Consider the following 72,089-nt stretch of genomic DNA (forward strand, 5'->3'; position numbering starts at 1 on the left):
TGCATGGCATAGGATTTTCCCGCCATTTTTTGTTTTTTTGAATCGTGAAGAAAGGATGTCCCCCTAACCACTGTTGGGTGTCCCTTTAGCAACTGGGGTGGAAACATCCTTTTTTTTGGGGGGGGGGGAAGTAATTTTTCTGGGTTCCTCCGGGACATTTCTGGGGTGCTTCCAGCATACTTTCGGGGTATTTCCGGTTCACTGTTTACAGAGGTCTAAATGCCACATTTTCAGTCACTTTCGCCGCAAAACCTTATCTTTCCAAAAACACCTACAAATAAATAAAATACCATAATAAGTACAAAAATGGGTACTAACAATATATACAATTGGGTTATATTAGACACATAAATGCGTCTATCACTTCGAATGAGCGATCACCAATCCTTTTTTGATCTCAGTTATCCTCAACCCCGCCGCCAAGTTCATGTCACCAGGGAGTGGCTTGGGTACCGCAATAGCGTTAGTCGGAATGTGCTTAACCTACTCATCAAGGAGCCCTATGCTCCCCGCCCTTTGACCGAGAAGTATTTCAGGGAGATGCATGCTTCAGGTCGTGTAAAATTGAATACCGAGGTTGCTAAGAAGTATAAGTTGTCTTCCAGCAACAAGGGTCGCCTCTCTTTTTCTACCAGCTGGGACCCCCTTCCAGGTGACGAGCTTTCTCGATGGGAAAGGTAGTACTTTTCCTCCCTCCAATTCCAAGAAAAGGAGGCGTGTTTCATCTATGAAGCCTTTGCAAATTCCTTCGACTACGTCTCCTCCTCCTGCTAAGGTATTCCCGTACTCTCTTTGTATTATTTTTTTATCTAGTCTCTTGCTTAGTTATTTTGGTTCTCCCCACATTTCTAGAATTCTCCGCCTATCGGCTGCAAACCTAGAGGCCTCATGTTTGAAGAATATATTAACCTGCCTATTAAGGAGTGGAGGGACGATCGACTCGCTAAGAAGATGAGACGGTATGCTGGTATATTACCCAATCCGCGGTTGCCTTCTTTCCGGACCGCTAATGTTTCTCCTCCATTTTCTCCGCAGGCTCCAAAAATGGGGTCGTAATCCGCCATTACTTTTATTGAACGTGTGGAGCGTCAACTTGGTCGAGCCGTTAGCCAGAGCGGTCCTGAAGTCCTTTCTCCCCGTATGACTCTTCACTCTACTCGTCCTTTAATTATTCGGACAATTAAATATCCCAATCATCCTTTTCACACTCCTTCCGACATGTTAGGTGATGGGGATGAATCAAAATCGGATCGTTCTATCAATGATTATTCTCACGAGGATAGTGGTCTTAAAAGCGGTGCCCAGGGTCAGAGTTCGTCCCCTCTTAAATCCCGTGAGTGTATTGTGTTCATGATTACTTAACTTTATCATGCCGGCACGTGTCGGTCAAAATGTTTCTGTTGCAACTTATTTAATACATTTGGAAACCTATATATGTATCTCCACTTCCCTCATTTTGAATGACTATTTTATTTTTCTCTCTGCTTTCGATTTCTCTTACCCCTTAGGTCATTCAGAACCGGCTGTGTCGAGTTCATCTTCTTCTTCTTGTCAATCAGTTCATTCTCCTGTTAATTCCCCTCTTCCTTCCGATCCGGTATGCGTGTATTTTTAACTTTTCTTATTGTGCCAAGGTATCTTGCCTATAATTGTTTTCTTTAATATCCGTTAGGCGACGACGCCCAAGGGAAGGGAAGCGGTTCGAATCAGCCTGTTAAAGGAAACGAATCTGGCAGCGCTAATGACAAGCGTCAGAAATGAACTTCCAAAGTTTCTCAGGGCGTGAACGCGGATGTTGAACTGATGGCTCTTCCGGAGGATCCAAAATTTCAATACCCGCGTATTGTGTATTCGGCGGAGGTTGGTGTGGATAACCGTTACGTTCTTGTACACGACTTTTGGGTTCCTTCTGCTAAAGCATCCACCTATCGTCGCATAGTGGAGAAGTTTGTTGATATGTGCATTCATGAAGAAATGCCTGTCAATTCCTTGATCATGGCCACCGAGGACTTGCTCGACATAGCGGAATGGATTTCTTTGGCGGAGGAAACTCCAATTGATCCGGATGTTTTGAGGAAGTGGGACGTTAACATTCAGACCCTGATGGCTCTTCGCTTCCCCATCAAATGTCTCAAGGAATTGTTGGACTCAGCAAAGGCCATCCATAGTGCGCGGATCACTCTGCCTCGTGAGATTGAAGAGTTGGAACGGGAATACCATCAGCTGCTCGACGTCGCAAACGCAAAGAATGAGGCTTATGATCAGCTTATGATGGATGTGGGCCGTACTACCCAGGAGTTGAAAACCACTCGTGATGCTGCTGAGGAAGTCAGTGGGCGTTTGACCAGGAAGAAGGCTGAGTTGGTGGCTCTAGATATTTTTTAATGATGACTCCTCAAACCATTTTTCTCTCTCTTTTTTTTGTTGGTAAGGTTGAGGATTTTATGATTTGGTTTTCTTTCATGGGACATGTGTTGTTATTTGCTTGGTTTAATTACATTTATTATTATGGTTGGGTAATATTAAATATGGTATCCCTTATGTTTTCTTATAAGTGGAGGTGAATACGTCTGATGTCCTTCACATTTCTTTCTATAGTTTGTTCATTCTTTGGTTGCTAGCTATATTTCTGCAGCTGATGGCTCGTCTAGCTCCCGTCCGAACGCTAGTTGTTCCTTTTGAAAAGGATCACGAGCTAACTCGCTTGCTATTGGTAAAAGCTGAAGTGGAGATACTTAGGGAAATTAGGATGGTAAACAGAATGGCTACACATGCGCGTTTTGATGAGAAACATGAGACTTATTCAATGGCTCGAGATGCACAAGTGTCTGGGCGTGTCACTGCATCCATTCAGCGTTCCTTGGATAATACCATAGCCGCTCGAAACAAAGCTGAGCGCTTATACCAGGAATCACTGATTATGACGACGGATATTGAGCAAGCAATAGCCGATTGCCATGCTTTTGTTTCTTAGCAGGCGGGCCCGAACCTTCGCGGATATACTCTAACTTTGTGTGTTGTATCTTCTCTTATCCATCCTACTGATATGAGGGCAGAGTTAGCACGTTTACTAATTTTGAAGGATGAAGTTGGTATGCTGCAGACTCATCGCCTAATTGTTTGGATAAGACCCGGAAGGCTTATGATGAACATACGGATATATTAGGCATGGCTCAAAAATCCTGTGCTTCTAATGATGTTATGCATAAGGTTCATCAAGTGTTAGAGGAGGTGCGTAGCGCTTTTACTGACTCTACTACCCAGTATGGGGAAGTATAATTAATGATGCAAGATATGGATGAGGACATTTCCTATTGTAGTTCTATTGTAGCTGTCCTCCCTTCACTATCTTAAGGAATCCTTTTTTTCAATGCTACCTTGATTATCGTGTTATTTGGATTACATATGTGAGAATTTTGTTTTGGTTAATCACCCAGACATTGTTTAAGTTTCTTTCTCTTTTCATTCATTTGGTCTATGGTTGGTCGCGTTAGATTGGTTCTTGAGATGAAGTATCTGAGTCGTCTTCTCCGCGTGATGTGTCTTGCTCGAGATAATTTTGAGATCGACAATGCAGGTTGGCATGAGCAACATCTGTTGCGGATCATCTTGTGAAGAGGATTCGAAGTGAGGGTAGTCTCCTTGATTTAACTCTTCTTGAGCATCGTGGTTATTATCGTGAACATCGCATGAGTACTTCCTTTCGTTGTATTGAGACGGATCAAAGTATTAGGTCTATTGAGGCAGCTGTAGATGAAGTCCGACTGGCGTTGAATGTGCTACCATGATTTTTTTATTTTTTTTGTAATTATGACGGTTGTTATGAAGACGGTAGTTATGCAGTGGTAATAAATGCATTAGTGAATATATTTCCTATAAATAAGCTCTTAGTGTTGGTATGATGTTTCATTCTCTATTTTTCTCATTGTGTGTGTTTATCAAATTCTATACGGCTGAACGCTTACATGGTTATGTGCTAGCTTTGGTTTCCGTGCCAGCATTAGTATCTTCTTTTGAGCGGGGATCTGAACTAGATCGCTTACGTCTAGTGGGAGCTGAGGCAGAACTGATTAGGGAGAGGAGGCTGGCGGGTCGTGCAGAAGCACGCACTCGGTTTGATAAGCAGTATGAGATATTTCTAGGAGCTCGGGAGACTCGTTCTTCCGGACCAGTCTCTTTTGAAATTCAGAGTGCTTTAGATGATTTTGTCTCCGCTCGTCACGCGGCTGATGAATTATTGCGAGATAAATCTTACTATTTAGGATATTTATCAAGTCATTGCGGATTATGGCGTGTCCTCTTCTCATCTACCTAGTCGTCGTATGCATGGTTATGCCTTATCCTTATGTATGATACGTGCTCTAATACATCCCGCACTCAAGCCAGTTGTATTGGTACGGTTGTTGGTGTTAAAGGGTGAGTTGAGAGCTTTACGGACCCATAGGTTAGTTGTGCAAGGACATGCACACAAAGCATTGGGGAAGCAAGAGGAGATTTCTACCAAGGCTCATCAGGGTACCGCATCCGAAAAGATTTTGTATGAGGTAGATCAAGTGCTGAGAGATTTACGGGTAGCTTTGGCTGCAGTTACTACTCAGAGTGAAGAGGCGCTTGTGATGATACAAGATGTGGACCAAGAAATCTCTCATTGGCGCATGCTAATTTCCGCTGAATCGACTTAAATATTTTTTTTAGGCAAGAGTTCTCCCCCTATTTGTATATATATATGGTTTAAGTGTCCTGCTCCTGTGTTATTTGATGGAAGAGTCAATCAGTGTTTTATGCTTGTCTCTAAGAGAGCAAAAGATTGGATTGTTACAAGTTGTTGTCACTAAGAATGCCAGGCTTGTTCGTGAATGCGAGGAATTATTTGCAGTTAGTCAAGTGCAATATTTCCATGTTATGGATCTTTATGCGGATCGCATGAGTGCTAGCCGGATCAGTCTTTCAATAGAGAACGTGATGGCCGCAGATAAGGCTTCCGAAGCATTTGCTAAGGCTCGCTGCCGGATGGAATCTCAGGAGAGCGATTTGGTCACTGCCCACGGCCGATTGAGGCACGCTAGCTTGGTTTTGTCATCCTTTCTTTTGGTCTGGTGGAATCTACCACAAATTGTATTGGTTTGCTTGTTCTTCCTGTTGTGTCGAATGTTTAAAGATATGCCATTTGTGTCGCTTTCCATATGTTATATGCGTTTCCCTTTAGATTATCTTGTTCTCTGAATCATTCAGAATCCGCTTTAGAGTAGTCTTTACACAGACACAATCATTCTCTAGAGTTTATTAGCATGATTCGCCGGACCGAGCGTGAGGTTTATCCTTTTCTTGGTCCATTGGTGTGTTTGATCGTGTGCTAGTCCTCTCTTGGACCGTGGGTGAACTTCATTGAGCCATGCCCGGAGCTTAACCCTTTCTTGGATTGTTAGTGCGCTTCATCTAACCCATGCACGGAGCCTAGTCCTTTCTTGGACTATTAGTGCACTTCATCTAAGCCATGCACGGAGCCTAGTCCTTTCTTGGACTATTAGTGCACTTCATCTAAGCCATGCACTGAGCCTAGTCCTTTCTTGGACTATTAGTTCACTTCATCTAAGTCATGCACTGAGCCTAGTCAGATGAACCAATTATAAACCCATGATTGTGATTGAATGTTGGTTTGCTCAATCACATAGTTCTTGAAAGTCAGATGAACCAATTCTAAACTTGTTTGGAAGTGTGGCAAATCGGTTTCAAGGTTGTAAGTATGGAAGAAAACTTACAAAGTAAATATGTCGGCAAACTTTGAGCACGTGCTGAGAATGTTTATTTCTATAATTTTTCAAAGATATTCCTTAACGGCTAAGGGAAGAGAATCCCAGGATCGAAACACAAATAAGTTAAGAATATTTTAATTAAGGTTATTAATTTCATTTGTATGGAAATTACAGAATTGGTAATGTGCATTTACTAATTATATTATCCAAGAGATTTCGATTGTTATTTTTGGACAGAGCATTTCCAGGAATTATGAAAATCGAATCTGTGCAATTATGAATATCTTGAGAATATTTTCGGTTTTGGAAATTCCTTGGTGTCCAAACTTCCTTGTCTATAAATATACGAAGTTTGCCTTTCTAGCAAACTAATCCTTCGTAACAACAAACTTCCTCTTTTGTCTTTGTTACTGGTGTAGCCGTCTATCGGAGAGGAGAGTAATCTAATTAGGTGAAATCTCTTATGGTCGCTCGTTTTAAAGTCTTCTTTGGGATTGAGAAGCTCTAGCGCGACCCGTTGGTGGGAAACTAGATAATTGCGGTTTATCTTTGTTTTCGATTGATTTGATTGACTAACGGTGGTTGAAATCTGATTGGACCTAGTTTGTTTATTCTTGAGAATCTTCTCTTCTGATATAAGATTCACCCAAACTAGTTCAGAGTTTCGACAGGGATCTTTAGACTGTTGTTAGTTCTAAAGACGATCTTGTGATAATCCATTGTTAACAGACTCCGTTCTGTGCATGATTGATCACAAGAGATTCAAGTGATTGTGTGCAGGTTTTTATTGAAGATTTAAGAAGATTTGAAGACAAAGTAGATATTGAAGATCTGACTTGGGTTTTATAATCTTTGGTGTGCACAATACTTGTTTCGGTAAAAGAGGATCCAATTAATAATCGGTTTATCCTTGTGGTAGATTGGATTGATTCATTGAGTATATCGGCATCAACACGGTTCTTCGGATTAAAGGTTTTGTTGGCTTAATCTTAAACGGTTACCTTAGGGTGATTGAACACAAGATAGATCTAGACCTGACGAAGGAGTTTATGTTAAGATAAACGGAAGAGCCTTTGTCTGAATCATATCACTTGGTTGAATAGAGTTGATACCAAATATATTTCTTGTTCCTTTACTGTTTGCAATACGAACCAAAAGGATTGTTCCAAGTACGTGACTCGTAGGAGGCGTGGGAATACAGACGGAACTAAGTGAACTATATGGTTAGTTACTTGGTCTCAACTATACGAAGTTAGGTGTAATTTTGTGTAGCGTCTTAATCCTGAGAGTATTCAATTCTGGACTAGGTCCCGGGGTTTTTATGCATTTGCGGTTTCCTCGTTAACAAAATCTTGCTGTGTCATTTACTTTTATTTTCCGCATTATAATGGTTTTATTATAATTAAAGTAAATTACACAAACATTAATCCTATTTACTTGATAAGCAATCCTATTGTGTTTGGTTAAGTCCGAACCTTTGTATCAAGTAAACATACTTCGTTGTTGTATTGTCTCGATATCGTATCCATAGACGATCACACGAAGTGTGAACAGATTAGTTGTATTGTATCGACTCAGTCCATAGACAATCACTTTAGGAGAAAGGACTTATAGGTAGGAAAAGTTTTAGCTTGAGGTATATTTGGGTACCCTCGCCTTTTCAATTGGTATCAGAGCAGGCAAACACGAAAAGATATAACAATCTGTGTTTGGTGCGATCCAACCTATAAGAATTGAATCTAATGAATGATTCAGTTAACGTAAAGCAAGACATCAATAGTTCTGATTAACACTTGATGATGGCATCTACCAATCAATATCTGAAGATATCATCACTAGAGATTCTACTAGATAAGTTAATCTTGTTAATAATGTAGAAACCGGTGATGACTGGAAAATATGTCTACAAGAAAGATTAGATGAAATTTCCGATGATGATGACTCAGATTTTGAACAAGAAGTATAAGAGGATATCTCAGAATACTCTGAACTGCTGGAACCTTTGAAAAATGAAAAGCTGAGAACTTCGGATGTACTTGGTTTTATAACTCCTCTTTGTCGTGAGAACAAGAAGTTGAAAAAGGTTTTTCAAGGATATTATATTGGTTTCCAAAACTGTAATTATCTTCTTAAAGATCGTACAAACAATCTAAATTCTAAGAAATTAGAATGTGAAAATCTTCGAAGAGAACTGTTTTTGTCGAAAAAGAAACGTGCTGAATCGGAAGCAATGTTTAATTCTCGACAAGTACAGGGTCTTGAAGAAAATGCCAGTGCTAGTCTCTCTCAAACAAAATTGTTAGAGAAAGAGCGTGATGTTGCTCTAGAAAAAATTCACTTGTTGGAAGAGAAACTTGTTGAATCTGATGCAAGGATTAACTCTCAACAAAAGAGTTTTGAAGATAAATAAGGTGTATATCTCTCACGAGAAAAACACCTTGAGGCTGATCTAGCCGGTGCTCTTGATAAAATCAAAACGTTGGAAGAAGAAAATTTGGAACTGAAAAAATCCAATGAAAGCTCAAACAAGTTAACCTCAATGTTAGAAGCAAGTAGAAATCATCGTGATACACGAGGATTGGTCTATAAGGGAATATATGCTTCAAATATTAACAAAGAGGTAAAATTTGTTAAAGCTAAAAATTATTCTCAATCAGAGGCTTCCACTGATGACAAAGATGCTCATATTTCTTGTGAAGAAGAAAAGTCTGTCAAATCTAAAAATAGTGTTCAACCAGCAGTAATCAAAGAAGGCACTTCTGCAAATGGTCAAGAAAGAAACAACGTTGAACAAGGATAAGAAGAAGAAGAAGACTCGTCGAGCTCCAATGCAAGAGGATCCACAAAAAGGTAACATTAAAACTCATATTTCGTATATTTATACTAAGCATTGTTATTATTGTGGTAATAAAGGACACTTGCAATGGGGATGCAAGGTTCGTAAGATGCAAGATGCTCTTTATTTTGTATCAAATGAATTGTCTAAGTTTGCTCCTCATAAGAACTCAAATCGTTATTGTCCTAAGTTTAGGAAAAAGAATTATTATAATGATAGTTCAAATTTTGCATATCACTCGACAAGGTCATCCCATAAAAGATCCAGAAAGAGAGACGACTTTTTAAATGCAAAGACAAGATCTGATGTTCCAAATTGGAGAAAGGGTGTTTCGCAAAATATTCAAAAGGACAATGATCCTAATGAAATGAAGGAGAAAGCTGCTCCTGCGAAACCCAACACTAAATGGGTCCTGAAGTCCTCCATAGCCAAAAAGGGACCAAAAGTTAGTCACAAGAATGACTCTCAGCTGTCAATTGTTGGTGACAATAATTACAAGAGTATTCTTGAAAGACTAAAAAAAGACATTATGTCTGAAATCTCTTGTACTAGTAAAGGTTGTGATAATGACACTCTTCATCACAAGTCAAAGAAGAAAAACAAGAGATGGAACAAGAGAAAACAAACCAAGAAAGAGGTCAAGAATGATGATTTTGTCTTAGTGACTCGTGACGAACAAGACAAGGATCAACTCAACACAACCTAGTTGTGTTGATATGTGCATGCTCACCTTGGTGCTCAATCTTTTGAAAGGTGAGGAAGCACATGAGAAAACTGAGCACATGATCTCTCGATTATTATATGACTAATTAACATCTATATGGAGATTTATTTTCTTCTATACTCATACCTTTTCTATCTATATTTGAGCTTTTGGTAGAAATGGTAATTTTGAGTTAATGAGGTTGATATCCACTGATCATATATGTGTAGCTCTTGCTTTTGTGGTATGACCGATTCCTGGAAGTAAATTCATATGAATGAATATTTATATCTTTGCTTTGAATATTCAATTTATGGGATGTTTGATTTCGGTTTTACTACCTTAATATTCGATCTCATATATTGTGAACCCTCATGGTTTGGGTGACTTTTTGATTTAGCGGGATTAAGTTCTAGCCCTAGCAGGTAGGCTTTATCAAAGGATTATGAGGGGTTCTAATAGAAACAATATGTGAAAAAGTCACAATATGTTGAATCGGTTTTGGTCTAGCATAAAAGCATATGTGTTTCGACGGTTTTCAACTTTTGCTTGCAATTGTTAAAACCGGTTTTCAACCTTTCTCTGGTAAAGGTTGAGGTATGTTGTTATTCTTTTGTTCACGCATAAGGATGACAATGTGGTGATATTTCGATATCAATTCTCCCTGGACGAGGATGCAATCATATTGGAGAAGTGGATGCGAAATTTGAGGTAACAATCTTGTTAGTTAACTGTTTTCCTGTTTAAGAAAAGCCTGAGTTTATATTATATATATTGTTGCTTTTTATTAACGAAATTTAGGTTCAATTTATATTTATTCCATGATGTGTGTGTGGATGTGTGTTTCAATTGGTTCCCGTTAAGAAAAACTATTGTTATCTTGCTTTATTGTGTGATATCATTCGTTTAGGCTTACAAAATTTCGGTACAATTGATGTGTGTGTGATTCAATTGGTTCCGGTTAAGAAAAACTATTGTTATCTTGATTTTTTATGGTATCAATCTTTTAGGCTTACAAAATTACGGTGCAATTGTGGTGCTTATAATGTCTATTATTGTTTCAATTGCTTCCGGTTGAGGTGAATAATTATGCAAGTTGACATATTTTGGTTTGTATGAATTATTTATGGCTTAACGAAATAATATGTGTACGGGATGAGTTGTTTAGTCCAGTTCGATTCCGGATAAGAAACTAAGTTAATTCTGATCTTAGTTTGTCTTATCAAAGTGAGGTTTCAGTTATTCAAGTCTAATCGAATGCCTAAACAAAAAAATGCTAGTTAACTAACCTAGTATTTGGTTTGTTTAAAATTGAAAGGTCTAAGTTTATGGATAATTAGAATCTGATGAGAAAAATGGAGTTTATTCTTTGTTTTGGTCTTATCGAATTAAACGATTGTTTTTGAACAATCGGTTTAGCAAAGAAACTAATGTGATTAGTCGTTTTTGGTTTGCTAAACTAAATGGGAAAAATTGTTTCGGGCAATTGTTTCCTTGGTAACATATCAAAATAAGACTACTTGTAGTTTATGTTTTGATATTGGTTATCAGAACATGATGTATGGAATCCTCGTGCCCAACTGTACAGGTTTGCAAGTCTATTCTGATATTTGTAAGATTCTTTTCGTGCTGTCCTTTATTTTTTCATTTCTTTGTCATTTTTGTGACAAAAAGGGGGAGAAATATATGGAGTAAACAAGTGATACTGGCATTGATTTTATATTAATTGGTATCACTAAGGAAAAGAACATTCGTGCTTGAATGTTTTATCTAACGAAAGAGTGAAAGCACAGACTAAGGGGGAGTAACATGTCATATAGATTGGTATAACAAAGACGTGCGAATTTAATATCTACCTATCTTCCATAGGGGGAGTATTTTCTTTGTTATTATAATGTCAACAACGACATTTTCAAGGATTGAATGTAAGCAGTTTCACTGTGGATTGTAATGAATTATTGTAATTTGTTTATCCATATGATGTGAGAGTTTTTTCACTAAAATTGACAAAGGGGGAGATTGTTAGAGCATGGATCGGTTGAACCCACCAAGCGTTGGTATGTCAAGTTTGGTTGTCATATTTTGGTGAATCAAAACTCATGTTAAGAATCGCTTGATTATGTACTAGAGTTAAACTTCGTATAGGTTAGCTTGAAAGTATTAGGATATGAGACATTACAAGTATTGCGAAGACTTGAAGATGTTAAGAAGAAAGGAGCTACAACGACATCAATCATCCTTCCACTTGAGGTTAGTGATATTTGACTTGAACTGTTTCATTCCCTAATGTATCTTTCAAGTCGTGCATATTGAAAACATAACTGCGAAACATATTTGAACTCTAGATAGACATAGTATTAACGAATACAATACGAGGTTTATTGCTTAACCATTAAACTTTATTGAAAATACATCACCATAATCATTTGAATGCTATTGTGATTATGTATGTGTATGAGGTGAGGATTTCATCCTAGGGAACAATGTTTACATGTGTTCTAAGGAAGTAAGTTCATAAACTCGTTTTGTGAACCGAAAAGGAAATTTCCAAGTGTTATTGGTTTTGTTATTCATTGCATATCTTATGAACAACCAATATGTGTGATAAAGTAGAACCGCTCACAACTTGTTATGTTTTTGGTAGAACTATTCACAAAGGCCTGACTTTTGTATTGGTATAACTTTTATTAGTAAAACCAATCTTAAGTAATCACCTTGGTATGATCGGATTATGTCTGCCTTGGGGAAAGGGAACCGATACTTTAAGGGAAAGGGAACTGATCCTTGTAAGGGAAAGGGGAACGATCCTAGTATGGGAAAGGGGTAACCGATCCTTGTAAGGGGTGCAGTACATCAAGGGAACCGATCCTTGTATGGGGTGCAGCAAGGTTTACAGCAGAAAGGGGAACCGATCATGTGAACATGTGCAACACATATAAGTTAGATACCATATATATGTGGGGAACCGATCCTAATACCTAGTCAACCGAATCTTTTGGGAAGCTAGTGTGACTATGCGTAGTACTCACATGGAGGTAGAACCGAAACTTGTTTTGGTACAACCGTAAACCATGATTGTGATTGAATGTTCATTTGATCAATCACATAGTTCTTGAAAGTCAGATGAACCAATTCTAAACTTGTTTGGAAGTGTGGCAAATCGGTTTCAAGGTTGTAAGTGTGGAAGAGAACTTACAAAGTAAAGATGTCGACAAACTTTGAACACGTGCTGAGAATGTTTATTTCTATAATTGTTCAAAGATATTCCTTAACGGCTAAGGGAAGAGAATCCCAAGATCGAAACAAAAATAAGTTAAGAATCTTTTAATTAAGGTTATTAATTTCATTTGTATGGAAATTACAGAATTGGTAATGTGCATTTACTAATTATATTTTCCAAGAGATTTCGATTGTTATTTTTGGACATAGCATTTCCAGGAATTATGAAAACCGAATCTGTGCATTTATGAATATCTTGAGAATATTTTCGGTTTTGGAAATTCCTTGGTGTCCAAACTTCCTTTTCTATAAATACACGAAGTTTGCCTTTCTAGCAAACTAATCCTTCGTAACAACAGACTTCCTCTTTTGTCTTTGTTACTGGTGTAGCCGCATATCGGAGAGGAGAGTAATCTAATTGGGTGAAATCTCTTACGGACACTCGTTTTAATGTCTTCTTTGGGATTGAGAAGCTCTAGCGCGACCGGTTGGAGGGAAACTAGATAATTGCGGTTTATCTTTGTTTTCGATTGATTTGATTGACTAACGGTGGTTGAAATCTGATTGCACCTAGTTTGTTTATTCTTGAGAATCTTCTCTTCTGATATAAGATTCACTCAAACTAGTTCAGAGTTTCGACAGGGATCTTTAGACTGTTGTTAGTTCTAAAGACGATCTTGTGATAATCCATTGTTAACAGACTCCGTTCTGTGCGTGATTGGTCACAAGAGATTCAATTGATTGTGTGCAGGTTTTTATTGAAGATTTAAGAAGATTTGAAGACAAAGAAGATATTGAAGATCTTACTTGGGTTTTATAATCTTTGGTGTGCACAATACTTGTTTCGGTAAAAGAGGATCCAATTAATAATCGGTTTATCCTTGTGGTAGATTGGATTGATTAATTGAGTAGATCGGTATCAACACGGTTCTTCGTATTAAAGGTGTTGTTGACTTAATCTTAAACGATTACCTTAGGGTGATTGAACATAAGATAGATCTAGACCCGGCGAAGGAGTTTATGTTAAGATAAACGGAAGAGCCTTTGTCTGACTCATATCACTTGGTTGAATAGAGTTGATACCAAAAAGATTTCTTGTTCCTTTACTGTTTAGAATACGAACTAAAGGGATTGTTCCAAGTACGTGACTTATTCATAGGTCGGAGGCGTGGGAATACAGACGGAACTAAGTGAACTATAGGGTTAGTTACTTTGTCTCCACTATACGAAGTTATGTGTAATTTGTGTAGCGGCTTAATCCTGAGAGTATTCAATTCTGGACTAGGTCCCGGGGTTTTTCTGCATTTGTGGTTTCCTCGTTAACAAAATCTTGTTGTGTCATTTACTTTTATTTTCCGCATTATAATTGTTTTATTATAATTAACAAAACTAGCGACAAAACCCCTAGGTGAACAAACTAGTGATAAGAAAAAACCGATCATATTATTTCTACCAAATAAAAACCGTTTCAAATAAAACTGGGACAAAAATCCCAAGTCAAATGATAATGAGCAAATTTAATTTTTTTTATTTTAAGAAAACCCAAATGTACCCTTTTAGCTTTTCTTCTTCTTCTTTCTTCTGTCTCCTTCTCCCACCACCTTCATCACCAGCAGCAACAATGGATCTCCACGAGAAGAACGGCGTTGATTCAAGAGATGAAGAATTCGAGAGACGTTTTCTCTCAATCATTAGTTCATTCATTTCCCTAAAATTGATAAAAGAAAGAGAAAGCAGCAGCCGCTGCTGTTAAATCCGAGAGACCAGATCGAGACGCTGATTGAGAAATCGAGAAGGAAATAAGATTTGAGATGATGTTCATAGAGCGTAGAGAGGAAGAATCAGCAAAAAACTGTTGCTAGAATTTATTGAGATCGAGAAACAATGAAGAAATTAGGGTTTATGTTCTGATGCTGAGCTGTGGCTGCATTTGATTCAAGAATACATATAAAGACAGATGGAGAGTTGGGTTTGGTGCTTTTTAAGAAGACTTGTTGCTGCTAATCTCAGAGATGAAGAAGAAATTGATGAAATCAGGGTTTCGATTTGAATCTCCAAACGAAGAACATGAAGGGAATTGGGTTTGTCGATAAGAGCAGAATCAAACAAGAAATTGGTGTTGTTAATCTCAGAAGACTTGTTGGGTTTGGTGAACAAGTTTCTGCTGGTTGGCCTTCTTGGCTTAGTGTTGTTGCTCGTGAAGCTATTTATGGTTGGATTCCTCTTCGTGCTGAAAGTTTCGATAAATTGGAAAAGGTAAGGGTTTCTTCTTCTTCTTTTGTTATTTTGCTACGATTTTTTATTGTTCTTGAATTGCTCATTTCTGGTCTAATTTGTATCGTTATACATCGGAATGTTGAAGTGGATTAGTACGTCGACAAGGAATTTTTGTATTTGTTCATGTGCTGCAATTATGTGAATACTGCAATTTTCTGACTGTATCTTTAGATTGGACAAGGTACATACAGCAGTGTTTTCCAAGCACGAGAGCTTGCAACTGGGAGGATGCTTGCCTTAAAGAAAGTTCGGTTCGATAACTTTGAGCCAGAAAGTGTGAGATTTATGTCGCGGGAAATAATGATTCTCCGCAAACTGGAGGGACTAATTACTTCTAGACTGTCAACTAGTGTATATCTTGTTTTCGAGTACACGGAACATGATATTGTTGGTTTATCATCTTGTCCTGACATCAAGTTCAGTGAATCACAGGTTCGTATATATGGAACTCTGGATGTGTGTTCTAGTATTCGGGAATTACCAATTGTTAAAGGGTTTGATTTGTTCATGTTGTGTAGGTTAAATGCTATATGCATCAACTACTATCTGGCCAGAACACTGTCATTCAAGAGGTATAATGCACAAAGATACCAAGGGATCCAACCTTCTTGTTAGTGATGATGGATTTCTGAAGATAGCTGATTTTGGCCTGGCAAATTTTGTTAGTGTCGGGCACATTCAACCATTAACTAGTCGAGTTGTTACTTTATGGTATCGGCCTCCTGAACTTTTGCTTGGATCCACTAGTTATGGGCAATCTGTTGATCTATGGAGTGTTGGTTGTTTATTCTGTTGATATGTTGTGTGTTTGACTCAAAGGGTTCAGGTTGCTGATGTGGTTGATTGGGTCTTTGGTGTTGAATAACAACTCGAAGATGGAAGGAAATGGAGTATGATAGGAGCAGTTGTTATTGCTTACATGAAAGGGTTGCAGGAAGTGGTTTTAGGCTGATCTCGGAAGCCGAGGAAGAACAAAATTTGCTGGAGAAGGCAGTAAAGAAGTGCAGCAGAAGTTACAGGCAAGTATGAGAGGCAGTGCTGCTGTTGTTGCAACAGAAGTGCAATGCAGGGAAAAAGGTTTAGGTGATGGCAGTGATTGCAGGTCAGCGTAATGAGTTGGCGTTGCTGCAATGTAGAGAAGGAATGAAGCTGGTGATATGCTGTTGCTCTAGAGAATGTGCAAGAAGTCTAGCTGAATTTGCAGAGAAGCTTATGCTGTAAGCAGTGATAATGGCAGTTACAACATTGGTCTGTGATTGGGGTTGTGTCGCATACTGTTCAGGCCAGAGTATAAGGAGAAACGAGGGTTTCCGCTACAGATTAGTGAAATTCAGTGAAGGAGCTGGACATGGGAAGAGTTAAGAGCTCTCTGAGCTAAGATGCAAGATGGATGGTTTGATTTGGGTTCAGCTGATTAATGGAAGGATCAACAAGGGAGTAGATGCATGTGCAGTGACTGGTGCAGGTGGTGTTAGCTCAAGTGCAGGATTGTGCAGTTGCAGCATCGGTGATGACTGAGCTAGCCGTATTACAGGTGGTTGTGGTCATGATAACAAGATAAAGATGGTGTTGTGTTGGGGTTGCTTGCAATTGAGATTTTGAGTACAAGAATGATCCATGAAATAAGAAAACAAGGTCGTGTGCTGGTGGAATTGTAAACAAAAGAGCAAGGCATGGAAGCTGATATGATGCTGGTGGAATTTTTGCTGGTGTCTGAGCATCAAGGAAGCAGTATTGTTGTTACCGAGCTGCTGTAACGCAGCAAGACTCTGCAATGTAATGAAGGTGTTGCAGGTAAGAACTGATGGTGCTGATGAGTTCGTGCTGAAGAGAATGGAAGATTGCGGTTGCGGATGTTGCACCTAGAAGACAGAGAAGTTGGTTTGTTGGTGGCAATGGATTGAAGAGGATATGGAGCAATAGTGCACATTTACACCTGAACTGAAGGGAGATGCCGCTATTGCCGAGAGAAAATGAAGTTGCAGGAACTGAAATGGCAGCTGTTAGTGTGATGAAACCAATTATGGTTTCATCTTATTTATGATGAAACCAAAATCGATTTTATCGTATTTATGATGAAACCAAAATCGGTTTCATCGTATTTCAACGATGTATTTCTATCCATGAACATGTATAATACCTCTTATAATTCTTCTTGCAGGTGAATTCTCACGAAACCAAGATGAAACCAAAATTGGTTTCATCTAATATTTTGGGTGGTGGTGGTGGGCGGTCGTGGTGCTGGTGGCGGTGCGGCGGGTGTTGGTGGTGGTGCTGACTGGTAGCGGTGTTGATGCAATTGTTCAGTATTGGTGGTGGTGGTCGGAGGTGGTGGCGGCGGTAGTCGGAGGCGGCGACGACGGTGGTGGTCATAGGTGGCGACGGCGGCGGTTGTCGGCGGCGGTGGTGGTGGTGGCGGAGGTGGTCGGCGGTGGTGGTTGGCGGCGGTGGTCGATGGTGGTGGTTGACGACGGTGGTCGGCGGTCGTGGTCGGCAGCGGTGGTCGGCGGTGGTTGGCGGCGGTGCTGGTCGGCGACGGTGGTCGGCGGTAGTGGTCGGCGGTGGTGGTTGACGGTGGTGGTCGGTGGTGCTGGTTGGCGGCGGTGGTGGTTGGCGGCGGCGGTGATGGTGATGGCAGTGGTGGTCGGAGGTGGCGCTGTTGCTGGTGGTTTGTTGTTGGTGGTGGTGATAGTATATTTAAAAGTGGGGTTGATTTTTGTTTTTGTTGGGATGATTTAAATACTAGAAGGGTAGTTAAGACAGTTTATGATATTTGGGGTTTTTGTATCACTTTTGTTTGGGTGGGTTTTTTGTGATGGGTTATAACCCCCTTGAGGTTATAACCCGCGGACCGTATAACTAAAGTAAATTACACAAACGTTAATTCATATTTACTTGATAAGCAATCCTATTGTGTTTGGTTAAGTCCGAACCTTTGTATCAAGTAAACATACTTCGTTGTTGTATTGTCTCGATCTCGTATCCATAGACGATCACACGAAGTGTGAACCGATTAGTTGTATTGTCTCGACTCAGTCCATAGACAATCACTTTTGGAGAAAGGACTTATAGGTAGGAAAAGTTTTAGCTTGAGGTATATTTGGGTACCCTCGCCTTTTCATGTGTTATTCACCATTACATCTATATTTGGTACTAGGAAATCATCCTTAGGGCATGCTCGATTCAAGTCTCGATAGTCGACACAACAACGGACTTTCCCATTCTTCTTTTCCACGGGCATGATATTAGCTAACCATTCCAGATGTTGGATCGGTTTGATGAACTCTGCTTTTAGCAGTTTCTCCACTTCTTCTTTGATCGCCAGTTCTATCTTCTCCGGAAAATTGCGGCTTCGTTTCTTGACCGGCTTATACTCGGGCGACACGTTAAGATTATGTGCTATCAAGCTGCTGTCGATTCCAGGCATCTCGTCGTATGTAAAGGCAAATACATCTCGATATTCTCGAAGTAATTTGATCATTCGTGAATTCTCTTCCTTTTAAAGGTGTTTGCTAATGCGTACGCAACGAGGTTCGTCCTCCGAGCCGAGGTTCACTTCTTATAGTGTATCAAGTGTCGGGTCAACCTTCTCCTTTTCTTTGGGCAGACTATTGATTATTTGTTCTTCCGAGGCGGGAGATTTCCCTTCTCTTGGTGATTCTTCAAGTATTGGGGTCGCTTCCATCATTTCTTCATGTATTGATGACATAACATAATCATGTTTAGAACTGGAAGCTTCCCCAACTAATTGTTATAAGTGATAGACATGTCCGCCCTCAGGTCATGAGAAACGCATGAATTTCATATTCTTTGTCTCAACCATATTCCTCTTATTCCCTACGGCAGGTCCCATCCGTGAAGGGCTAAATACCGATTTACCTTTCCTTTTTGCTTGTGATTCCGGTTGAAATTCCTCCCATTTTGGCAACGGTGTCAGATGCTCTAGGTGTTCTTCCTGATCCTGAACTGGCTGCGTGTAAGAGACAGCGTCCGTCATGTAAGCTTCCTCTGGTGCGAACGGGTTGCCTGTAGCCAGAATCCGAAATTGCTTCCCACCAATGTTAGTTTTGACACATTGGTGGTAAGTTGATGCTACTACCTTGTGATTCAATAACCATCCTCGTCCTAGCAGTACGTGGAAAGTTGTGTCATCTTCTAATACGTAAAAATAAGTGATAACTCTGATCGGTCCAATCTTCATCATTAGGTGTACTATCCCGATCGTTGTTTGCGTTTGTCCTCCAAATCCTCTCACAGTTGTTGATCGTATCTTGATTGCTGATCTTGACACTCCCAAAGATTCCAATGTGTGCAATGAGATTAGATTTAGAGAATCTCCTCCATCGATGAATGCTCGCTTAAGAGGTTGATTGTTTATAAAAGCAGTTAAGTATAGGGGTTGGAGGTGCTCTCCTGGATAACATATATCTTCGTCCGTAAAGGTGATAACTTCCTTCGGTAACGGATTATATGCCTTTCCGGATGCTATTGCAGTGATAGCTTTAGATGCTTCGCGAATCTGATCCTCGCTGAAACCCAGGGAGTCAAAGAATTGTTGGGCTAATACAATCTAAGAAAATTTACTAGCTACTCCATTAGTGTCCGAAAAACGACCGCTTCAGAAGCTTCACATGCTTCTTCTTCCTCCAGATCTTCCCTAGGTCTCCAGACTTCTTCGTTTATAAGCTCGTGTGAAATCATCATAACTTGATGCTGGGGAAGCGGATCGTTCGTAATGCTTTGTTCTCCTATCTCCAATTCTCCTCTAACACGCTTTCTTTGTACGATATATCGTAAGGAAAAACACTCCGTGGTTGGGTGATGGATTCTTCTATGGTAATGGCAGTATCGCTCATACGTCTTATCCGCCACCGTAGGCTCTGTGTGTACGGGCGATAAAGTTTCTTCTTTATTTGCCACCCATTGCTCGAGAAGTCCCACTATTTGTTCCTTGCTGCAGGGTAACGGGGATGGCGGATTGGACCTTCATCCGTCCGTTCTTCCTCCCTTTCTTCCAAATTGTCCTCCGCGGTAAGAATTGGAGGCAGATCCTCCCTTTCCTTTACCGTTCCCTTGATCGTTGAAAGTTGACGCGGAGGCAGCATTGACAGAATGCAATTGCCAAGGATGACCACCTGCTCCAGTATGCACAGCATCCGCACAATCTGAAATCTGGGATGCAGCCTCCTCGACTTCAACAAAAGTTTGGAATTTGAAATTTGTTAAATTTAACCGGAAGATAGCGTCCATTCCTCTGACGCAAATTTCGACTAATCGCTCTTCTGGGATGTCTTCATGACATTCTAGTGTGAAGTCTCGGAAGCAGGTGAGAAACTTCCCAATCTCTTCTCCCACTCGTTGGGTACATCTTCCCAAATCTATCGCCGTGACTCTTCTTTGCGCAGAATAGAATTTTTTCAAGAAAAGTTGCACCATAGCAGACCACGAACTAATACTATCGGGCTTCAAGTTATCATACCAGGTAAAAGCATTATTCGTAAGTGATTTCGGGAATTCACACGTACAAAGGCTTTCATCCTGAGCGTACGCGTTCATTGCTGAAATAAAACGACTGACATGCTCCCGCGCGTTTCCTTTTCCTCCATATGTTTTAAACTTTGGTGATGTATAATCTTCATGGTATGAGTAGTCAGCGACCTCTACAGAATACGGGGGGTTCCAATGAATCATAAGCATCATGTTTTGTTACTCGATAGTTGGCCTCTAAGTATTTTGCAATCGCGTCCTCCGTCATGCCCGGGACGATACCTTTTGTATTAGCTAATTTCGTGGTTACCATGTTCTGTCCCCTTGCTCGCTTGAGGCATCTGCGTAGATCCTGCTGCTTCTTGATGGAAGCATCTAGCTCTTCTTGCATTGCAGAAATTTCTTGTTCGTCTATCTCAGTCGCGGCTTTATCTTTAAGCGCTTCTTCTTTCCTTTGAGATGCTCCTGCTCCTTGTATGATAGGCTTAGAAACTACCTCTCGGACATGTATCTCTTCATCGCTTTCTCCCTGTATATCTTCCATAGTAACAAGGTCCGGGTTAGGAAGTGTTCCACCCGCTCGTATCTCCTGGCTCGCACCTGGGAGTATCATGCTGGACTAGAGGCTAAGAACCTCCCACTATGGTCGCAATGTTGAGGGGTAAAATGTAGGAAGGAGGAACTATCCCTAATCACAGAAAGTACTCCCAATGAGAGAATAGGTTTATGGAAATAATGGGGAATTAATGATGTCCCCAAGAAGTGTACCTTCTTTCCCTTTTATAATATCTCTCTTATGGATAAACACCCATAACATTAACATATTACTAAACTACCATTTCCCTCTCCTTAAGTTAATATCAAACCCTAAAGGGCTTCCTCTTTAGGCCAAAGCCCAACTTCCTTAGTATGTTCTTATGTGGATTAGGACTTCCCATCTTAATGGGTTAGGCCTAGTCCCCAAGTCCCTTTTATTTCTGAAAAGGGGAGCCTTGGTAGGTTAAGGGGAAGCTATTTGTATGATTAATCATTTTCATGTATCAACAAAGTTATTTTAATCTCTTTCCTAATATGAAAACTTGATCGATTCAGGTCCTAGTTTGTGATATCGAAAATCGAGGTAATAATTTATATTTGTGTTAGTTAATCGTTTTTCTGTTAAGAAAAGCTTATCTTACTTTTGCTTAATGAGATTAAAATACGGTATAATTGTTTGTCTTGTTAAAATTGGGTTCCGATTAAGAAAAACTAAGTCAATTCTGATTTTTTATTTTTCTTAACAAAAAAAGGTTAAATTGCATTAGTCCAATTGATTCCTGAATCCCTGATAAAAAAAAACTAAGTTAATTCTGGCCTTAGTTTAGGCTTATCGAAACAAGGTACGATTATTTAAGTCTAATCGGTCCTTCATAAGAAAAATAGTTATGTAATCTTGTTTTGTCTTGTCTAAATGAGGTACAATTATTTATGAATAATTGGATCCTGATAAATAACTAAGTTGATTCTGATCTTAGTTTGACTTATTAAATGAAAGGTAAAATTGCTTCGGTAATTGTTTCCTTGATAAAAGGCTAAAATAAATTACTTAGATAATTTCGGTTTTAGTGATACTTATCTAAAATGGTATGTTGAACCTTTGTGCTCAACTCTTACAGGTTGTATGGGTTCTTATGAACTTGTAAGATCTTTTCCGGTTTTCTTATGTATTCTTTCGTTTCTTTGTCATTTTGTGATAAAAGTGGGAGAAATATATGGAGTATACGGGTAATTTATAATCACCGAGAAAGGATATATATGTTGAGAGGTATAAAGTATTGACTAAGGGGGAGAAACATATCATCATGCTGTGTGTAGTATTTCATACTACAAAAGGGATTAATAAATATGTTCGGATTGAATATCTACCTAGATTTCCTTTGGGGAGAGTAAGGCTTTTATTATTCAAATGCTTCAACAACGATATTTATTTTTGAATATGTGCAGTTTATTGTTGTTGAAACTTGGAATCAAGCGTACGAAGGATGACTCAAGAGACTGTTACCTGATGTAATATCTTTATCTTTAATTTGTGTATTCCTCATATGTATTAGAGTTTTGTCACTAAAATTGACAAAGGAGAAGATTGTTATCTCGGTTGAACCCACCAAGTGTTGGTATGTCAAGGTTGGTTGTCATATTTTAGTATTAAAACTCAAAGTCGCTTGATTACTAGAGTCAACTTCGTCAGGTGTTAGACTCGGAAGTCTAGGAACGCTGAGACATAAAAGTATAACTCTGAAGACCTGAAAATTCTGAAGATGTATCGACATCAATGAACACATTATCATTTTACTTGAGGTTAGTAATACAAGACTTGACTTGTCTGCATTTCTATCTATGCTACTTTCTAGTCGTTTAGATTGAAAATATAACATGCGAAGTTATATATATGAAACTCTAGTACTAGAGACTTGATCATTTTATTATGATCAAAGTGTCAATGAAGTATATACAAGTTGTTTCACAACTTAAATTACGAAGTATAACACCTATCTTTTGAACTTTGTAATTGCGACATAGATATAATCTTTGAAACTTGTTACTAGATTGTCTAATGAACTTAGGATTGATTTCATGTCTAGAAAACTATGTTTGATTACATGAGTTTAAGGAAGTGGACTTATGAAACTTGTTTGTTGCATGTCGTAACCACAACAAATTAATCAAGATATTTCCCATAAATAATAATATAGCGGTAGTAAGGATCGTTCCCACAGAGAGCTGTGTAATTGATATGTTATTTGATTCAACAAAATAATAAAAGACAAAAGGTATTGTTTGATCAAAGTAAAATAAAAAGAATAACAAATAAAAGAAAGATGATCAAGGAATCCTTCGCCGTTACCAAGCTAGATTAGTATACTTACCTATCTTCGTTAGAACCATTCATCACCAACCGTAGAATAGCAGCTAGCTCAGTGCTATCCACAAAACACTTTATACCACGGATACGGAAGCTCTCCAATATCATATTTTATCCAACCGAACCACCAAGTAGTAGCTCACTCAAGATGTAATCCGATCGAACGCTTAGGCTTTGTGAATTAGTTTGATCCCAGTAGTTAAACTCTTAGCTCAAGGTCCACTTATTGGTGTTATCTTCACTTGCAATTGATCCACAGAATCCCTCTGCAAGGTCTCGCGATTTCTACTTGTGTATGAATTATTCGACGATTACTTATCTCCTAACTCAATACTAGCAATACAACAATCAATAGACTAATCTAGTATGCATCCCAAATCGATCTAAGAATCACTCATAAATATTAGATGTAGTGAAAACAAACGATAAGATGATTAAAACTCATAACAAACTTGTATAATAATAAAGCTTCACGCTAGAACATTGAATTCATCCTTAATCAATAAAGTTTAGCCTCTCATGTTTACACCGTTTCCCGGTTTCCCCCTAAAGGGGTAAACCCTAGAATTTTAATGAAGAACAAAAATGTCTTATGAGATGTAGAGATATCATATAAAACTTAGGTTAAGAAGTCTCTTTTATAAATGTCCAACTAGTAGAAGTGCCCGCTCGATTCCGTACCAAAACAGTTGCCAAATACTCGCCAAAATCCCAAATAGTCACGTCCAAGGCATGGCCGCGATGAGAAACTTATTAACAAGTTATTGGGCCCATGTTAAAGTCCATCCCATTAACATCATTCAACTGTCGGATACATGAGACTGACAGTGCAACCTTCATTAAACTCAAGTTTTCCTCTCACGGACAGGATTTTCTGTCCGTAACTTCTCCTGGATCTTTTCTTGGTTCTTCTTCTTTCAATTACGTCTGGGACTTCCATCCGAAACTCCTCCTGGATCTTTTACTCTTACTTCACTTTTCCATCATCTTTTATCGCTGGCAGAATCCCAATGACCTGAGCTCCACCGTCGCTCCCATCACGTACACACTGCCATGACAGACTCGAGTTCACCAACTTCCATTATCATTCCTTGTTCAAACCCACAGACTCGAATCCTCTCCATCGATCCATTCAAACCCGAGCTGTTCTTCATCATAACACACACCCATTAATCATCTCCTCCTTGCTCGTAAACTCCATCTCGATCTCTGATATTAGCAGCAACCACTTAACTCTCGCCGTCACTGCTTCCAACTGCCAAACGAGAAAATCTCGTTGTTCTTGTTTAGTCACGTTAACAGCTCCTCACTCGAGCTATTCTGTCTCTTCCATTGAACAACAGACTCCATACCGATCACCACAGCATCAGAGACTCTCATCTCGGTTCAGCCAACTCCATTGTCGACTCCAGTGGCAGCAAGGATTTAGTCCATGTTGTCCTCCGTCTTCAATGGTAGCACCCTCTCAGTTCTCTGCAAACTCGAGCTCCATTGCTTCCATTCGAACCCAGCAAAAACCCACGAACTGTATTATCTCCCAAACTCCAATCCATACTTCCATTTTCTCGGATAAACTCCACTGCCATTAACGTCAGCAACACCAGTCTTCATCATCAACGTTGATCATTACTGCCCTTTCCATCATCCCTCGATCAACTCCATCAATTGCTGGCAATAACTCGATACTCTCACTGGCAGCAGCCAAAGCTATCTCGTATCACCGGAAACAACATCAGCTTCATTCAGTAACTCCATAACAGCACCACAGTGTCACCTAGTCTCGATCTCCTCTAGCTACCACCATCAGTAGCGATCCACACATGGTATCCATCAACTCTAACCCACGAGAAGCAGCTCAGCTATTCCTTTCTGTCCATCTCCGTTCGTACAATCGAATCAACCATTACATCTCAACCGTACTTCCCTGACCTTCATCACTACTCCCTGTCGTGAATAGATACCTTTCATCTCCTCAATCCCACAAATTCATAACCATAAACGTCACTCGAAACTGCCGGAGCTTCCTGTATTTTTGTCGTGATAATGTGTTAAAGAAAATGAGGTGCCCTGAGCAATTAAGGAGGGTGTCTTTAACAATTCCTGCTTCATTCTTGGTAAGCTGTCAGTTCTGGGGAACTGACAAGCCTCATTTCTTATTTCGCCTATATCTTCTTCATACGATGTCGGAATGAGCTCATTCTTTCGCCATTAGCTTTCGTATTTTCGTTCTCTTCAAAATGATAACAAGAACTCCTAGAATTGAACAAGCTCTGGTTGGTCTTTGGCCCTTCTCCACTTGTAGCTAACTTCTTTTATTGCACAATTACGTGCAATTTCACTTCTTTTGGACGATTCACCTAGCAAAACATAAATAAAAGAAAACAAACATAATATACAATAACTTGAAAGAATAAAATCAATTACTAGCATGGAATTGACGCTAAATATGTGCAAAATATGCACTTAACATTGTTTCGTAGTTGAAAAAAATCAATGGATTGGCGGTTTGGTTCCCATTGGGGATCGATAGAAGAACTGATCCCAATTTGGGATTCCTATCAGAATCGACCCCTACCTATTGGGAATCTATAGTAAGACCGACCCCCATGGCAATACCGATTTCCAATCTTACGTATACTTTAGGGTTTGTGTGATTTTGGAAGTTGGGTTTGTAAAACAGGAAAGTTTAAAATGTCGACATTGTGAGTAATTTAAACATGTGTATAAAGCATATCTTTAATTGTTCGAAGATTGAAAAAGCGGGGGTCTAACAATACACCCAACATTTCGCTAAGCAATCTGTATGGACTAACTCCAATATACTTTCAAGAGAATCAACTAGACAATCAAACTCAATCTTAAGAAAAGTATATCAAAGAGTTATATCTAAATTTCTCAATTCAATATGCAGTCAAACAAATAGGAATTTGCGATCCCGATTGAATATAAGAAATAACTCGGACAGTATCAAAAACCAATATCCAAGTGTCAATCAATTTAATCAACAATCAAAGGTTGGATTAACAATTGATTGAACTTACGCACAACCTGTGATATTTCAATTATATAAATAAATACAATGCGGAAAAGAAATAACACAAACATCAGAAGTTTAGTTAACGAGGAAACCGCAAATGCAGAAAAACCCCGGGACCTAGTCCAGATTCGAACACCACACTGTATTAAGTCGCTACAGACACTAGCCTACTCCAAGTTAACTTTGGATTGGAATGTAGTTGAGCCCTAACCAATCTCATACTGATCAAGGTACATCCGCGTTCCTTACGCCTCTATAACCATGTCGGATTCTGCGCACTTGATTCCCTTAGCTTATCTCATACACAACAATAAGTTGCTACGACCCAAAGTCGAAGACTTGATAAACCAATCTGCCTCATACAGAAAAGTCTATTGAATAGATAAATCTGTCTCCCACGGATAAACCTATGAGTTTTGTTCCGTCTTTTGATAAATCAAGGTGAACAAGAACCAATTGATATACCAGACTTATATTCCCGAAGAACAGCCTAGAAATATCAGTCACCTCACAATAATCTTAATCGTATGGTAGTGAAACATTGTGGAATCACAAACGATGAGACGAAGATGTTTGTGACTACTTTTTATCTTGCCTATCGGAGATTAAATCTCGAGAAAATCTTAGAGAAGATAGTACTCAATCATCATAGAAAGCAACAAGATCAGAACACACAATTACAGAGAAAATAGTTGGGTCTGGCTTCAAAATCCCAATGAAGTCTTCAAGTCGTTAACCTACAAGGTTTTGGAAAAACCTAAGGTTAAAGGAGAATCGAATCTAGTCGCAACTAGTATCACACATGAGGTGTGGGGATTAGATTTCCCAGTTGCTAGAGTTATCCTTTATATAGTCTTCAAATTAGGGTTTGCAATCAATGTTACCTTGGTAACAAAGCATTAAATATTCACCGTTAAATGAAAACCTGATTAGAATCAAGCTAATATCTTTCAACCGTTAGATCGAACTTAGCTTATTACACATAAATGAAAAGTGACTTCATTTAGATATGAGTAACCATACCTAAACGTGTACACCTTTGTTGGCTCAACAATAGTTAACCGAAGTTAGCCATATGAACACTTTCATATCTACCTCATTCATCTTAACCATGACTAGTTTAAATGACTCAAATGAAACTAGTTCTAGAGTTGTTCAATTGTTTATATTCTCATAGAAGTATACAAGACACAATTGAAGAAAAATCGATTTTGATTCACTCGAATCAAGTCATGAACATTATAGCCACGGTTTGCAAAAGATTGCATTCCTTATTATATAAATGTATTAGTTCATAAAAAAATCGATTTTAGAACATTATCCACTCAAGTATGAAAACGGGTACGCATACCTTAGTGGCCGGACTAAGTTTGGGTTCGCCGGTATGCGAACGGGTACGCATACCACCAAACTCAGAAGAAATTCCCGGAACTGAACCTCACACCAGTACGCGTACCGGTATGCGTACAAGGTTCCCGGACTTTCATTAAACCAACAAGTATGCATACGTGTATGCATACCATGGTTCCCGGACTTGGACTACATATATGCAAGTACGCATACTATGCCTATATCCAATTGTTCTAAACTGTCATGTCAACCATTGAAACATTCTTGGAAGACGACAATAGTTTTCTCACACAAACTATTAGCTTCAAAGCAATTTTCAAGTGATTGAATGATCCGTACGAAACATTCCGAGTCTACATCAAATGACTGTCTCACATAAATCTTGTAAGATGTTACAAGGCGATTTTCAAATGATCATCTTTTGACTTTTGTCAAGAATATAAGATGAACTCGGTTAAAGCGAAAGCTTACCAACACATATTTCTAGAAATACGTAAGCGAGTTAAACGCAGCTCGAAATATCAAATGTGCATAATTGAAGTCTATATAGCTATACGACGTTTGTATCAAATAGGAGATAGAGTAGATAGACTTTTGAGTGATAGATGAGTTCAAGTCTCCACATACCTTTTGTTGATGAAGTTCCACAAGCTCCCCTTAGTAGTTCTTCGTCTTCAATCGATGAACGTCGTGAAGTCTAATGCCCAACTACACTTTCTATCCTTATCCGAGACTTAGCTATAAGTAGACTAGAAATCAAGACTTATAGTTTTGGAAAATAAACTTGACAAACAAGATTGAGATAGAAACGCTTGAAAGTTCGACCGAGTAGTGCTCTAACAAAGATATTACTTGATACTCAAGGTGAGATGCCAAACCGAAATGTTTGAGAATCTTTTTGTTAAGATTTTCGAATGTATATGTTTTATTTTTACATCAACTAAAACATATCTCTTAAAGTTATATTAGTAAAGTATACTTGTATACCAACTAATATTGAGTTGTCATCCTAGAGGTATTTTGGAATCACAGTTGGATATTGGTTGGAATTAGATAAAACTGAAAATTAGTCTTTATTGCATATCTTGAGAATATTTTCGGCTATGGAAATTCCTTGGTGTCCAAACTACCTTGGTCTATAAATATTTAAGTTTGTTCTTGTTACAAACTTATCCCGAGTCAGGCACTTCAATTTGTAGTTACTGTTGTAGCCGAATAATAGTATTACTTGTAATAATATATTGGAGAGGATAGTAACCTAATTAATATCTTACATCCGCTAGTTTACAGACTTATGTGGATCAAAAAGCATCGATATAGTACCGTTGGTGGGAAACTAGAAGTTGCATTGTTATTTTATTTTTCGATTATTGATTTGATTGACTAACGGTAGTTGAAACTTGATTGCACATGGTTTGTTTATTCTGAGAACCTTTTCTTCTGATATTAGGTCACTCGAACTAGATCAAGGATCGATATAGATCAGGACCATCCTTGCTGTAACTGCAATTGAAGAACAAGAAGCATCATAGATAGGGTTTAGATCGAGATGGAGAGTGTTGTTGTTGTTGACGGATTCGTGATGAAATGGATGAGTTAGATGAAGAACTGAGAATGGTTGATTCAAAGGGTTCTGTGGATGGTGTATGCTGCCGATCTGACATTCATATTTAGATAGTGATGAACTGAATAAATTCAAGCTGTTATTGATTGAATCAAAGATGGTCTAAGACATGGAATAAAGAGATGATGAAGATTGGTAATTTCGGTTTAGGAACGGTGGTTTTATTGGTTGTGAATGGTTGCAGACAAGAAAGAAGATGTAGTTATTTCTGCTCTTAATATGAGAGTGAGTGAAGCTCTGTTGGTGAATGTGTATGAAATCATGAAGATGCATGTGTAGGATTGTGCAGGGAAAATGGCCTGGACTCAGCCTGAGAGATACCCAGAAGATAAACAGAACTCTGTCGGATTTTCATGTCGACGAGTTAACTCAGTGAGGCCGATGAACAAATCCAATTCAATGACTCAGTTCGACAGCTGTTTGAGCTGACTGACTCTCTTCCTTGACCCCCTTGACTAACGGTTTAACCAAATTGACCATTAACTCTAACGGTACCGTGATGAAATATTCCATCAACGGAGAAGCATATACCAGTGACGTGCAGACATAGTTCAAGCTTTTTGACCGACTTCCAGCGACGGAAAATATAATTCCGACGACCCAAAATTACAGATTTTTTGTTTGAGATTTTCTCATGGATGTGAAGATTTAGACTTGGAATTGGATGTGTAGTTCAATTTGAACTTGAATTTGGAAAGAGAAGATGGAAGAATTTTACAAAGACAAGGTTTTGAAAAGTAGACTTATTATGGAACAAGGATTCTATTCCCTGGAGGATTGGAGAGCAATTGAAGTCTATAAAAAGGGTGTTTCTCTACAACTTTTTACACACATCAACTTTGGAGAAGGAGTTCAAGTCACAAGGATTGGAGCAAGAAGAAACCAACATCGTTTCAATAGTTTGTTTTCTTCTAACATTCAAATTATTGTGTGAAATCCTAACTATGAGTAGCTAATTTTCTTATTGATTGGGGACGAATTCCTAATTCTTGACGTGATTTAAGTTATTGTTTTAATTTTACTTTGAATTTTTCACATAATTTTAGTTTGTTTTTACTAATATTAAAGTTTATGCTTGATTGATATGTCGTTTAGGTGGCCAACTAAATTGGTTTGTTGATTAATCTAAAGCTAGTGGTGGTTAGGAAATAGGTAATACACCACATTTTTCATATCAACCTATAAGTCCGATACCAAGTGTGATCGTCTATGAACAAAGTCGATACAATGCAACAACTATATATTCGCTTGATAATAGTTACAGTTTAAAACTGATTAACTATAGGATCAATATCTAGTAATCGCGATTAACGTACAAGTTGAAAAACAGGGGGTCTAATAACCACACCCAATATTTCGCTTAGCAATTTGTATGGAATAACTACAATATACTTTCAAGAGAATCAACTAGACAGTCAGACTCAATCTTAAGAAAAGTATATCAAAGAGTTATATCTATATTTCTCAATTCAATCCGCAATCAAACAAATATGAATTTGCGAGCCCAATTGAATATAAGAAATAACTTGGACAGTATCAAAAACCAATATCCAAGTGTCAATAAATTTAATCAACAACCAAAGGTTGGGTTCACAATTGAATTGATAGAACCTACACACAACCTGTGATATTTCAATTATAGAAAAAAATATAATGCGAAAAGAAATAACACAGACACCGGAAGTTTTGTTAACGAGGAAACCGCAAATGCAGAAAACCTCGGGACCTAGTCCAGATTTGAACACCACACTGTATTAAGCCGCTACGGACACTAGCCTACTCCAAGTTAACTTCATATTGGAATGTAGTTGATCCCTAACCAATCTCACACTGATCAAGGTACAGTCGTGTTTATTACGCCTCTAGAACCATGCCGGATTCTGCGCACTTGATTCCCTTAGATGATCTCACCCACAACTAAGAGTTGCTACGACCCAAAGTCGAAGACTTGATAAACCGATCTGTCTCACACAGAAAAGTCTATTGAGTAGATAAATCTGTCTCCCACAGATAAACGTATGAGTTTTGTTCCGTCTTTTGATAAATCAAGGTGAACATGAACCAATTGATATACCAGACTTATATTCCCGAAGAACAACCTAGAAATATCAATCACCTCACAATAATCTTAATCGTATGGCAGCGAAACAAGATATTGTGGAATCACAAACGATGAGACGAAGATGTTTGTGACTACTTTTTATCTTGCTCTACCGGAGATTAAATCTCGAGCAAATCTTATAGAAGATAATACTCAATCACGATAGAAAATATCAAGATCAGAACATGCAACTATAGAGAAAATAGTTCGGTCTGGCTTCACAATCCCAATGAAGTCTTCAAGTCGTTAACCTACAGGGTTCCGTGAAAAATCTAAAGTTAAAGGAGAATCGACTCTAGTCGCAACTAGTATCACACGGGAGGTGTGGGGATTAGGTTTCCAAATTGCTAAAGCTCTCCTTTGTATAGTCTTCAAATCAGGGTTTGAAATCAATGCTACCTTGGTAACTGTTAGAGCACTGCTCGGTCTAACTTGCATGCATTGCTATCTCAAGCATGTTTGTCAATGTTAGTGATCAAAACTGTAAGTCTTGATTTCTAGTCTACTATAGCTAAGTCTCGGACTAGGATAGAAAGTGTAGTTGAGCTCAAGAACTCCATGGCGATCATCATACAAGACGAAGAACTACTCACAAGTAACTGGTGGAACTTCATCGACTAAAAGGTATGTGGAGACTTGAACTTATCTATCACTCAAAAGTCTATCTACTCCATCTCCTATCTTGAGACAAAAGTCGTTTTGCTATATAGACTTTGATTATACACATTTGCTATTTCGAGTCGAGTTTATCTCGTTTATCTATTTCTCGAAATATGTGTTGGTTAGCTTTCGATTTGGCCAAGTTCATCTTTACCTAGTGACGAAAGTCATGTTATGTTTCAATCACTTGAAAATGATTTTGATGAAAAATAGTTTGTGAATAACAACTATATAACGTCCTCTAAGAATGTTTCAATGATTGAAATGAGAGTTTAGATTATATAACCAATGTTGGATATAAGAATTGTGTGGTAACACATACATTAAGTCCTTATTACTTGAACCAAAGTCTGTGTACTTTGCTGCTCAGGAAACCGGAACAGAGTCCGCGAACCCAGTCCGCGTACTTTCGGATGTTCTCTTCCCGAGAAAATCTGCTGGAGTTTGTGACACTAGTGGAAAAGGGGTTTTTTATGACTCACGTTCCCCGACCCTCATTGGCATTCAGTAGACCATGGACCGGTCAAAGCAGTCACTAATATAAAAAAATATCCGGAGTACATTCCAGAGTGCCTAAGTTGGTCGTTGTATGAATGTTTTTATTATTATTTAATTCCTCACTTACCGACCCACACTGTGACCAGTGAACCTAGGTTTTGCTATGGTTCAATTCCCTAGGCGCCCATAATCCTTATCCCTTCATCTTCACATCTCTTTTTTATTTCTCTCTCACTCTCTCACCTCGGCTCGTATATTATTTTTTTCTTCGCAGTAATACCTCACCTCCTTCTTTTTCTCTCTGCAAGTTTACATAATTGGTTCTCTCGACCGAGCTATGAATTGTTTCAATCAGATCACTTGAAAAAGAAAATTCAATTAAAAGTAAATTTCGTAAAACCCTAATTTGTTCTTCAGCTCTAGTATGATGTCTGGGTTTGAAGATTCAATATGAACAGGTAAGAACAACCATTTTCTTCTCTATTTCTCCAGATCCGTCTGTATTATGTTTGATTGAATGTTATTTTCCTCAATCTAAACTCACCTCAACCATTTTCTTTGAAAACCTAATTTCGCCCTTTCTTTTTTTTATTCTTTGTGATTTGGTTTGTAGGGTTTTAAACTTTTTCTGATTTTTTTCGTAGGATTTATTATAAGACCAATTATCATCCTCACTTGGACTTCTCAACATTTTCAGGTATAACTACTACACCATCTTTATCTGATTTGATTTTTCTTTATTGTCAAAGTTATTCATCTGGTGTTGATATGTTATTATGGATGTACCCAAGGCTCGTATTTCAAATGTTTACTGAATTTTTTACCTTCGTCTTATGGAGGTACAAATACCCTGAAAATTTTGTACCAGTTCACTAAGGTGTGATAAACAAAAGGGTTCATATAAGATGCAAGTCTACTAACTTTGTTGAAGAAATCTGAGGTTTGGTTTTCAACTTTTCTGCTCCTTTTTATTTAGGGGTTTTCTTGAATTGAAGGAGGTTTCACATTAATGTTTATGCTACTAGTTTCTTTGTAAGTTGTTGCTATTGTTGTGTTTAGAGTATATAGAATATGATTGGATATGATACAATAGAATTGTTTCTTTTAATCACATAGTAGTCTTACTTCTTTCATGTTTTTACTCTTATCAACAAGCTATGGAAGGCTCCCCTGCTTGTGATTTGTTGTAGTATGGGGTGGGTAGTAAAGGTGGTGGATTTCCCCTGGAGTTATAGCTACAGGGTTATATGTACTCAAATTGGTAGTCTATATTTTGATTTGTGAAGTTGTACTGAAATATGATTTTTCAATTTTTATGTTGGTTAACAACAGCTCTGGACAAGCTCAGGGACCTAGAGGAGGAGGAGGAGGAGGAGTAGGGACGCAGACACTAACAACCAACGATTCCCTAGCCTATCTCAAAGATGTAAAGGACATGTTTCAGGATAGGAAAGACAAATATGATGAGTTCTTGGGAGTTATGTAAGATTTTAAGGCTCAAAGGTTTGATTGTCTTTCCAGGGTGTTTTAAGGGCGGAAATTTACTATTTTCCTTTCATTATTGTTTATTGCTTTCAGAATTGACACAACATGGGTTATAGCTAGGAGGAGGATTTTTTTTAAAGAGCATAGAAACCTTATTTTGGGTTTCAATACCTTTTTACCTGAAAGTTATGAGATAACCCTCCCACTTGAGGACGAGCAACAACCTAAGAAACTTGTAGAATTGATGAAGCCATTAACTTCGTTAACAAAATAAAGGTAACAAATTTGAAGTTAGTTGATTTTTGTAGATCGTTTTAATTTTGATCAGGGGTTTTTCATCTAACTGTTTTTTTTTATTTCCAGACAAAATTCAAAGATGATGACCAGGTTTCAAATCTTTCCTAGATATACTGAATCTGTACCGAAAAGAAAACAAGTCCATCGCTGAGGTTTATGCCTAGGTAAATATTTCTTTTCACACTTGGTCTTAAAACAAGACTTAGTTGTGCTGAAGTGAACTCCTGGAAATTTACTAGAAACTGAAGTTTTATTCTTGCAGGTAGCTGATATTTTCCACCATCATCAAGACTTTCTCAAGTAATTCAAACATTTCCTACCGTACACAGACTCTACGAAGCACACTCTATCGGGCAGAAATTAATCTTATCCTCGACCTCATGAGAGAAGCTCTGCTGTTACTGCTTCAAGGCAATTGTATGGGGACAAGGTAACTTTCTGAATCTTTAATCTAAATTAGTTATGCTTTATGAATACTCAAGCTAGTGTTTTGTTTACTTGCACTACCAACAGAGGGAAAGAACTACAACATATCATGCTGAGCGTGTTCTCAGTGTGGACCGACCTGATCCTGACCATGAAAAAGTAATGGACAAGGAGCGTCGGAAATTTCTCAACAAGGAGAAGGAGAGAAAAGGAGATCGTGATCGTGTTGATAAGGATCTTGAGCACAAATGAAATTCTAGGAGGGGTGAAGACAAATGACCTTTTCTCCAAGATGGGGAAGGTACATATGATGACTAAACTGCCTTAAAGAGTGAGACATTGGATATGCACTATGGTATTTTATAGATACAAAGTTCGCTTGTTTTAGCTACTATTTATTTAATCGTGGTGGAGGATGAGATATATATATATTATCCTACTTCAGTTTGACATATAATACAGATGCACATACTAATATGCTCATATTGCTTTCTATTTAAAATATCGCAGGTGCTTACACCCAAGAGTTTTTGTTCTGTGAAAAAGTCAAGGAGACGCTAGGAAATTCTGGTTTATACCAAGAATAACTTAAATGCCTGAACATGGTGGTGATAGTATGGAAAGCCAGTTCGAAGAATTAGCACAAAATCCTGATATACTATCATTGCAACTCCTGGTAGGCCGTTGAATCATTTGTCAGAGATTGACGACATGTCCTTATGCACTTTAGAATATATGGTGTTTCCTGAAGCTGATTCTCTTTTTGGTATGGGATTTGCTGAGCAGTTGCATAGATTTTTTTCACTTGTTGAAGATTTTCCACTTAGCTTATCCTCTAGTCATTTCGTTTTTGATGAAATTCTATTACATTTCTTAACTAACTAAAACATTTTTTTTTCTGTAGATAGGCTGGCTCAATTGAGGGCATAGGTGGTGTAAATCATTTGGGTGATAGCTATCAATAGATATATTATGTCATGTTTCTTAAGTTTTCTTGTTTATTATTGTTTGTTAGATACAGATATCTACTAGGCTAGCAATAGTAGGTTGGATTTCAGCTTTCACAGTTTGCCTGATAACTTTATATGGTCACTGCAGGTTCATCACACATTTACAACAACTGGATCAGATGGTGCCTTCAATTTTGCGACAAGGATAGAAAACAGAGACTCAAGGTTTGTCTAACTGTCTTTATGGTTTGCTTACTATGCTCTTACCTTGTCTATGTTAACCATTATCTTAAAGATTGCATGTTCATGCTAAACGTTTGGGGTCCATAACGTTAAAAGTTTTTGTGCATCTATTACTTTGCTGGTTTCGTAGATTTTTGTTTTATCAGCTTGTTCAAAAAGTAGTTTGATACTGCTTGTAGATGGTGAATTTTCGACAAAGGCTAAATTCGTAAACTCATAATTATACGAAGCTCTGATTCAGCAATGACGTGAGTATCGAGACACGGGTCTCTCATCGAATTCTCAACGGAGAGTACTTTCTCTCAAAGTACATGTAGATATGTAGTCTCACGACTGGACAACGACATATCTCATGAATACTGAATACTTTCAGTGATTATTTCTATATAGCATCACGAGATGGACGGCTCCTAGACAGCTTGCTCTGCTAGTATAGAGCCACAAAGTTAATTATTCTTAATTACAATCGCTCCTATTCCATGGTCGAATCCACGACTGGTCCCATGGAATGACATGATCGAATCCAAAGCTTGATCTCATAGAATAGCAATAACTATATTATCTCATTACTCTGATTTCATGATCGAATCCACAACTGGTCTCATAAATGGTAATAGATAAACCTTAATTACTCTGATTCCATGGTCGAATCTACGATCCCATGGAATGGTAATGCTTACTTTATTATTCTGAATTCGTAGTCAAATCCTCAGCTGATCCTATGAATTAATAATAAACATCTTATTACTCAGTTTTGTGAATTATTCTCCACTGAATTCCACAATTAGTAATAAATAATCAACAACCGGGCGTCTGAGCTACCTCTAAGTAAGCCCCGATTCAAATGGTGAAGGTGTATTCAACGACGATATTAAAATATTAAAAAATTAGAAAAACTCATGGGACCGGGCCCTAGCCGGCCGGCCATGCCTTCCACGGTCCCACACGCCCTTGTTTTATTATTTTAATATTTTTTGCTTCCTTGAACTCATGAAAACTCCTTCAATTCATGGAAACTCCCAAAATTCATCAAATTCCTCAAAATTCATGAATTTTTCATAAAATCATCAAAATATTATAAAATTAGGGAAACTCGTGGGACCGGGCCCTAGCCGGCCGGCCATGACTTCCACGATCCCACACGCCCTTGTTTTTATTATTTTAATATTTTTTGCTTCCTTAAACTCATGAAAACTCCTTGAATTCATGGAAACTCCCAAAATTCATCAAATTTCTCAAAATTCATGATTTTTTCATAAAATCATCAAAATATTATAAAATTAAGGAAAAGGCACCACGGGACCGTGGTCACGACTGGCCGACCATGCCTTGACCACGGTGGTCCCACGCCTCCTCATTCCTTATTTTATAATTATTTTTCATCATCTCATGGTGTTTTCCTCAGTTTCGTCGAAACCCTAATTTTGGCATATTTTCTCGAATAGATGCTCAATTGCACGCCAGAAAATATCAAAATTCTCAGGACTGAGACACGCATGCCTTGGGGACACGAGCATGCTATCTTGAACGACCAAGATTGTCTCTTTGGCTCACGGAAGCCGGTCCCATCAATTTTCACAGTTTTGACCTAATTTGCACAATTGCTCGTATTAGGTCTAAAACTCTCCCCAAACACTTTGGATTTTCATGAAGTGATCGTCAGGCGGTCACGGGACAACCCAGGGCCGGTTTCATGACTCCATGGTCGGTCCCTCGCCTTGTCATAATTAATTAGGTTTTCTCACCTAAGGCTCAGACGAGCATTTTCGAATAAATGATTAAACCAGCATTTAATCATTCTTTCACCAACAAATAGTCAACTCTTCAGGAGTTATTCGTATTCGCTCAGGTGAGCATATGGATACTACATGGTTGATCCACGGTCCCATGTAGTCGCTCCCTCCTTCGTCTCATGGTTGAAATTCTGACGAACCATGAATTGATCATCAATTGATCAAATTAGGGTTTCTGAATCCAAGGATCATCATTCCAGATTCTAACCTTAATAATTTTACGACGACCTCATGGTCATTAATTTTATAAATTATGCTCGGTTCAACGACCAGTATTCTAATTAATATTTTTGGTACGCTACCAAGCAACACATGCTCAGACGATCAAATATTCAACAATTCATCACATGAGCAACACTTGCTCAGATGATAAATATTTGTTCAAACCAAGGAATATTGGTTCAACAATCAATATTCAACGATCCATCGAATGAGCAATACTTGCTCACTTCATCGTAAGAACTATACCTCTGTCTCGTGACATGTTCAATTCACAAGTTTCAGAACATCATGTTCAACTCAACGACTACATGGACTCATCGTCCCATCAAACCACGAAGTCATCAATTGACTAACAAATCACGAGACGTCAATCGTGTCACTTGGGGGGATATCACTTAGGGTTTTGGTCTGGCGGTCTACGGCACGTGTGTTCAAACACACGATGGAATGTGAGCAATTCGTGCAATCAGTTGAAGGAATTCACGAGGTAGTGGGTAGAAAATCGACCAAGTATCCACACGTTGAGCAACTGGTTTCAAACACGATCTCCACTTCCCCACTCCTTGATTCCATCAACTGTCACACTTCATGGGATCATGGTGTCTACAATTCCAGTAATATAAATAAGTCTTTGAATCATGATTGAATCATCATCCACGGTATCATCAATCTCACGTCTCATCGAAAACACGAGATCATCAACTCATCAATTAAGCAACTACTCTCAATTGATAAATTTCAATCACTCAGAGCTTATTGTATTCGGAATTCACACACCCACAATCTTTGATTACCATTGATTCCACACATTTCTCAGCTTCCCTCCTACAGATCAACCCATCCTCTCTTGTGACCGAATTTACTCTGGAACGATCATTGTCTTGATTTAGGCCGGAGTACTATAGATTGATCTCTCGAATCTAAAGCACCCCCTTTGCAGCGGTGCATCTGTGTGAGGTTTAACATTTCGCTCGGTTCGAGGAGTCTCCTCCATACGGTCGTCTCCTCAATTCCTTAAAAACCAGCAAATCGTTTTCCCCCATCTACACTGCTATATTTTAGAGAAAATCCAGAAGTTGTTTGCAGAAATAACTGAACAATATCATGCTGAAACTTGTAGGTATCCTTGTCAATGGTATCAACGACAATGATGGTGCTACGAACTAAAGATGTTTGAAGTTCGAAGGTAAGATGCATACATTTGGTTCTTTAGATTTTGGGTTTGTTTCTGTTTTCTATCTTAGCACTCTCTCATTTGACTGACCTACATGTATTTTTATAGTTGGATGAGCTTCAAGATCGAGAAGTTGGAGATTGGAGTACTTATGTTGTAATTGTGATGCATAATTTGACAAGGTAAAAATGCTTCGCTCAACTAGTCTGCTGTCCAGGCATGTATGTTGTTGTGATACTTAGCTTCCTCTTTGTTTTTCTTACATGTACTTGTAAAGTTAGATGAGCTTCAAGATCGAAAAGTTGGTGATCGGACTACTTAAGTTGTAATTGTTCATGCATAATTTGAAAAGGTAACAACGCTTCATTCAACTAGTCTGTTGTCGGGGCCTGCATGTTATTGCAATACTTAGCTTCCTCTTTGTTTTTTTGCAGAGAGCAAATAAGAAGGTCAGAAGTAAAATAATCCAACATCTATGATCAATGGGGGTACAAAGTAAGTATTGAATATTCCATCCAAAATGAGTTGTCTCCAAGTTTTATTTCATTATTGTTGACTTTCTTCCAGAACTAGATCGCCACAATATGTGTTCTCCTGAGGGTTGCATATACAATGTCATTTTGTTTTGCTATCTTTCATGTCATATTTAAGGCTGCAATAATGACAGTTGTATCTTCATTTAATATGGCACATGTTTGTTTTGTATTCTCTCATATATTAGTTTATTCATCTGTCGTATTTATTTAGAAGATGAAACCAAACATGCTAACAATATATGCTTAACTGATCTATTAGGAATTTGAACTAATCTTTACAACTTTGCACTTTTTATCCTCCTTGAGTTTTTCTCTGATTGTTGCTTGTGTTTCTAGTATCGGTTCTATAATGATTCAGTGGTTTCCATGGATGAATTTTGTTGTAGCTCATGCTTTATTTTGTCTTCTGGTTGGGATAGTATAAGGTTTTTCCCATTTAAATCCATTGATTCAACAAATAGGTTTCTTTGTTTCCTCATGCTTTTCTCAATCACTGCGCTAATAGCAACTGGTTTATCAGTAGAAAGAACAAAACTGTTGAGTTCTTTTGGTTATTCATCTTGGGGACTCTCTGCAATCTTACCTGCAATACATGTTACCGTTCTTACATTAGGATTCCATGTATAACCCATTCTGTATCTTGTGCTCGAGATATGTCAAGGTCATGAATTAATGAACTAGTTACGTTTGTGTCGTTGTGTATATGTTGGATAGAGGCAGGTAAAGAGATTGACATCATATTGGTTAGGATACCCACCTTTATAGATCACTATCCTCTCATGTGCATGGCAATGGTTATTGTATTATAAGCATTTTCTTGAGTATTGTGACCTCCCCACATTAATCAGCTGATGGATTTTTCTGTGCAGGTACACCATTATGAAGTAGGAATAAGTTCTTCATCATCATCGGAGTTTATAATTTTGCGGTTTAACCAATAGTTTTTTAGTTCATCGCGAATCCTAAAACTACAGATTACACTGGTCAGAACTACAAATTCTAATCCTTTGTGTAATTTGAAACCAATGAATCAATGGATGTTAAATTGAATGATTATTTGTGTGCAAGTTTAATTTGATTCTCATTTTTATTTGATTTGAATTTGGTTTTCATTTGATTCTCATTTGAGTTTCATTTGATTCTCATTTGAATTCTAATTTGAGTTTCATTTAATTCTCATTTGAATTTGGTTTTCATTTGATTGTCATTTGAGTTTCATTTCTGTTTGATTTCAGTTTTGGTCAGATTCAGTCAGGACAGAAAACCAATCTGAATCTATTTTTTTTATATTAAGATTTATATCTATTACTGATTAAAGACAGTCATAAAGTTTTTACCGTTATAATCGGTCGTTGATATAAGATTCTCAACGACCCCCACTCAAACAGCGACCCTTTCTTCGACCGACAAACCAAGTCATAGATACGAGTTAAATGACTTGCTTTGTCGGTCGCGAAACTGCTGATTTCCACTAGTGTGAACTATTTACAAACTCATTCTGGGTACTTAAGTCCGCATACCTGGTCCACGTACTTAGGTTGGTTATATTTTAAAAACGATTTTCGTGAACATATACTTATATTAACTAAGGATTGCAAGTTGCAAACCGTGGGTATAAAGTTCATGAATCGATTGGAGTGAATCAAATCGTTTTTGCTTCGATTGTGTCTTGTAAACTTCTATAAGATCTAAGCAATTGAACAACTATCTAACTAGTTCACTTGAGTCATTTGAACTAGTTATGGTGAAGAAGAACATGGTTGATATGAAAGTGCTCATATGGCTAACCATTTGGTTAACTACTGTTGAACCAACAAATGTACATGTTTGGGTACGGTTACACAAACCTAAAACGTACATTTCATTTGTGTATAACAAGCTAAGTTTTCGATCTAACAGTTGAAAGATATTAGCTTGAATCTAATCAGGTTTTCATCTAACGGTGAATATTGAATGCTTTGTTACTAAGCTAACATTGATTGCAAACCCTGATTTGAAAGACTATATAAGGGAGAACTCTAGAAACTGAGAAACCTAATCCCCACACCTCCTGTGTGATACTAGTTGCATAAGATAGAGTCGATTCTCCTTTAACCTTAGGTTTCTAGCGAGACCATGTAGGTTAACGACTTGAGGACTTCATTGGGATTGTGAAGCCAGACCGATACTACTTTCTTGTAGTTGTGTGATCTGATCTTGCTGTTTCTATCTTATTGAGTACAACCGTAACGATTGGATTGAGATTGACATCTCCTATAGGCAAGATATAAAAGTAATCACAAACATCTTCGTCTCAGCGTTTGTGATTCCACAATATCTTCTTTCGCCGCGTCGATTAAGATTATTGTGAGGTGCTTGATAATACTAGGTTGTTCTTCAGGAATATAAGTCGGGGTTATCAATTGGTTCCTGTTCACCTTGATTTATCAAAAGACGGATCAAAACTCGTAGGTATTTCTGTGGGAGACAGATTTATCTATTACCGTAGACTTTTCTGTGTGATAAAGATTTGTTTATTAAAGTATTCGACTTTGGGTCGTAGCAACTCTTAGTTGTGGGTGAGATCAGCTAAGGGAATCAAGTACGTAGCATCCTGCTGGGATCAGATACGTAGCAGCATAACTTTACCTTGGATCAATGTGAGATTGATTGGGGTTCAACTACAGTCCAGACCGAAGTTAGTTTGTAGTAGGCTAGTGTCTGTAGCGGTTTAATACAGTGCGTGCTCAATCTGGACTAGGTCCCGGGGTTTTTCTGCATTTGCGGTTTCCTCGTTAACAAAACTTCTGGTGTCTGTGTTATTTCTTTTCCGCATTATATTGTTTATCTTTATAATTGAATCATCACAGGTTGTGCGTTTGAATCAATCAATTGAGAAATCCAACCTTTGGTTGTTGATTGAAATTGATTGATACTTAAACATTGGTCTTTGGTACCGTTCAAGTGATTTCTCTTGTATTCAATTAAACAAGCAGATTTCTATTTGCTTGAGTAAGTATTGAATCGAGAAAGAGAGGTATAACTCTTTGATATACTTTATTAAGATTGATTCTAGTTGATTCTCTTGAAAGTATATTAGAGTTAGTCCATACAGATTGATAATCGAAATATTGGGTGTGGTTGTTGTACCCCCGCATTTTCAATTGGTATCAGAGCAGGCAAACACGTTTAAAGACCTGAGAAGTATGTGTTTGTGGCAATCTGAATCTATGGAAAAGAGTACTATATCTGATAAACGCGTCACCAGAAATAAAAGTTCTGTCTCGACTCCATCTATTAAATAGAAAGATTCGTAGATCTCAAATATAGACGAACCTTATGTTCTGACGAGACAGACAGACACTGACATGTGTTATCCCGATTACCCTTAAAAAGAGTTCATCTCTATTAATGAACGGGAAACAACTGAAGAGAGTGAATTGATTCTAAATCTTGTTAGAATCCAAGCTGATAGATTTAATCGGTTGAAAAACCATGTCAATGTTGTTCTTGGTGTAGTAAGAGACTGCAATTCCAAAAACGCTGAAGATCAGTCTTCACATATCCTACTTGAGGCAAGTCTTGAAAAGGATGTTTTGGAAATTGAACATCGCTTGAATAAACTTTCTATTCAAGGTCGTGTCAAAAAGTCCTCTACACCATCTACTTCTATTGAAACCAAAACTCCAGGTTTAGAAGTAAAATCGGAATCCCTTCCTATTAAAAATGATGTGCCTGAAATCTCCATCAATCAAGGATGTTGCACATCCAATGGAAGGAAGAAATCTTCAAACGATAATGTTAAGACAAAACCTTCTAATCATCCTCATGATCAGAAAGTATGTCTCTTTTGTGATTCAAAAGGGCCTGTTAAGCTAAAGAGAAACTTTAGGTTGAATAACAATTCCATTGTTCAACTTCAACACACCTTAGACTTAATTCTCAAAGGTGTAACTGACATTCGCATGTCTAAACCAATTGGTTTTAGTACTTACCCTGTGTTTGCTACCAGGAGAGTCAGTTCAATGAGTTCCTCGAATGCTCAAAAGCTGAACAGTTGTCTTAACAAAAATCGTCTAAGGAAAGATAAAGTCGTTTCCTTTGGAAATAACATTATATTTGATGTGAACGAAATCCCAGGAGAGAGAAGAAAAATTGATGATATGAGAAAAAACCTGAAGGAGATAATTAAAGGCTATAAAATCCCAGGTTGTCATCCTCCTCAAGTCAAAATTCTTCTGGTAAGAACTCAAACTATGTCTCATATTTTGATGACAGTAAGTTTTATGATAATTTTTCACATCAAAAGATATTTTTTCCTAGAATCCTGTTGGGTAAGTCGTGTTTATAATCGGGTATACTTTTGTCAAAATTATTCTCTGTTCAGTTGGGTTGTCTTCTTATCGTTTATGACTCAACTATTGACTGCAGACAACTTTGCCTAAAGTATTAACTGTGTCTAATGTGATTCTTCGTTTTTTTCTGCCTTCTCTTTTTCGAAGAAGTCTTTTTTAGTTGCAACCATGTCGCTTGCTACTTTTGTGCTCCAATAATGTTTCTCTACTGAGATATAACATTTATTGATCCAAAAACCTTGAGATATTTTTCACATGGCAGAAACTCTGTCTTGTCGTAAATTTACGACCGGTTGCGTATCTCTTGTTGGGTCAAGATTGTGTTCGTACGAGTACCCATGTTACTGCCACGAATCAATTTTTAGAAACCCTAAAAGTTACCGTCCCTAAGAAACCATTTAAATACCAAAACCCTTGAGTCTCGTACGCATACTCTGGGATTTTTTTTTTTGTGGTCAGTCAAGAATGTCTTCTTCTAACTCTAGCGGTTTTGCAAAAGGGTTTCTTGACAAAGGTATTGGTTTCGAGTCTAAGGGAAGGAAGAAAAGAACCCTAGTATAATATGATCATCCTAATGCCTCATGTTACTATGCATATACACATCAGGATGTTGAGAATGAGGATATCGTTTCTGCTGAAGTGGTTCATGATTTTCTTAAATATTTTGAGGAAGCAAAACTTCAGCTCGTTGATACTTTGAAGAGTCTTGATGTGTTAAGAACTGAGTTGAAAAATGTTACTGCTGACCTTGGTCTCATAAAGACACATGTTAAACATCTTCTCAATAAGGATATCTTCTCTGAGGAAGTAGTAGATGCTGTCAATCACAAGCTCAAAGACCTCAAAGCTCGTGAGGATTCCGAAATGTCTATTTGAATTCATTTCGTGTTCGATTTTGATGGCATAGGAGTATGTTTTTGTTTATTATCTTGTTGATTTTTTTTATCTAGTAAATCTTCTTTTTTGTTTCGTTTAGAAGAATAACTAGAGTTTGGAATAGCCATTATTGTGATTACACATAGCTATGTCCAACGTTTTCATCTTCATGTTTTTAGGTTTATTTGTTTAAATTCTAAAAAATTGTTTGGAAGATGATTTTTGCAGTATTAATCTTTATGGTTTTATATATTACAATTTGTTATGGGATATGTGTGTTTGCGTCCGTGAACTATGATTGTCCCATACCTTGTCAAAAGTTAAGTCTTTCGAATTTCGATATGCATGTATTGATAAAAGAATGAATGAGCTTTTGACATCACAAAAGTTTGAAGCCTATTATGTCATTATGCAAATATTGATGGAAGATAGGATGAACTTTTGTTTACGAGGATTATGTCTATTGTATGTCATTGTGCAAATAGTGATGGAAAATAGAATGAATCCTTGTCTATTCCGCAGTATTGATCTTCCCTGATCCATATTTTATGTATCTACTGTGAGGCTCCGTTTTCACTTATGTTGAGCATGACCAATTAAATTGATCACACTCTTGTGGTAATTTAGTTGTGTATTCTGATTGAATTAATCATGGGGTTTTTTGTGGTTAATTTAATTGAGTATATCTGGATTCAAATTCATATTTGTATGTGATTTGTAATTTCTTATGAAATTAAGGTTTCTCTTGTTGTTCTTTCGGGAATGACATTTTATGGGGGAAAGTTCTTAATTTAACTTGTGCTTCATTGCCAAATCTTTGTGGGGGAGAGCGGATGTGGAATATTATAGGAGTTATCTTGTATCTTTATAAACTCCTTGATGAAAGCATTTAGCTTCGGCTATATGATTGCATCTAAATAAGTTGATATGTGCTTTCTTTTGGTCATGAAGTGTCTCTATGAAATTTTTTATAAGGATCTCGTTTTCGTACCTTTGCGAATTTTATTGACAAAAAGGGGGAGAATTAATGTGTAGTTCACACTACAAATACATACGATTTTCGGATCATTATGTAAGGGAGAGTGGTTTCCATGTGAGATGGAGTATTGACTAAGGGGGAGTGATACATATCATCATAGTATTGTTGTCGAAGTTGTGATACAATTGAACTTTGATATTGTATAATAATACTATGACATTGTATAACAATGATTGAGAATTCTTGTTTTCTCATTGTTATAGCTATGGATTTTCAACAACGATGATGTTAAACTTACAACCTTTGGAATCATTGGAGTACTTGGAAGTGACGAAGATTTCGAGTAATGTTGAAGATTAGGCATGTGGAAGAAGAGCTACAAAAGTTTATTTATCTATTTTTGTATTCCATATGTATTGATAGTTTTGTCACTAAAATTGACAAAGGGGGAGATTGTTAGAGCACTGCTCGGTCGAACTCGCATGCGTTGATATCTCAAGCACGTTTGTCAATGTTAGTGATCAAAACTATAAGTCTTGATTTCTAGTCTACTATAGCTAAGTCTCGGACTAGGATAAAAAGTGTAGTTGAGCTCAAGAACTCCATGGCAATCATCACATAAGATGAAGAACTACTCAAGGAACTGGTGGAACTTCATCGACTAAAAGGTATGTGGAGACTTGAACTTATCTATCACCCAAAAGTCTATCTACTTTATCTCCTATCTTGAGACAAAAGTCGTTTTGTTATATAGACTTTTATTATACACATTTGCTATTTCGAGCCGAGTTTATCTCGCTTATCTATTTCTCGAAATATGTGTTGGTAAGCTTTCGTTTTGGCCAAGTTCATATTTACCTAGTGAGGAAAGTCAAGTTATGTTTCAATCACTTGAAAATGGCTTTGAAGAAAAATAGTTTGTGAATAACAACTATATAACATCATCTAAGAATGTTTCAACGATTGAAATGATAGTTTAGATTATATAACCAATGTTGGATATAAGCATTGTGTGGTAACACATACATGTATAAGTCCTTATTCCTTGAACCAAATTCTATGTACTTTGATGCTCAGGAAATTGGAACAGAGTCCACGAACCCAGTCCGCGTACTGTCAGAGGTTCTCTTCCCGAGAAAATCTGCTGGAGTTTGTGAACTATTTACAAACTCATTCCGGGTACTTAAGTCCGCATACCTGGTCCGCGTACTTAGGTTGGTTATATTCTAAAAACGATTATTCGTGAAATTATACTTATATTAACTAAGGAATGCAAGTTTGCAAACCGTGGCTATAAAGTTCATGAATCGATTCGAGTGAATCAAATCGTTTTTGTTTCGATTGTGTCTTGTATACTTCTATAAGATCTAAGCAATTGAACAACTCTCTAACTAGTTCATTTGAGTCATTTGAACTAGTTATGGTGAAGAAGAACATGGTTGATATGGAAGTGCTCATATGGCTAACCATTTGGTTAACTACTGTTGAACCAACTAGATGTACAAGTTTGGGTACGGTTACACAAACATGCATTTCATTTGTGTGTAACAAGCTAAGTTTCGATCCAACGGTTGAAAGATATTAGCTTGAATCTAATCAGGTTTTCATCTAACGATGAATATGGAATTCTTTGTTACTAAGCTAACATTGATTGCAAACCCTGATTTGAAAGACTATATAAGGGAGAACTCTAGCAACTGGGAAACCTAATCCCCACACCTCCTGTGTGATACTAGTTGTATAAGCTAGAGTTGATTCTCCTTTAACCTTAGGTTTCTACCGAGACCCTGTAGGTTAACGACTTGAAGACTTCATTGGGATTGTGAAGCCAGACCGATACTACTTTCTTGTAGTTGTGTGATCTGATCATGTTGTTTCAATCGTATTGAGTACAATCGTAATGATTGGCTTGAGATTGGTATCTCCGATAGGAAAGATATAAAAGTAATCACAAACATCTTCGTCTCATCGTTTGTGATTCCACAATATCTTCTTTCGCTGCGTCGATTAAGATTATTGTGAGGTGATTGATAATACTAGGTTGTTCTTTGGGAATATAAGTCCGGGTTATCAATTGGTTCCTGTTCACCTTGATTTATCAAAAGACGGAACAAAACTCGTAGGTATTTCTGTGGGAGACAGATTTATCTATTACCGTAGACTTTTCTGTGTGATACAGATTTGTTTATTAAAGTCTTCGACTTTGGGTCGTAACAACTCTTAGTTGTGGATCAGATTAGCTAAGGGAATCAAGTATGTAGCATTCTGCTGTGATTAGAGACGTAGGAACATAATTGTACCTTTGATCAGTGTGAGATTGAAAAAGTGGGGGTACAACAACCACACCCAATATTTCGCTTAGCAATCTGTATGGACAAACTCCAATATACTTTCTAGAGAATCAACTAGACAGTCAGACTTAATCTAGATAGAAAGTATATCAAAGAGTTTATATCCCAATCTCTCGATTTGATATATACTCAAGCAAATAGAAATCTGCGAGTCTTTATCAAATACTAGAGAGATAACTTGGATGGTACCAAACACCAATATCCAAGTGTCAATCAATTTAAATCAACAACCAAAAGGTCGGATATTCTAATTGATTGAACAACGCACAACCTGTGATATTTCAATTATATAACAAAATATAATGCGGAAAAGAAATAACACAAACACCAGAATTTTGTTAACGAGGAAACCAAAAATGCAGAAAAACCCCGGGACCTAGTCCAAATTGAGCACACACTGTATTAAGTCGCTACAGACAGTAGCCTACTCCAAACTAACTTCGGTCTGGACTGTAGTTGAACCCCAATCAATCTCACACTGATCCAAGGTACAGTTATGCTCCTACGTCTCTGATCCCAACAGGATGCTACGTACTTGATTCCCTTAGCTGATCTCACCCACAACTAAGAGTTGCTACGACCCAAAGTCGAAGACTTTAATAAACAAATTTGTATCACATAGAAAAGTCTACGGTAATAGATAAATATGTCTCCTACGAATATACCTACGAGTTTTGTTCCATCTTTTGATAAATCAAGGTGAACATGAACCAATTGATAAACCAGACTTATATTCCCGAAGAACAACCTAGTATTATCAATCACTTCGCAATAATCCTAATCGACGCAGCGAAAAAAGATATCGTGGAATCACAAATGATGAGACGAAGTGTTTGTGATTACTTTTCTATCTTGCCTATCGGAGATATAAATCTCGAGCCAATTATTACAATTGTACTCGTAATGATAGAAGATGCTACATCAGATCACACAACTACAAGAAAAGTAGCATCTGTCTGGCTTCACAATCCCAATGAAGTCTTTAATTCGTTAACCTGGTTTTAAAAGAAGAAACCAAAGGTTAAAGGAGAATCGACTCTATCTATGCAACTAGTATCACACATAAGGTGTGGGGATTAGGTTTCCCAGTTGCTAGAGTTCTCGTTTATATAGTCTTTCAAATCAGGGTTTGCAATCAATGTTAGCTTGGTAACAAAGCATTAAATATTCACCGTTAGATGAAAACCTGATTAGATTCAAGCTAATATTTCTCAACCGTTGGATCGAAAACTTAGATTGTTACATACAAATGAAATGTCCAATTTTGGATTTATATAGTCGTTCCGAAACATTAACATTTGTTGGTTCAACAATAGTTAACCAAATGGTTAGCCATATGATTACTTTCATATCCACCATATTCTTCTTCACCATAACTAGTTCAAATGACTCAAATGAACTAGTTAGAGAGTTGTTCAATTGCTTAGATCTTATGTAACTACGCAAGACACAATCGAAGCAAAAACGATTTGATTCACTCGAATCGGTTCATGAACTTTATAGCCACGGTTTGCAAAAGCATTCCTTAGTTTATATAAACATGAGTTCAAGAACAATAGATTTTAGATATAACCTGCTCAAGTTCGCGGACTGGGTTCGCGGACTTAAGCTCACGGAAGGAGTTCACAAACTCCAGCAGAAATTCTCGGGTCGAGAACTTCCGCCAGTTCGCGGACTGAGTTCGTGGACTTAGCACACGCCACATTCCGTTTCTCTTGATTAACAAAGTTCGCAAACTTTGGTTCAAGGAATAAGGACTTATACATATATGTGTTTCCACAACAATGCTTATATCCTACCAATGGTTATGTAATCTAAACTCTCATTTCAATTATTGAAACATTCTCAGAGGACGTTATATAGCCGTTATTCACAGACCATTTTTCGTCAGAGCAATTTTCAAAGTGATTGAAACATAACATGACATTCTTCATTAGGTAAAGATGAATTTGGCTAAAGCGAAAGCTTACCAACACATATTTCGAGAAATAGATAGGCGAGTTACACTCGACTTGAAATAGCAAATGTGTATAATGAAAGTATATATATCAAAATGACTTTTGTCTCAATAATAGGAGATAGAGTAGATAGACTTTTGAGTGACAGATACGTTCAAGTCTCCACATACCTTTTAGTCGATGAAGATCTACTAGTTCCTTGAGTAGTCCTTCGTCTTGTATGATGATTTCCATGGAGTCTTGAGCTCAACTACACTTTCTATCCTAGTCCGATACCTTTAGCTATATAGGCTACAAATCAAGACTTATAGTTTTGATCACTAACATTGACAAACATGCTTGAGATAGCAATGCATGCGAGTTCGACCGAGCAATGCTCTAACAATCTCCCCCTTTGTCAATTTTAGTGACCAAACTATTAATACATATGGAATACAAAAAATAAATAAATTAACTTTTGTAGCTCCTATTCCACATGCCTAATCTTCAACATTACTCGAAATCTTTGTCACTTCCAAGTACTCCAATGATCCCAAAGGTTGTAAGTTTAGTATCATCGTTGTTGAAAACAATAGTTTTCAATCATTGTTATACAGTGTCATAATATCATTACACAGCGTCAAAGTCCAATTGTATCACAACTTCAACAACAATACTATGGTGATATGTATCACTCCCCCTTAGTCAATACTCCATCTCACATGGAAACCACTCCCCCTTACATAATGATCCGAAAACCATATGTATTTGTAGTGTGAACTACATATTAATTCTCCCCCTTTTTGTCAATAAAATTGGCAAAGGTACAAAAACGGGATCCTAATGAAATTTCCGAAAGAGACATTTCTTGACCAAAAGAAAGCAAAAGTATATCATCTTATTTGGATGCAATCATAAATCCGAAGCTAAATGCATTCATCAAGGAGTTTGTAAAGATACAAGATAACCCCTATAATATTCCACAGCCGCACTCCCTACAAAGATTTGGCAATTAAGTGCAAGTTGAAAAGAACTCTCCCCCATAAAATGTCATTCCCGAGAGAACAACAAGAGCGACCTTAATTTCGAAGGAAAAGAAGGATTTCTTTGGACATAACAAATCACATACAAGTATGAATATGAATCCAAAATATTCAATTAAACTAAACACAAGAGAACTCATGATTAATTTAATCGGCAAATGCTCAACATAAGTGAATATTATGGAGACTCAAAATATACAATTAGATTAATCACAAGAGAACCCATAATTAATCTAATTGAAATACACAATCAAACTAATTACAAAAGTAATCAATTTAATTGGTCGTGCTCGACATAAGAAAACTTACGGAGCAACAACTAAATAACCAAGAAAGATGATAAATTTAGTTGAATATGCTCGACATAAAGTACCTTACGGAACAACAACATAGCTAATCATGAAAATAATCAACTTGGTCGTTCAACGCTCAACATAAGACACTTTACGGATCCTCACAATAATACATAAAATATGGATCAGGGAAGATCAATTACTGCGGAATACACAAGGATTCATTCTATTTTCTATCACTATTCGCATAAAGACATTCAATAGACATAATCCTTGAAAACAAAAGATTTTAAACTATCTTCCATCAATAATTGACATAATAGGCTTAACTTTTGTATTTGTCAAAAGTATATTCATTCTTTTATCAATACATGCATATCGACATACGAAAGACTTTACTTTTGACAAGGTATGGGATAGTCATAGTTCACGGACGCAAACACACATGTCCCATAACAATATTGCAATATATAAAATTATAATGATTAATACTGTAAAAACCATCTTCCAAACAAATTTAGAATTTATACCAATAAATCTAAAAACATGAAGATGAAAACGTTGGACATGGCTATGTGTAATCACAATAATGGCTATTCCAAACTCTAGTTATTCTTCTAATAAAAACAAGAAAATAAAAGATTTACCAGGCAAAAAAAGGAAATCAACAAGCTAGGGAACAAAAGAAGACTCCAGTGCTATGGCCCAACACGAATTAAGGTCAAATAGACGGTTCAGGATCCTCACGAGTCTTGGCGTCTTTGAGCTTGTGATTAGTAGCATCCATCGCATCTTCAGAGAAGAGATTCTCTGTGTGAAGATCATTGATGTGAGATTTTATGAGACCAAGGTCAGATGAAACCTTTTTCAACTCAGTTTTCAACACATCAAGACTTTTCAGAGTATCAACGAGCTGCAGTTTAGCTTCCTCAAAATACTTAAGAAAGTCATGGACCACTTCAGCAGAAATCATATCATCCTTCTCAACATTCTCATGAGTATACGCATAGTAACACGAAGCGTTGGGATGATTATCTACAAGGGTCATTTTCTTCCTCCTTTCGGATTCAAAACCAATACCTTTATCAAGAAAGCCTTTAGCAAAACCACACGATTGTGAAGAGGACGACATTATTGATGAACCAAAATAAGATAGAGTACGCAAACGTGACTCAGAGGTTTGGTATTTATATGGTTTCTTAGGGAAGAAGACCTTTAGGGTTTGCAAACGGTTGACTCGTGATGGTAACCTATGTACACAAACGAATACAACATGTCCCATAAAGAATAAAACAACAAAAGAACTTTTGCTACATGAGAATTCATAAATAGTTCAGTAAATTCCTTACCATATGAGTAATTTAGAGCACAAGTGTAGCAGACCACAAAGTTGCAAAAGAATTTCAAAAAGAGAGAAACGATACTAGACAACACAATACTTCTTAGGAAATATTGTCTGCAAACACTAGTATAGCTATAAACGATAAGAGGATAACTCAACTAAGCAGAACACCAAATTTCCATGGTATACCTGATTTTTACACAACTTGCTCAACATGATTTCTATGAGCAAGTTCTTAACCCTTGTGATTAATTAACACAAGTATGAGCTCTGAGCTCATTAAAAGAACTGTGTTTAAGATCGAGTCTCTTTTTCCTTCTGAATCTAGAAAGAGATCCCTTTTTATGTGAGAAATTATCATAAAACTTACTGTCGTCAAAATACGAAACATAGTTAGAGTTCTTACCAGAAGAATTTTGACTTGAGGAGGATGACAACCTGTCGACAATTTCTTTATATCCTTCAATCATCTCCATCAGGTTATTTCTCATATCATCAATTTTTCTTCTTTCTTCTGGAATTTTGTTCACATTAAGGGAAATGTTATTTCCAGAGGAAACGACATGATCTTTCCTTGGACGATTCTTGTTAAGACTCCTATTCTGCTTTAGAGCATTTGAGGAACTCATTGAACTGACCTTCTTGGTAACATACACAGGGTAAGTACGAAAACCAACTGGTTTAGACATACGAATGTCAGGTACACCTTTTATAATTAAGTCTAAGGTGTGTTGAAGTTGAACCAAGGAGGTTTTATTCAACCTAGAGTTTCTCTTTTGTTTAGCAGAGCCTTTTGCATCGCAAAAGAGGCATACTTTCTGATCACAAGTGTGATTAGGCAAGGTAGTCTTAACAATCTCGTTAGGAGATTTATTCCTTCCATGTGATGTGGAACATCCTTGATCAATGGGAAATTCAGACACATTCTTTTTAACAGGTAGGGATTCCAATTTTACTTCTGGAGCTGGAAATTTTTCAGGCGTAACAGAAGTGCTAGGTATATTAGACTGCTTAGAGTATCCTTGAATAGAGAGTTTACTCAAGCGATGTTCAATTTCCAAAGCATCATTTTTGAGGCTAGCCTCAAGAGTCATACGTGAAGAATGATCTTCAGTATTTTCTTTGAATTTGCAGTCTCTTATAACACCAAGCAGAACATCGACATGGTGTTTTAACCGATTAAATATATCAGCTTGGATTCTAGCAAGATTTAGAATCAAGACACTCTCTTCAGCTGTTTCCCGTTCATTTAGAGAGATAGACTCTTTTGAGGGGTAATCAGAAGTACTAATGTCGGAGCCTGTCTATCTTGTTGGAACACATGGTTCGTCTATATTCGAGATTGAAGAATCTTTCTCTTTAATAGCATTAGACAAGACAAAGACTTTATTTCTGGTCACGCGTTTATCAGAGATACTATCGTCCATCCTCAGATCGCTACAAACACAGACTTGTAAGGTCTTGAACGTGTTTTCCTGCTCTGATACCAATTGAAAAAGTGGGGGTACAACAACCACACCCAATATTTCTCTTATCAATCTGTATGAACAAACTCCAATATAATTTCTAGAGAATCAACTAGACAGTCAGACTTAATCTAGATAAAAAGTGTATCAAAGAGTTTATATCTCAATCTCTCGATTTGATATATACTCAAACAAATAGAAATCTGCGAGTCTTTATCAAATACTAGAGAGATAACTTGGATGGTACCAAAGACCAATATCCAAGTGTCAATCAATTTAAATCAACAACCAAAAGGTCGGATATTCTAATTGATTGAACAATGCACAACCTGTGATATTTAAATTATATAACAAAATATAATGCGGAAAAGAAATAACACAAACACCAGAATTTTGTTAACGAGGAAACTGCAAATGCAGAAAAACTCAGCGACCTAGTCCAGATTGAACACACACTGTATTAAGCCGCTACAGACAGTAGCCTACTCCAAACTAACTTCGTTCTGGACTGTAGTTGAACCCCAATCAATCTCACACTGATCCAAGGTACAGTTATGCTCCTACGTCTCTGATCCCAACAGGATGCTACGTACTTGATTCCCTTAGCTGATCTCACTCACAACTAAGAGTTGCTACGACCCAAAGTCGAAGACTTTAATAAACAAATATGTATCACACAGAAAAATCTACGGTAATAGATAAATCCGTCTCCCACGAATATACTACGAGTTTTGTTCCATCTTTTGATAAATCAAGGTGAACAGGAACCAAGTGATAAACCTGACTTATATTCCCGAAGAACAACCTAATATTATCAATCACCTCATAATATCCTAATCGACGCAGCGAAAAAGATATTGTGGAATCACAAACGATGAGGCGAAGTGTTTGTGATTACTTTTCTATCTTGCCTATCGGAGATATTAATATCGAGCCAATTATTACAATTGTACTCGTAACGATAGAAGATGTTACATCAGATCACACAACTACAAGAAAAGTAGCATCTGTCTGGCTTCACAATCCCAATGAAGTCTTTAAGTCGTTAACCTGGTTTTAGAAGAAGAAACCAAAGGTTAAAGGAGAATCGACTCTAGCTATGCAACTAGTATTACACGTAAGGTGTGGGGATTAGGTTTCCCAGTTGCTAGAGTTCTTCTTTATACAGTCTTTCAAATCAAGGTTTGCAATCAATGTTAGTTTGGTAACAAAGCATTCAATATTCACCGTTAGATGAAAACCTGATTAGATTCAAGCTAATATTTCTCAACCGTTGGATCGAAAACTTAGCTTGTTACACACAAATGAAATGTCCAATTTTGGGTTGATATAGCCGTTCCCAAACATTAACATTTTTTGGTTCAACAATAGTTAACCAAATGGTTAGCCATATGATTACTTTCATATCCATAACCTGCTCAAGTTCGCGGACTTAAGATCACAGAAGGATTTCACAAACTATAGCAGAAATTCTCGGGTCGAGAACTTCCGCCAGTTCGTGGACCGAGTTCACAGACTGAGTTCGCGGACTTGGCTCACGCCACATTCCATTTCTCTTGATCAACAAAGTTCGCAAACTTTGGTTCAAGGAATAAGGACTTATACATGTATGTATTTCCACAACAATGCTTATATCCTACCAATGGTTATGTAATATAAACTCTCATTTCAATCATTGAAACATTCTCAGAGGATGTTATATAGCCGTTATTCACAGACCATTTTTCGTCAGAGCAATTTTCAAAGTGATTGAAACATAACATGACATTCTTCACTAGGTAAAGATGAATTTGGCTAAAGCGAAAGCTTACTAACACATATTTCGAGAAATATATAGGCGAGTTACACTCGGCTCGAAATAGCAAATGTGTATAATGAAAGTGTATATACCAGAACGACTTTTGTCTCAAGAATAAGAGATAGAGTAGATAGAATTTTGAGTGACAGATAAGTTCAAGTCTCCACATACCTTTTAGTCGATGAACATCCACCAGTTCCTTGAGTAGTCATTCGTCTTGTATGATGATTTCCATGGAGTCTTGAGCTCAACTACACTTTATATCCTAATCCGAGACCTTTAGCTATATAGGCTACAAATCAAGACATATAGTTTTGATCACTAACATTGACAAACATGCTTGAGAACCGAGCAATGCTCTAACAGATATTGATTGGGGTTCAACTACAGTCTCGACCGAAGTTAGTTTGTAGTAGGCTAGTGTCTGTAGCGGCTTAATACAGTGTGTGTTCAATCTGGACTAGGTCCCGGGTTTTTTCTGCATTTTTGGTTTCCTCGTTAATAAAACTTCTGGTGTATGTGTTATTTCTTTTCCGCATTATATTTTTTATCTTTATAATTGAAATATCACAGGTTGTGCGTTTGAATCAATCAATTGGGAAATCCAATTTTTGGTAATGCTCAAGTGATTTCTCTTGTATTCAATTAGACTCGCAAATTTCTATTTGCTTGAGTAAGTATTGAATCGACAAAGAGAGATATAACTCTTTGATATACTTTATTAAGATTGTGTCTAGTTGATTCTATTGAAAGTATATTAGAGTTAGTCCATACAGATTGATAATCGAGAAATATTGGGTGTGGTTGTTGTACCCCCTCATTTTCAGTAACAAAGCATTCAATATTCATCGTTAGATGAAAAACTGATTAGACTCAAGCTAATATCTTTCAACCGTTGGATCAAACTTAGCTTGTTACACAAATGAAAAGTGACTTCATTTAGATATGAGTAACCGTACCTAAACGTGTACACCTTTGTTGGATTAACAATAGTTAACCGAAGTTAGCCATATGAACACTTTCATATCAACCTCATTCATCTTAACCATAACTAGTTCAAATGACTCAAATGAAACTAGTTCTAGAGTTGTTCAATTGTTTATATTCTCATAGAAGTATACAAGACACAATTGAAGGAAAATCGATTCTGATTCACTCGAATCAAGTCATGAACATTATAGCCACGGTTTCCAAAAGATTGCATTCCTTAGTATATAAATGTACTAGTTGATGAACAAATAGATTTTAGAACTTAACTTACTCAGGTATGCATATTGGTACTCATACCTAAGTAACCGGACTAAGTTTGGGTTCGTCAGTATGTGAACGGGTACGCATACCTTCCAAACTCAGCAGAAATTCCCGGAACTGAACCTCACGCCAGTACGCGTACCGGTATGCGTACAAGGTTCCCAGACTTTCACTAAACCAACCGGTACGCATACGGGTATGCATACCCAATGCAAAAGATGCATTAAAAATTTCAGACACTTTGTGATTAAACTCATCAAACGTTTCTTCATCTTCCATACAAAGGTTTTCCCAATCAGAACTAAGGTTTTGAAGCCTAAATTCTTTCTCATTAGTATTTCCTTCAAATACGGTTTCTAAGATATCCAGGCTTCCTTAGACTTTGTGCACATAGTCACATGGTGCTGAAGGTATGGGGTAATGGCATGTATGATAGCATTTAAGCCGTCAGAGTTATGCTTTGCAGCAAGGATTTCTTCCGGACTATATCTACCAACATCCTTAGGTACAGATACATCGCCTTCTGTATTAACCATAGGATCATAGCCATTAACAACACATACCCATGTTTGAAAATCACGAGCTTGAAGAAAAGTATGCATAACAATTTTCCACCATAGGTAGTTTGAGCCATCGAAGACTGGTGGTACGTTTATGGAGATAGAATTTCTGTCCATAGAGTCAGATCGCTACAAACACAGACTTGTAAGGTCTTTAAACGTGTTTTCCTGCTCTGATACCAATTGAAAAAGCGGAGGTACAACAACCACACCCAATATTTTAATTAGCAATCTGTATGGACTAACTCCAATATACTTTCAAGAGAATCAACTAGACTCAATCTTAATAAAGTATATCAAAGATTTATAATATCTCGATCTCTTGATTTAATTCTTACTCAAGCAAATAGAAATTTGCGAGTCTAATTAAATACAAGAGAGATAACTTGGATGGTACCAAAGACCAATATCCAAGTGTCAATCAATGTAAATCAACAACCAAAGGTTGGATATTCTAATTGATTGAACTTAACGCACAACCTGTGATATTTCAATTATATAACAAAATATAATGCGGAAAAGAAATAACACAGACACCATAAGTTTTGTTAACGAGGAAACCGCAAATGCAGAAAAATCCCGGGACCTAGTCCAGATTGAACACACACTATATTAAGCCGCTACAGACACTAGCCTACTATAAATTAACATCGGTATGGACTGTAGTTGAAACCCAATCAATCTCACACTGATCCAAGGTACAGTTATGCTCCTACGTCTCTAATCCCAGCAGGATACTACGCACTTGATTCCCTTAGCTGATCTCACCCACAACTAAGAGTTGCCACGATCCAAAGTCGAAGACTTTAATAAACAAATCTGTATCACACAGAAAAGTCTACGGTAATAGATAAATCTGTCTCCCACAGAAATACCTACGAGTTTTGTTCCGTATTTTGATAAATCAAGGTGAACAGGAACCAATTGATAACCCGGACTTATATTCCCGAAGAACAGCCTAGTATTATCAATCACCTCACAATAATCTTAATCGACGCGGCAAAAGAAGATATTGTGTAATCACAAACGATGAGACGAAGATGTTTGTGATTACTTTTATATCTTGCCTATGATTGTACTCAATACGATACAATCGTTACGATTGTACTCAATACAGAATCAGCAAGATCAGATCACACAACTACAAGAAAGTAGCATCGGTCTGGCTTCACAATCCCAATGAAGTCTTCAAGTCGTTAACCTACAGGGTCTCCGTAGAAACCTAAGGTTAAAGGAGAATCGACTCTATCTAATACAACGAGTATCACACAAGAGGTATGGGGATTAGGTTTCCCAGTTGCTAGAGTTCTCCCTTATATAGTCTTTCAAATCAGGGTTTGCAATCAATGTTAGCTTAGTAACAAAGCATTCAATATTCATCGGTAGATGAAAACCTGATTAGATTCAAGCTAATATCTTTCAACCGTTAGACCGAAAACTTATCTTGTTACACACAAATGAAATGCACGTTTTTAGGTTTGTGTAACTGTACCCAAACATGTACATTTGTTGGTTCCACAATAGTTAACCAAATGGTTAGCCATATGAGCACTTTCATATTAACCATATTCTTCTTCATCATAACTAGTTCAAGTGACTCAAATGAACTAGTTAGAGAGTTGTTCAATTGCTTAGATCTTATAGAAGTATACAAGACATAATCTAAGCAAAAATGATTTGATTCACTCGAATCGATTCATGAACTTTATAGCCACGGTTTGCAAACTTGCATTCCTTAGTTAATATAAGTATAAGTTCACGAATAAATCGTTTTTAGATATAACCAACCTAAGTACGCGGACTCGGTACGTGGACTTAAGTACCCGGAATAAGCTTGTAACAAGTTTACAAACTCCAGCAGATTTTTTCGGGAAGAGAACCTCTGACAGTACGCGGATTGGGTTCGCGGACTAGGTTCGCGGACTCTTGTTCCGGTTTTCCTGATCAATAAAGTGCGCATACTTTGGTTCAAGGAATAAGGAATTATACATGTATGTGTTACCACACAATATTGCTTATATCCAACAATGCTTATATAATCTAAACTCTCATTTCAATCATTGAAACATTCTTAGAGGACGTCATATAGTTGTTATACACAAACCATTTTTCGTCAAAGCCATTTTCAAGTGATTGAAACATAACATGACTTTCGTCACTAGGTAAAGATGAACTTGGCCAAAGCGAAAGCTTACCAAAACATATTTCGAGAAATAGATAAGCGAGATAAACTCGGCTCGAAATAGAAAATGTGTATAATCAAAGTCTATATAGCAAAACGATTTTTGTCTCAAGATAGGAGATAGAATAGATAGACTTTTGAGTGATAGATAAGTTCAAGTCTCCACATAACTTTTAGTCGATGAAGTTCCACCAGTTCCTTGAGTAGCTCTTCTTCTTGTATGATGATCGCCATGGATTTCTTGAGCTCAACTACACTTTCTATACTAGTATGAGACTTAGCTATAGTAGACTAGAAATCAAGACTTATAGTTTTGATCACTAACATTGACAAACATGCTTGAGATAGCAATGCATGCGAGTTCGACCGAGAAGTGCTCTAACATATGTGCTTAAAACGATTTTCCTATTAAAGTCCGTTTCTCTTGGCTACCCTAAATTTTGTTAGGGTTTTGGTCAAAGGTCTTTTTGGGAATTTGTTCCACATCTTTTTCTTTTTAAGATGAAAGATTTCATTCCTTTAAGCAAGCATTTTATTTTCTGAGTTCTATCATGTCATCTTCAAGCCTTTCCAGTAAAGAAGATGATGTATGGACTGTTCTTTTTCCCGCTAAGAAATTTCGTTTGGTTCCTCCGATAATGAGATGTATCATGACAAACGTGATTCCTCGTCTGATGAGAATCCTATCGTCTCTCATTTTGAAAAACTCTCATTAAATATGAATCTTGTCTTGGAATAAGTACGTGCTTTGAAGAACGAACTCGAATCTTCTACCAAAAGACTTGAGGACAAGATGGATAATCTTGAATCCAGGATTGATCTAATCGAAGACGAGCTTGATGATTATAGGGAATATGAGAAGAGTATTCAAAGTAAGTGAAATGATTTTCTACTTCTTGCTTAAATAATGTCTAGGAAACTTCTTATGAGAATTTTTTTCTTATGTTTTAAGAAGGATAACTAGGGTTTGGAATAGCTTATTTTGTGATTACACATTGCTATTGCCAACAATTTTCATCTTACAATGTTTTTAGATTTATTTATTTAAATTCTAAATTTTATTTGGAAGATGATTTTGCAGTATTAATCTTTGGGGGATTTTGTGTTTCCCCCTCAAAATAAATAGCTAATTTGCATTACCCCCTTTACAAATTGATAATAGGTAAAACCCCCTCTCTGTTAACTCTTCCGTTACCAAGCAGTTAAATGTGCACGTGCATTTCACATGTGTGTCTTTAAGATCCTAAAAATGAACAAAAAAAACACGTGTAGCTAATTTGTTCCTTAATCTCTGTTTTTTGATACTCTTAACCTAATTCCATGTTCGATGATCGACACCACAACCGACGCCATTAACAACACAGTCAAATTTCTTCTGAATCATTTCCACATGATGTTGTCAGATTAACTAGTGAAATCTCAATCCAATTCCATTAGAGCAAAAACAACTTCCTAGATCCGTCTTTCTGGAATCAGATTCATTAATGGAAATCATGGCGTGGGGTTTCACTTCTTAAAAGAATGAAATAAGTAGTAATGGGTTTGTTGTAAGATCTAAAAACCCATATTGTCGTTACAACCTGTGTCGATCTAAGAACACAAACAAACACACCAATAAATCACCTAACTATCAAATTCGTATACAATAAATTGCAATTAGAAAAAGAAAAATTACAATTAAACAATCCGTGTGCGGTGTACCAAGAAGAATTTCCAAAAAAATAAAATTGAGATAGAAAGACAAGATGAACCACATCTCATTAATTTCAAAGCGTATTTTGAAGTGGCGTTGTTAATTCATTTAGAGTTGGTGAGGGAGAACCTGGAGGAGCAGTCTGCCTGCGAGGAAGAAGATGACGATGGTTTTAGGGTTCATTTGGGGTCTTTGTTTAAGACCGTCAGATTAGATTGGTGGGCATATATACAATTGTTCTTTTTCTTTGTTAAATGGTATTTTAAGATCTTAAAGACACGCATGTGAAATGCACATGAATAGTTAACTGCTTCATAACAGAAGAGTCGACAGAGAGGGGGTTTTACCTATTATCAACTTATGAAGGGGGTAATGCAAATTAGCTATTTATTTTGTGGGGGAAACACAGAATCCCCCTTAATCTTTATTGGTTTTATATATTGAAAAAAATTGTTATGAGATATGTGTATTTGCGTCCGTGAACTATGAATGTCCCATATATGTCAAAAGTTAAGTCTACCGTGTCATTATGCAAATAGTGATGGAAAGTAAAATGAACTTTTGAATTACAAAGATTAAGTCTATGATATCATTATGCAAATACTGATGAAATATAGAATGAATCTTTGAATATTCCACAATATTGATCTTTCCCTGATCCACTTCTATGTGAAAGTACTGTATGGCTTCGTAAGTTCTCTTATGTTGAGCATTTCCGATTAAATTAATCATAGGATTTCTTGTGATTAATTTAATTGAGTTTTCTAGATACAAATTCATGTTTCATGTAATTTTTTAATGTCCAAAAAAATCCTTCTTTTCTTGTGAAAGTAAGGTCGATCTTGTTGTTCCTTTCGGGAATGACATTTTATGGGGAGAGTTCTTAATTGAACTTGTGCTTAATTGCAAAATCTTAGTGGGGGGTGCGGTTGTGGAGTATTTTAGGAGTTTTCTTGTGTCTTTGTAAACTCCTTGATGAATACACTAAGTTTCGACTATGTGAAATCATCGAAACAAAGTTGATATGTTCTCTTTTAGTCGTGAAGTATCTCTATGAGAATTTCATTATGATCCAACTAGTTTTCGTACCTTTGCCAATTTATATTGACAAAAAGGGGGAGAATTAATGTGTAATTCATACTACAAATACATATGGTTTACGGATAATTATGTAAGGGGGAGTGGTTTTCATTGTGAGATGAAGTTTGACTAAGGGGGAGTGATACATATCACCGTAGTATTATTTTCAAAGTTGTGATACAATTGGACTTTGATGTTGTGTGATAGTACTATGACACCGTATAACAATAATTGAGAACAACTGTTTTCTTATTGTTATGGCTTCGGATCTTCAACAACCATGATGCTAAGTTGAACACGTTCATAACCAATGGAGTACTTTAAAGTGATGAAGATTTCGAGTAATATTGAAGAACCAAGGAAATCAAGCATTTGGATGAGAAGCTACAAAGTTTATTGTGAGAGCACTTCTCGGTCGAACTCGCAAGCGTTGCTATCTCAAGCTTGTTGTCAAGTTTAGTTTCAAGAACTATAAGTCTTGATTTCTAGTCTACTTATAACTATGTCTCGGACTAGGATAGAATGTGTAGTTGAGCATTATACTTCACGACGTTTATCGAATGAAGACGAAGAACTACTAAGGGGATCTTGTGGAACTTCATCAACAAAAGGTATGTGGATACTTGAACTCATCTATCAGTCAGAAGTCTATTTTATCTCATATTGAGACAAAAGTCGTATAGCTATATAGACTTTATAATATACACATTTGATATTTCGAGCTGAGTTTAACTCGCTTACATATTTCTCGAAATATGTGTTTGTAAGCTTTCGCTTTAACCAAGTTCATCTTTATTCTTGACGAAAGTCAAAAGATGATCATGTGAAAATCGCCTGGTAACATCTTACATAATTTGTGTGAGACAGTTATTTGATGTAGACTCGGAATGTTTCGTATTGATCTATTGATCACTTGAAAATTGCTTTGAAGCTAATAGTTTGTGTGAGACAGCTATTCCCGTCATCCAAGAATGGTTCAATGATTAAGATGGAGTTTAGAACGATTAACCATTGATTGAATATATCACAGTATGCGTAGTTGTATGCTAATTGTTACAAGTTATTCAAAGTCTGGGAACCATAATATGCATACCCGTATGCGTACTGGTTGGTTAGTTGAAAGTCCGGGAACTTAGTATGCATACCCGTATGCGTACCGGCGTAAAGTTCAAGTCCGGGAATTCAACTGAGTTTGGAGGTATACGTACCCGTTCACATACTGGCGAAACGAAACTATGTCCAGCCACATATGTATGCATACCCGTTTGCATACTTGAGTGGGTTAAGTTCTAAAATCGGTTTGTTCATATACTAATACATTTATATATTAAGGAATGCAATATTTTGCAAACTGTGGCTATAAGGTTCACGAGTTGATTCAAGTGAATCAAAATAGATTTTACTTCAATTGTGTCTTGTATACTTCTATGAGAATATAAACAATTGAATAACTCCATAACTAGTTTCATTTGAGTCATTTGAACTAGTTGTGATTAAGATGAACAAGGTTTATATGAAAGTGTTTGTATGGCTAACTTTGGTTAACTATTGTTGAGCCAACTATGTGCACACGTTTGGGTACGGTTACTCATACCTAAATGAAGTCACATTTAATTTGTGTATAACAATCTAAGTTCGATCTAACGGTTGAAAGATATTAGCTTGACTATAATCAGGTTTTCATCTAACGGTGAATATTGAATGCTTTGTTACCAAGGTAACATTGATTGTAAACCCTGATTTGAAGACTATATAAGGGAGAACTCTAGCAACTGGGAAACCTAATCCCCACACCTCTTGTGTGATATTAGTTGCGACTAGATTCGATTCTCCTTTAACCTAGGTTTTTTCCTAAAAAAATTATAGGTTAACAACTTAAATACTTCATTGGGATTCTGAAGCCAGACCCAACTATTTTCTCTGTATTTGCGCGTTCTGATCTTACTTTGTTCTATCGTGTTTAGTACTATCTTCTCTAAGATTTGCTCGAGAATTTATTTCCGATAGGTAAGATAAAAAGTAGTCACAAACATCTTCGTCTCATCGTTTGTGATTCCACAATATCTTGTTTTGCTTTCATACGATTAAGATTATTGTGAGGTGATTGATATTACTAGACTGTTCTTCGGGAATATAAGTCTGGTGTATCAACTGGTTCCTGTTCACCTTGATTTATCAAAATATGGAACAAAAACTCGTAGGTATTTCTGTGCGAGACAGATTTATCTATTCAATAGACTTTTCTGTGTGAGACAGATTTGTTTATTCACGTCTTTGACTTTGGGTCGTAGCGACTCTTAATTATGGGTGAGATCAGCTAAGGGAATCAAGTGCGCATAATCCGGCGTGGTTCAAGAGGCATAAGGAACATGACTGTACCTTAATCAGTGTGAGATTGGTTAGGGCTCAACTGCATTCCAGTCTGAAGTTAATTGGTAGTAGGCTAGAGTCTGTAGCGGCTTAATACAGTGTGGTGTTCAAATCTGGACTAGGTCCCGAGGGTTTTTCTTCATTTGTGGTTTCCTCGTTAATAAAATTTCTGGTGTCTGTGTTATTTATTTTCCGAATTATATTTTTATATAATTGAAATATCACAGGTTGTGCGTAGTTCAATCAATTCGATAATCCAACCTTTGGTTGTTGATATAAATTGATTGACACTTGGATATTGGTCTGTGGTACCATCCAAGTTATTTCACATATTAATCCAGCTCACAAATGAAATGCACGATATAGTTGAGACCAAGCAACTAAACCTATAGTTCACCTAGTTCCGTCTGTATTCCCACGCCTCCGACCTATGAATAAGTCACGTAATTGGAACAATTCCTTTGGTTCGTATTCCAAACAGTAAAGGAACTACAAATCTGTTTGGTATCAACTCTATTCAACCAAGTGATATGAGTTGGACAAAGGCTCTTCTGTTTCTCTTTACATAAACTCCTTCGTCAGGTCCTTAGATCTATCTTATGTTCAATTACCGAATAATCGTTTAAGATTAAGCCAACAACACTATCAATCCAAAGATTTGTTTTGATGCCGATCTACTCAATTAATCAATCCAATCTATCACAAGGATAAACCGATTATTAATTGGATCCTCTTTGACCGAAACAAGTATTGTGCACACCAAATATTATGAACCCACAAATCAGAAATCTTCAATATCTTCTTCGTATTCAAATCTTCTTAGATCTTCAATAAACACCTGCACACAATCACTTGAATCTCTTGTGACCAATCACGTACAGAACGGAGTCCGTTAACAATATATTATCATAAGATCGTCTTTAGAACTAACAACAGTTTAAAGATCCTTGTCGAAACTTTGAACTAGTTTGAATGAATCTTATATTAGAAGAGAAGATTCTCAAGCATAAACAAACTAGGTGCAATCAAATTTCAACCACCGTTAGTCAATCAAATTAATGAAAACAAAAGATAAACCGCAATTATCTAGTTTCCCACCAAAGACACTCGTAGAGCTTCTCAATCCCAAAGAAGACTTTAAACTGAGCGGTCGTAAGAGATTTCTCCTAATTAGGTTACTCTCCTCTCCGAATAGGCGGTTACACCAGTAACAACACAACAAAGAGGAAGTTCGTTGTTACGAAGGAGTAGTTTGCTAGAAAGGAAAACTTCAAGTATTTATAGACAAGGAAGTTTGGACACCAAGGAATTTCCAAAACCGAAAATATTCTCAAGATATTCATTAAAGCACAAATTCGATTTCCATAATTCCTGGAAATGCTATATCCAAAAATAATGATAGAAATCTCTCAGAAAATCTCTAATTAGTAAATGCACATTACTAATTCTTATTTTCCTAAAAATGAAGTTAATTACCTTAATTAAAAGATTCTTAACTTATTTATATTTCGATCCTGGGATTCTCTTCCCTTAGCTATTAAGGAATAACTTTGAACAATTAAAGAAATAAACATTCATAGCACGTGTTCAAAGTATGTCGACATCTTAACTTTGTAAGTTCTCTTTCACACTTACAACCTTGAAACTCGATTTGCCACACTTCCAAACAAGTTTAGAATTGGTTCATCTGACTTTCAAGAACTATGCGATTGATCAAATAACATTCAATCACAAATCATGGGTTTAACGGTTCTACCAAAACAAGTTTCGGTTCTACCTTCCATGTGAGTACTGTGCATAGTCACACTAGCTTTCCAAAATTCGGTTGACTAGGTACTAGGATTGGTTCCCCCTACACATGTTCATAGGATCGGTTCCCCTTTGCCTAAAAATGTGTTGCACATGTTCATAGGATCGGTTACCCTTTCTGCTATAAACCTTGTTGCACCTCATACAAGGATCGGTTCCCCTTTTGTGATGTACTGCACCTCTTACTAGGATCAGTTCCACTTTCCCATATTTAGTCAGACATAAAATCACAAAACCGATCATACCATCTCAGGTGATTACTTAAGATCGTTTTCACTAATAAAAATCATACCAATACATAAGTCATGCCTTTGCGAATAGTTCTACCAAGAACACAAACAAGTCGTGAACGGTTATACTCAACCAAAACTCTTCCAAATAATTTGGGATTTTCATGGAATGATCGTCAGTCGATCCCGTGACCACCTAGGGCTGATTTCATGACCCCTTGGTCGGTCCTTCACCTCTTTATAATTAATTAGGTTTTATCACCTGAGGCTCAGACGAGCATTTTTCGAATAAATGATTAAAACAGCATTTGATCATTCTTTCATCAACAAATCACCAACTCTTTAAGAGGCCTTGGTATTTGCTCACATGAGCATACGAGAGCTACATGGTCTACCCACGGTCCCATGTAGCCGGTCCCTCCTTCATTCCATGGTTAATTTTCAAATAAACTATGAAGTGGTCATCAATTGATCAAATTAGGGTTTTTGAGTCCAAGGATCATAATTCCAAATTCGAACACTAATAATTTTATGACGATCTCATGATCAGTATTCTTATTAATTATGCTCGGTTCAACTACAGTATTTTAATTAATGTTTTATTTTGGTCACGCTACCAATAATTCATCAGACGAGCAACACTTGCTCAGATGAGCAATACTTGCTCAAATCAAGGAATATTGGTTCAACTATCAATATTCAACAATTCATCGAACGAGCAATACTTGCTCGCCTCAACTATCAACGTGAGAATTATACCTCTGTCTCAACAGACACGTTCAATTCATAAGTGTCAGAAGATTTTGTAAAATCATGTTCAACTCAGCAAATACATGGACTCATCATCCCATAAAGTCATGAAGTCAACAACTGAATAATTACACCACGAGACGTCAATCGTGTCATATGGGGAGATATTAACTAGGGTTTTGGTCTGGCGGTCTACGGCACGTGTGTTCATACTCACGATGGAATGTGAGCAAGCCGTGCAATCAGTTGAAGGAGTTAACAAAGTAGTGGATGGAAAATCTTCCAAGTCTCCGCACGATGAGCAACTGGTTTCAAGCACTATTTCCATTTACCCACTCTTTGATTCCATCAACTGTCACACTTCATGGGATCATGGTGTCTACAATTCCAGCAGTATAAATAAGTCTCTAAAATCATGATTGGATATACAACGATCTCACGTCTCACAGACTGCACGAGATTAACAACTCATCATCTGAGCAATTACTCTCAACAGAGATTCAATCATTCAGAACTTATCTTATTCAGAATTCACAACACACCGACAATATTTGATTACCAATGATTCCACACATTTCTCAGCTTCCCTCCTACAGATCAACCCATCCTCTCTTGTGACCGAATTTACTATGGAACGGCCATTGTCTTGGTTTAGGCCGGAGTACTACAGATTGATCTCTCGAATTCAAAGCACTCCCTTCTTGCAGTGCATCTGTGTGAGGTTGAATATTTCGCTCGGTTCAAGGAGTCTCCTCCGCACAGTCGTCTCCTCAATTCCGTAAAAACCAACAAATCGTTTTTCCCTATCCACAGTGGGAGATCATTCTCTCGGTTGCAATCTCACAATTTCACAAGATGGCCGGTCTTAGGTCTGGGTTAGTCACAGGTTCCAACGCAAACGGCGCTAGCACTAGCAATAACAACGACAACAAGGATATCCCAGAAAATATTTCGGCCTCTAACACTAACAGTGGTGATGTTACTCTTCCTCATGTAGCGGAGGGTCATCCTTTGTTCAGCCGACACCCTGAAGAAGTCAGAGCAAATCCACCACCTACCATTGCTGATCTCATCAAAGTGCAAGAGACTCTTGAAAAAAAACAAACCGATATGGCTATGACATAGAAGGAGCCATTTAATCAACGGAAGGCTCTCACTGATACAATGTCAGGGAAGACCCAACGGAAAGGAAAAGAGAAGGAAAAGTCCTCAGGCGCTGATCCTAATGTAATTCCAATTCATACAGTAGATGATGATGAAGTCCGCAAAGCTACAAACGATCCATCAGCGAAGGAATCATCAAATTTCATTACTCAGGAAGATTTGGAGCTCATCTTGGAGAACCGTGGAAAAGACAAGACATCACATGTCCATCGTCACCAGCCTCCATACCCTGCTGCTACGCAAAGGATTCCTCTTCCAAAAGGTTATACCTCTCCAACCTTCACTTTGTATGACGGAACATGCAATGCTCGGGAACATGTTTCTCGGTTCCTATAAGCCTTGGGTGAACATGAACATAACCATGTTGTTCTCCTCAAATAATTTTCAAAATCCTTGAAAGGAAAGGCATACACCTGGTACAACAACATCGCACTAGGAACTATCAACAATTGGGGAGAAATGATTAACGCCTTCTACAGAAACTACTTCTTTGTGTCAGAGCAAATTACTCTCTCTGATCTTGGAAGAATGTTTCAGAGGAACAATGAACATTTCAATGACTACGTGAAAAGATCCAGAGTCCAGGCCCTGGACTGTCATGATCCAAACGTTACGGAGCAGCAACTGGTAGACTTGTGTATCAACGACATGATCCCGGTCTACAAAGATTTATTGGAAAATCTTCATTTCCATACCTTTTCAGAGCTTCATGAAGATGCGAAGAGATCGGAAACTACTGCGCCCGCTTTACTGGAAAGAACAAAAGCTACAAAGGCTGAAGAACTGCGAGACACTCGAGGTAGAAGACGTCTGATCAAGAAGCAGTAAAACCTCTAGCCTTCCACAAACACTGTTGCATAAGGGATCAAACGGAAAGAAAAACCCCTGCGCAAGCGTACCTCAGCTCATTCAAAAGCACAAAGGAAGGATAAGCAAGATGCCACAGCCTCTGACCAACGCATAAGAATTCCTGATCAAGAAGCACCTGACTTTCCTTTTTTCCATTGAAGAGGTGATCGAACTCCTGGATGTCTGGTTCCAAGATGGTGCAATCAAGTTTCCATATGTCAAGAAAGAACCAACTGAAGAAGACATGGAAAATCCTCGTTATTGCCGCTTCCACAGGTTCATCAATCATCCACAAGAGACTGCGGAGTTTTGAAGCACATTTTTAAAGAGAAGGATGATCCAAAATAGCTTCAACTGAGGACCGAAGGAGTACACAAGAATCCTCTCCCAGTCAGAACCTTTGCACTCTCTAAACAACCTATCAAAGCGGCAGTTCAATCCTTGGTCGAACGTGAATTGCGTTATCTGTCGAAGGCACAAAGGAGAGACATGTTCACAGTACTGAACCACATTCGTGTCAAGAAGTCCATTCCGAAAATACTTCTTGAGACTCCAGCTACGGACCAAGAGATGTACAACTGGGGACTTCTTACCACAGTTAATCTCAGAAGAAACGAATTTGGAAGAACGTTGATCGACGCTTACACCGCCATCAACAACATTCCATCAAAAACCATCGGATCCACATGCATCGCTCGAAAAGAAGATACTCATGCTCCATCTCAATCAGAGACCTTGAAGGAGCGCTCAGAAATACTTATGGCTACATCATTCTCAAAGTGAACATAAGTTTAACCTAGACAGAAACCAAGTTTCACATAATCAAGAAGATCCAGGATATGACATGTCCTTCAGACGAGCGTGGATCCACGCTGAAAAGATGGGTATTTACAAAGCGCCTTTGGTTACACATCTCTTCAACGAAGAAAGTACTTTGAGGAATTTCGACGAGGTTGAAGCAAGAACCTGCAAAATATGCATAGACATTCATCAAGAGGTTCCGCGCTCAGGCAAGTCTCATTCCATGTCTATGTCATTTATTTACCCACATGCTATCCTAGCATGGGGACTTAATTATGCTAGCAACTCTACAAGACGTTATGAATGGTAGCTTCACCGCGTTAGTATTTTACCAAGTGGTTGAATCTGACGTTTCTCTGAATCCAACACTGAAATATTCATTACTGACGTCCAAACATGGCAAAGAACGCTTTGGGCGTTTCTCCTGCTAGTGTTCCACAAAATCATAAAGCTCTAATGTCTGCACAAGTGTCGAATCCCACTACTGCAATGAAAGGGATGCTGAATCATCAGAAGATACTCCAGGTCCGAGACGATCAAACCTCTAAGACATTCGATGCTTAAGGAATATATGCTTCAACACTCAAGCATCTAAAAAAAGCTATCAAATTGTACTCCCAATCAAAGAGTACAGCTTCAGCACAAATATCTCTACGATGACACATTGATTCAACACCAGCACGATCAAAGTGTAACTAAACAATAAGTCTTCATTATCCTATGATAAGACTTCTGAAGCATATGCAACATCATTCATACATGGATGACACTAAATCTTTCAATATACACTGGGAAACCTGAGGTGATTCCGTGAAACTTCATCAACGGGTTTTCTCTACAGCACAAGCCCCTGCATGATTGAGGAACTTTCTCTCTTCACCAATCACATCCAGTATGAAAACTGCTGATGCTATCTACCGCAACAATGTCGACTCACTGACAAATCCAGTTCGTGGTAAAGTTATGCTTTTAGGAGCATTCAGGTTGAACTCTCAGTACACCTTCATCTTACGGACGCTCATCAACTAGTTCATGAATGTAAAAGGCTCACTGGATGAAGGAGCAAAGATTATATCTATAATCATGGTTCTAGTCTTTTCGGTCTTTGGAGCAACTTCAACCATGGTATCAGCATCAACAATAATCTCTATAGGAACACCATCCATGATCTCAGCATCGACAAGGATCTCTGGAGCGTAATCATTCATGGTTTCAGCACCAACAACGGTCTCAGGAGCAACATCCTCAGGGCTTCATCAACTAATCATTCTCTGAAGTGTTACACATGAAGAGGACTTCTCTAAGACCAATGATTCATATCAAGATGTGCATACCTAATAACATGCTCACATGAAAGT

At 37.5% G+C, this 72,089-nt stretch overlaps 1 protein-coding gene and 2 long non-coding RNA genes across 5 annotated transcripts; all 3 read left to right on the top strand.

Annotated features, from left to right (window-relative positions):
• The first annotated feature begins 15,365 nt into the window (after window positions 1–15,365).
• Window positions 15,366–16,125, top strand: LOC113295719 (probable cell division protein kinase ECU11_1290). Its single transcript, XM_026544045.1, has 3 exons — window positions 15,366–15,563; window positions 15,736–15,890; window positions 16,071–16,125. The coding sequence occupies exons 1-3, from the start codon at window positions 15,366–15,368 to the stop codon at window positions 16,123–16,125; spliced, it is 408 nt and encodes a 135-aa protein (XP_026399830.1).
• Window positions 16,126–32,815: 16,690 nt separating this feature from the next.
• On the top strand, window positions 32,816–33,356 carry LOC113293878. Its single transcript, XR_003332640.1, has 3 exons — window positions 32,816–32,905; window positions 33,092–33,144; window positions 33,287–33,356. It is a non-coding gene; the product is annotated as an uncharacterized LOC113293878 (long non-coding RNA).
• A 1,590-nt stretch (window positions 33,357–34,946) lies between these two features.
• On the top strand, window positions 34,947–35,824 carry LOC113293317. Of its 3 annotated transcripts, none has more exons than XR_003332212.1 (3): window positions 34,947–35,010; window positions 35,166–35,331; window positions 35,754–35,824. It is a non-coding gene; the product is annotated as an uncharacterized LOC113293317 (long non-coding RNA). The 3 variants fall into 3 exon arrangements; XR_003332213.1 differs by lacking the exon at window positions 35,754–35,824 and adding an exon at window positions 35,560–35,582; XR_003332214.1 differs by having other exon boundaries at window positions 34,961–34,986.
• The last annotated feature ends 36,265 nt before the right edge of the window (window positions 35,825–72,089 follow it).

This window comes from Papaver somniferum, chromosome 7 (assembly GCF_003573695.1).
Source record: "Papaver somniferum cultivar HN1 chromosome 7, ASM357369v1, whole genome shotgun sequence".
Taxonomy (NCBI): Eukaryota; Viridiplantae; Streptophyta; class Magnoliopsida; order Ranunculales; family Papaveraceae; genus Papaver; species Papaver somniferum.

What these genes read in the sequence shown, in the direction of transcription:
- LOC113295719 (XM_026544045.1), top strand. Translation starts at nt 15,366, where the DNA reads ATGCACAAAGATACCAAGGGATCCAACCTTCTTGTTAGTGATGATGGA. An exon ending in AATCTGTTGATCTATGGAGT is followed by an intron (nt 15,564 to 15,735) that starts GTTGGTTGTTTA and finishes AAGTGGTTTTAG; the next exon opens with GCTGATCTCGGAAGCCGAGG. An exon ending in GGTGATGGCAGTGATTGCAG is followed by an intron (nt 15,891 to 16,070) that starts GTCAGCGTAATG and finishes CATACTGTTCAG; the next exon opens with GCCAGAGTATAAGGAGAAAC.